The following is a 71,232-nucleotide window of genomic DNA, read 5'->3' as shown; positions in this document are numbered from 1 at the left end:
GATTAAAGAATCTTGGTGAAGTTTTGACCAAAGGAGTGTTTCTACAAAACAGCATAATTTTTTTAAAAGTTGATTTAATCTAGTCCTTAAGGGTACAATCTTTAAGTCCTTCGTTAGTGTGACCAGCCTGCTAGGATGGCAGGCCCCCAGTGCTTCCTGCCTCCTGATATTTACACCCTTGTGACGTCTCCTCCCACTTCGAATGGGGCTGACTTGGGTAACCAACAGATACTGTGAAAATGGCAGAATGTGACTTCTGAGGATAGGTTATGAAAGTCATTGCAACTTTCACCTTGTTGTCTCTTGGGGGAAGCCAGCTGCCATGTTGTAAGGACAGTCAAGGAGCCCTCGGGGAGGGTGGCTACTGGGTGTGGAGCCAGGCACTCAAGTTGATGGGTTAAAAAAATCCTTCATAAGGAAGAAAGATCTTAAGCAACATCATGGATTCAGAAGCTCATGAAAAGAGGCCACCAATCCTAACATCTTCAAAACAAGATCTGTCACATCATAGTACAAATGTTGGTGAAACGAAGCATTAAATAAGAAAAGAAGAAGCCCTATGGAGAGATCCACATGGGGAGGAAGTGAGGTCTCCTACCAACAGCCACCAACTTGCCAGCCATGTGAGGGCGCCATCTTGGAATCAAATCTTCCAACTCCAGTGAGGCCTTCAGATGATTGCAGCCCTGGGTGACCTCTTAACCATGACCTCCTGAGAGCCCCCCAGACAGAACCACTCAGCTAAACCACTCCCACTCCTGACCCATAGCAAGTGTGTGAGATAATGAATGGTTATTGTTGCTTTAAGTCACTAAATTCAGAAGTAATTTGTTCTGTAGCAATAGCTAATTAATATAGTATATCTATAAACTCTGTTCCACTGATGTGGGGGGTGCAGGTTGACAGTAGAAAAAGGCAGAAGAGAGGACCTCTTGATTCCATCCATCAGTTAGAGATGGATTTGATTTAAACAAATTCCCTCTCTGCCTCTTTAATCTTCCTAAAAATACTGCCAATCCAACCAGGTTAAGTTTAGTAGCGTATACATAACCTTAACTAGATTGCTTTCCTTTTTGAGAAGAAGAGGTCACTTAGCAGAATATCATGCATTTAAATCTTCACAAGAACTTTACGCTGGAGACTATTGCCATGTTTGCAGGTGACAAAATGAAATCTTGGAGAATTGAAACAGCCTGATCATATTCCAAATGGCAGAGTCAGTATTCAGAACAAGGTTGGTATAATTCTAGGAGCTGGATGTTTCATCCTTGCTGGGTCTTAGGCCTACCTAAAGTCAACTGTGCTTCTCTACCAAGAGTCGAACCCCAAGAGGAAGGGCATGCTCCATTCTGGAGCCTGGTACCTGCTGGGCAGTGAGGGACTCAGGCTTGAGCTTGAAGTCAGTTCAGTGCAGTTCAACAGCTGCTTACTAAGCACCAACTTGGTAAGTTGCTCCCTTAGGTCCCACTGGCCTGTGGATTCTTGATGGCAATAATTATGGCGACGATGATAGCGTGGTGCTCCCTGCATGCCAGATACTATCCTAATTCATTCACATGTATTGACTCATTTCACCCGCACAAGAATCCCATGGCGGGAACTGTTACTAACTCTATTTGACTAATGACCCAAACCCGGAGAGGCCGACTACAGAGTCTGTGCATCTCACCTGTGCTGTGTACCTTTCCAGGCTGCTTAATTGACAAGCTCAGGCTTGTCTTCTATCTGCTGGCCCAGCAATTCCCGGGTATGGGCTGAATTGTGTCTCCAAAATTCACGTATTGAAGGCTGAATCCCCAGTCCCTCAGAACGTGACCGTATTTGGAGATAGGGCCTTTAAAGAGGGGATTCAGTTAAAATGCAGCCCTTAGAATGGGCCCTGACCAAATATGATTGGTGTCCTTACAAGAAGAGGAAATTGGACCCACAAAGAGACACGAGGGGCACATGTGCACAGAGGAAAGACCATGTGAGGACACAACAAGAAGATGGGCATCTACAAGCCAAGGAGAGAGGCCTCAGAAAGGACCAAGCATGCCAACACCTTGATCTTGAACTTCCAGCCTCCAGAACTGTGAGGAAATAAACGTCTGCTGTTGGAGCCACCCAGTCTGCGGTATTTTGTATGGCAGTGGCAGCCCTAGCAGACTAAACACCCATAGCTTCTCCCCCCAACCCCCTCCATACCTTCTTGTATCCTACCCTCCACTTCAGCTACGGCTCCAGCCTCCGCCCACTGTTGCTCACCTCGCCTGTACTGCTGCCCTGTGCTCTGCTGTGTGCTGTGCCCACAGGATGGCCTGTGCTGCCTGTGACCTCTGGGAGCCCGTGGAGGGTCTTTGCTCCCCTCTAGAGCCTTATGGGTTCTGGACTGCTTTTTTTCCCAGTCTCCCTCTTATGGACTGAATGTTTGTGTCCCTCCCAAATTCATATGTTGAAATTCTACCCCACAATGTGATGGTATTAGGAGGTGGGGCCTTTGGGAGGTGCTGTCATGTGCCACATATCTACTTTTCAGTCAGTGAGGGACCACATATATGACAGTGACCCCATAAGATCAGTACCATAGAGCCTGGGTGTGTAGTAGGCTATCCCACCTAAGTTTGTGTAAGGACACTCTGTGATGGTCACACAATGACGAAATCACCTCACAATGCGTTTCTCAGAACGTGTCCCTGTCGTTAAGCGACTCGTGACTGTTATTAGGTTTGAGGAGGTCCTGAGGAGCCCTCATGAATGGGATTAGTGCCCTTATAAGAGTCAGGAGAGAGCTCGCTTCCCTTCTCTGCTCTCCGCCATGTGAGGACGCCATGAGAAGTTGGCCATCTGCAACCCGGAAGAGATACCTCACCAGAACTCGACCATACTGGCGCCAGAATCTCAGACTTCCAGCCTCCAGACCATGACAAATACATTTCTATTCTTCATAGGCTGCCCTGGTTAGGGGCTCTTGTTATGGCAGCCTGAACTGACTGAGGCACTGCCCAGCTTTGATGCAGCCTGGAATCAGTCTTCAGATTCAGGCAAGCAGTCTGTGCTCAACCAGGCCAGTGCGGTTCTCAAGCTACAATGGGTAGACGAACCACTGGGATTGCATGTTTAAAATGTGGATCCCAGGGCCAGCCCCGTGGCAGGGTGGTTAAAGTTCCACATGCTTCGCTTCGGCAGCCCAGGTTCATGGTTCAGATCCTGCATGCAGACCTGCACCACTCATTAGCCATGCTATGGCAGTGACCCACATAGAAAATAGAGTAAGATTGGCACAGATGTTAGCTCAGGGCGAATCTTCCTCAGCAAAAAAAAAAAAAGACCCCCCCCACCACCACCACCCCTGGCCTCACCTTCTGAGCCCATAGGCTTGGGGTGAAGCTGGTGAATCTGAGGCAGGAGGACACCCTGGGGCCTTAGAAGAACCCTAAACCAGGGAAATGCCCTCCCTTTCACATGCCCCACCTTCTGAGGGTTGGCTCTCCTTCCCAGAGCACTCACATATTTCAAGTACTTTTCATGTTTTCCATAATTACTGCCTCCTTCTCTCCAGATCAGGTAACCATTTGGTCCACAGTGTGATCCTCACACTCCTTTCTCACTTATGGTCTATTTTCCTCCAGGGCCCAGGCAAATCAGGGTAGATGGCTCAGACCCCACCCCAGAATGCTCAACTCCTCTCGGTGGCCTGGGCCCTGATCCAGCTGGGAGCACCAGGCCAGGCCGTGAGGGAGCCTGGGAGGAGGGAGGCACCAGCCCTCCTGGGAGCACAGATGAAGGGCCTTTTGCTCAACATGCCCAGCATCGGTTTCCTGAAGAAAGCAACATCTGACATGGCTGTAAAGAACTGGTACCAGGCTAGGTCAAGGTTTGGCAAACTACATCCCATGAGCCAAACCCAGATAGCCACTGCCTACAACCCATGGGCTAAGAAAAGTTTTGGCATTTTTAAATGATTGGGGAAATAAATCGAGAGAAGAATAATATTTCATGACATGTGAACATGATATGAAATTCCAATTCTGTGTCTGTAAACCAAGCTTTATTGGAACACGGCCATGTGCATTTGTTTAAGTACTGTCCATGCCTATTTCTGGGAGTTAAATAGCTGCCATAGAGACTGCGTGGCCTGCAAAGCCTCTAATAGGGGCTGGCCCAGTGGTGCATCGGTTAAGTGCGCACGTTCAGCTTCAGCGGCCCAGGGGTTCACAGGTTCGGATCCCGGGTGCAGACATGGCACTGCTTGGCACCCCATGCTGTGGTAGGTGTCCCACACATAAAGTAGAAGATGGGCATGGATGTTAGCTCAGGGCCAGTCTTCCTTAGCAAAAAGAGGATGATTGGCAGCAGTTAGCTCAGGGCTAGTCTTCCTCAAAAGAAAAAAAGCCTCTAATAATTTACTATCTGGCCCTTGACAGCAAGTGTGCTGACCTTCAGTCCAGGTAGAAAGGACAGTCCGGGTAGACGCATGAGATGAGAAAACATGTAGCATGTATGGAGAGCTACCCGCTACGAGCATGTAATGAGAGCAAGGAGGGTGGGAGGGGAGAGGTGGGAGCAGAGGCCAGGCCACATCATCGGGTGGTCAAGGTCCTCGCTTGGACATTGCCCCATGCATCCTGGGGAGCACTGGCAAGCAGGGAGATGCAGCAAGAGCAGCAGTCAGAAGCTAACGCCAAGGCCGAGGTGAAGAGGCAGCCAGTGCAACACTGAGCAGTCTGAGCTGCTGGAGGCCCAGAGGTGGAAGAACACTACAGAAAACACAGAAAAGGAGCCAAGGTGGACGGAGGAAACCCTCCTTCGGCAATCTGGGGAGGAGCAGCAACTGCCCGGGCATGCCTGTCAAGCCATCACCGCTCTTTCAGACACTGAGTTGATATGAATAAAGGTCTAAGCTTCGTTCTTTATTTTCCAGGTCCATAATGAGCATCTCCAGTGGGAAGTGACCCTTCTGCATTTTCTCAGCTTGATGATACGATAATGTACTTAAAGGCACTTGATAATCAGCGGAGTATCATCTAAATGTCAGCTGCCAATTGATCTACTGAGCCAAAATTAGGGCCGGGTCAACGTGGGGCCATTTTGAGGGTTAAATATTGTCTCTTGTTCAATATGAATCACGATTTGCATTCCTCTTAGAGACGCTGACTCAATTCATTTTGCGTTGCTCTTTGAGTGACTTTCATCACTTGGTTGTCCCCACGAGTTACTAGTTTTGCAAACAGGTTAACTATCTCTTGCCGCTCGTCTCTGTTTAGGGAGAACTCGCACAATGGTCATCCAATTGACGAACTCTCTAGATGACCATACTCAGCATTTGGGGGGTGGGGGAGGCTAAACATGCTTGACTAACTGTGTTTTTATTTGGTAATTAATCATTCAGACCTTCTTCCAGTAAAAGAGGCGAAGGACAGGAAATGTGCAAGGAAGGACGAAGCACTTCAGAGAATCTTTTCAACCTCAAGTGGACCCGAGGAGCATTGCGCCCGGAGCACTAAAACAAACGAAATGATTAGGAGGCAGTAAGAAGTGCTTTCTCAGTGCAATTTTGTCTTCATTTAGGCTTTTTTGGGGGAATGAAGTCAGAATTATTTTTAAATAAGAAAGATGATAAAAAACCAACCCATTAAAAGGTACAAATTAAATATTGATAAACACAACCCCACATCCTTCACAGGCAAGCTTCCACGAGGAGGTGGGACGCATCCCTCTTATTCAGGGGAGGAGCATCCATCTCCATTGGAGCTGCCCCACTGGAGGCCACCTCTGGTCCCAGCTCCACATCCCACATCTCAAGTCAACTGTCCTTTGAGCCTCAGCACTGCCTGCTATCTTCATATTTCTTCACCTTTTGGATTTTCTTTTTAAACCATTGCCACAGATGCAAACTTGTCAGCTGCTCAGGCCATTTCCCCCCAAAGGAGCAAATTCTCTCGTTTGATTTCCAGGGGAGGGCAGGCAGCAGAGAAGCAAGCTTGGGGCGGTGAACATCAGCCCAAGGGTGCGTTTTGAACTGACTAGGGAATATGATATTTCCACCCATGAAAACAAGTGACATCAGACCAACTGCCATGACCCTTCCCGCCACAATTAAAGGGGTGAAAGTGGATTCTAGAAGCTCAGTCTACTGTGGGAGAGGGTTTCAGTCACCAAAGTAGATGCCAAGAGTTCATGTGAGTTAACCAACAATTAGAGAACAAAGCTACTAAAGCACTATTCAGAACCTCCCTCTTCTTATAATGGCCTGCAAGTGGGACCAGCCACATTACCTGTGGGGCCAGGTACAAACTGAAAAGTGCAGGGCCCCCTCTTCAAAACTTAAGAATCCTGAGGCCCAAGAGCAGAGCTTTAAACCAGGAGCAAGACCTTTGCAGTGCGCGCCATGGGCAACTGTACAGGTCGCACGCCCATGAAGGTTTAAGGCAGCTTTCAAAATGTGTCTCATTTACTTCGAGAGAGTTAATTCACCCAATAAGAATTTGCTTGTAGAGCAAGATTAAACAGTCTTGAAATAATTTTTCTTTAAGCCTGTGAAAGAACAAATTTGCCTATGACGTATATATTGAATGTTTCTAGTGGACTCTTCTCAGTGAGATGCTCATGCTGGAGGAAGAGATGATGAGGGCTCCTTGAGTACCATCCATGTGTCTGCAAATGCCCCCATGTCAGCAAGATTTAACACATTTTGGAACTGTATTACCTTTGGGTGAAAAAAAAGTTGATATATGGGGCCAGCCCAGTGGCACAGCAGTTAAGTTCACGCATTCCACTTTGGCAGCCCAGGGTTCACCAATTTGGATTCCGGGTGCAGACCTATGTACCACTTACGAAGCCACACTGTGGCAGGTGTCCCACATACAAAACAGAGGAGGATGGGCACAGATGTTAGCTCAGGGCTGATCTTCCTCAGCAAAAAAAAAAAAAAAAAAAACAAAGGAAGATTGGAGGTGGATGTTAGCTCAGGGCTAATCATCCTCAAAAAAAAAAATTGATGTATGAGGTTTTGCAAATACACTTACATATTTAGAAATCCTATTTCCTTTAATAGAAATGTATTCACTACAGTCTGCTATTTTACTCAGAAGTTTGGTCTATTTAAGGGTTTTATTGGAAAACTGTCTCATTGAAGTTATCCCACAAGTCAGTATGAGGAGTAATTAGTGCGATTTTAGCTACAAGACAAAGGGTCACTAGAGATGCACATCTTTCAAGTTCTGAAAGCTAACATGGATGTGGGATCAGATTAAAGAAGGAAGCAGCAGACCAGGAAGTGGGGGAGGAACCTGCAGAGGAGTCAGTCCCCAAAAGACAGTAAAACCAGCGCTGCTCTTGGGGGCGGTGGGGGCCGGGCCAGCCGGGAAATGAGCTGGGGTGGGCAGCCAGGCTAGCCACTCCTGCATTCCCACACCCGCCTCTACCCCCAGGCGGGTCACCGAATAGAGTGGTACATCTCCGGGCAGACACAGGTGCTGAGGATGCAGAGAAAGGGCAGATGTAGGTCTTAGGACGTCTTAGGATGGCAAGAGGACAAGCCCACCCCCAGGAGCACCTTTCAGGTGAGTCTCTGATCCAGTTGTGCCTGCTGACATTTCATTGGCCAAAGTAATTCACATGGCCACCCCAAAGTCGGCCACTGGGAAAGTACACTCTCCCCCCGGCTAGTACCCTACACGGTCATGTGGCAAATGGAGTGAAGAGTGGAGAATGATCCAGATCAATGATAGTGCAGCCAGGATGGTGCCTCCGTCCTTAAGGGGGCTTCCCACCAGAGTCCCTGCTTCCCTCCCCAGCTTGTTTTCACGAGCCTGGCCATGAGTGTGCCTAACAAGCCCACTGATGGGAGAAAGCAGAGGAAGGCCTCAGGCGCCATGTGCAGCTCTCTGGGGAGGAAGAGATGGCAGCTGCCTGGGGGGAAGCTGGCAGGGGCAGCTCTGATGGATTTCCATCTCCAGCCAGTCTTCCTTCAGCTGCGGTTAGACCCCTGGATACTGTAAAGACCTGTTTTACTGCTCAGAAGGGTACAGGGCAATCCCAGGGTCTCTTTCCTGGCATGTTGACTGCTGGGAGACCCAGAGGGAGCAGCAGGACCAGCCCACGGGCCAACGTTGAGCCAGGAGGCCATGCTGGAACCAGAATGGAAATGGGCCAAGGAGAGAAAGGGAGGTTTTGGATTCTACGGGAAAGTTTGGCAAAACAGAAGGCACAAGTGGGCTAGAGAGATGGAGCCTGGAAATTTCTCGGGAGTCAAGAACACTGGGGTAGGAAGGTCCTTTTGGAAGTCCTGTGCCAAGGTCAGGGGCGAAGGGGCACCTGGCCCATTGGGACAAGTACTCCATCTTTACCGATGAGAATCACAGGGCTTGTTAAGAGATCAATGAAAGGGCAACTTCTGTAATGCCGTTGGGATTATAGCATCCACTCACTTGAATTATTTCTTAATTAGATGACCAGTTGGGACCCTGATCCTCCCTAATCAATAATGTTTGGATAACAGGGTTTCTGCCGCGTGAATTGAGATTCAGGATGTAGGGTTTTAAATTTTTTTAATGAGCGATGTGGAAATCAATAAGAGAAACCTTAACCAGATTGGAGTTAGGAGGGCCTGTAGGGGGAGCCCTCACCCCCACCACACATCGTCAATTACACCAACTGGAAAGAGACAGAAGCTTGGGTCTCCCTCCGAGGGGAAGTAAAATTCCTTTAGCTGAAGGAAGATTTCTCACCCCACCCAGCAACAGCTCAGCCAATGAGAAGCCAGCGCTGCCCTGAGTTGTCACCTTCCTCTGGTGGACTCTCCTTTAGAACAACCCCCCCTACTCCCCCTTTTTTCTCTATAAAAGCCGCTCCCTTCCTTTGTTTTTTGGATTTGCCTATGGTTTGCCATAGCATGACCATCCCGAACTGCGATTCTTGCGGCTATCCCCAAATAAACTCATTTTGAGGATAAATAATAGGTGAATTTGCTTTCTAAGTTGACAGTGAATGAGCCATTTTGAGGCACAATGTGCCTTTAAACGTTTGCATGAAGCTGTGCAGAATTAGCGGGGATTCCTGCACACCATGACCTTGCGGACATTCTTGCAGGAAGTGGCTGCAGCTACAACAATGACAAGAAGAACCACGGTCGCTCCAGCCTTGCCCTGCTGGCTAGTTGCTGAGCCAGCTGCAAGGGGTGCGGGGCTGGCCCGGCCCTGATTTCTGCCCACATAGGACCCACCAGCACCCTGCGGTGGGGAGATAAACCCACGGGAGAGCCAGGTTATTATTCTACCCCAGCTGCGGTGGGTTGTGTTAATACATACAGGACGTCACGCTGCCTCATTTTTTCTCACCGGCACTCTCTTCTGAGCACAGAAGTGCAAAAGGCTCATTCTTTACATCCTGGACCTTTTTTTCTTACAGTAAAAATGTAGGGGAAAAAAGGAGGGAACTGTACATATATGTTAGGTATGTTCTTTGGGATATATGATCAAGTTCACAATGTTTAAAATGTTTAAAAAGGGAAAGATGAAAGTCACGCATTAGTGATGGGAAATGCTGGCTTGAAACCTCTGGGCGTTTCTCATTTTCCTGCTTGAGGTGCCGTCTTCTGGGGAGGGCAGAGCCGGCGTGGGGCAGGCTGGGCTGAGCTGAGCATCCTGCTCCAGCTTTGGATTCTCACTGTGGGATGAGGGGCTCGCCTGGATGATTTCTGAGGGGGCTCTGCTCCCCAGCTCTAGCCTTCTATGATTCTATCCTCTTGGCCCCCTTTCCATAATGACATTCTTTTTTTTTTTTTTTGGCTTAGTTTTCATTTTTTACTGAATAATGCTTAGGTTTACTGTAAAAGGACCAAATTTTCAAAAGTGAGAAAGACATCTCAGTTTTCTTTAGTTACCTGTGTTCATATAAATGATGTGGGGCAGGTACGTTTGGGGACATGGACACCCCAGGGTGACCTTCGGGTGGTGGTTACTATCCCATGTCTAGCAGCCCTTGTCTTCTAAACCTGTTCATCTCACCAGGGATGGCTGCCTTATCCACAGGAGGGACAGCCCTTCCGAAACCCCTACCCCACCCGGAAGCATTCACACAGTCTTCAGGTCTCCACTTTCCTGTCCTGAACTATACGCACAGCCAGAATTTCCCCTTTCTTCTTTGTCTAGAAGACAAAATCTATAGACTAACTTTATGTTTAGGTGTTATATTCAAGTCAAATTTCCACCTCGAACTAAATTTCGAAAAGAAAGCATTTAAATTCTCTTAAAATGAAATTTGGTTTGTTTACTACAAGAACAATCTAAAAGAATCCATTCCTATTTGACCTTAGGCCCTGTGACAATAAGCATGAAGTGGTTCCAAGTCAAGCTGTACAGCCAGGAAGGGTGACGGACACACAAGCGTTGCTCAGGGAGAGCCACAGCGTTCCGATTTCTGTCTAGTGAGGGATTTATTGTTTAGTTTGGACCCATCCTGGATGAGTTTGAGAGTGCCTTATTCCGTGCTGCAGTAGACGGAACAAGAGGAAGCTGGTTCGAGAAAACAGTTGCTCAGGTCAGAGGAGACAATTGAAGGATTGTTTCCTAGTAAGAGATGCCATCTCCTAGAGGTACTTCTGCTCTGCTTTATAGCAGACCTCCTAGAAAGAATCGTCCAGACTTGATGTTTCCAGTTCTTCATCTCTCATTCTCTTCTCAACCTATTCCAGTCGGATATTCCCCAGCACCTCTCTATAGACACCATCCTTAACAATGTCTTGCACCATTTTTATCTAACCAAGTCCAGTGGACAATTCTCAATCCACATTTACTTGACCTCTTAGTAGCATTGAACTAATTCATCACTTCTTAAACAGTTGACTTCCAGGCCACCACATTTACATTCTTTTTCTCTTATCTTGCTGGTCTCTCCTTCTCAATCTTCGTTGGAGTGCTCCAGGACGCAGTCCTCAGCCTTCCCAAGACAATTCAGCCATTGTCATGGGCTTAAATAGCACTTGTACATTGTTGGTTCCCAAACTTATGTCTCCAGTCTTGACCTCTCCCTTGACTTTCGATAACTGCCAACTTGACTTTGCTTCCTGGATGTCTAAGAGGCCTCTCAAACTGAACATGGCAACACCAGAATTCTTGATTCCTTCCCTCCTGTCGGCCCTTCCCCCAGCTTTCTCCGTGTCCCCCAGTAGCACAGGCATTCCCTTTGAAAAGAATTAAAAGGGATGTGAAAACCTTTCATTGATCTTTGTGTGTAGACATCCTAAAATGTCTATTTCATCATTAGTAAAAGAATCAAAACGTGGCCTAGCCCAGAGAAAGGAGTCATTCCTAATTTTAGGAAATCCTAAGACATAGACACTTAATTGGTATGTACTGAATGAAAGAGTGAGAAGTAGGGGACTTACATAGCCACATAGGTCTTCAGGGCCTTCCTAATCTGGGTAGACATTTACCAAAATATCAGTTTACAGAGATTTAAGAACCTCTGCCAGGGCTGGCCCTGTGGCCCAGTGGTTAAGGTCTCGTGCTCCACTGCGGTGGCCCAGGGTATCGCTCGTTCAAATCCTGGGCGCCGGACATGGCACCCCTCGTCAGCCCATGTTGAGGCGGTGTCCCACATGCCGCAACTAGAAGGACCTGCAGCTAAGATATACAACTATGTACTGGGGGGTATTTGGGGAGATAAAGCAGAAATTAAAAAAAAGGATTGGCAACAGTTGTTAGCTCAGGTGCCAATCTTTAAAAAAAATAAATAAATAAAAGAACCTCTGGGCTGGCTAGACTTCTCACCTGCTGTCTGTGGAAACTTCCCTGCCTGAACGCCTAGCCCTGAACGCACATCAACAATGGGACTGTAAAACTCTCACATGGGATAGCAGCTTAAACTAAAACTAGGCCCAGCCTCCGTCAGTTTTCCCTAAATCAATTCAAAACACATAAAATGGACCACTTGTTCTGTTGCTTTTCACATGGTTTGAAAATGACATCTGATGAATTTTTGGAAAAGAGCATGGATTGCATATTGTCAGTTTCCCCTTCCCCATAAAATTGCATGAAAAAGGAAAGGTCATATGTTGAAAGATCAATTTATGGCATCTCTAAGTAAGCTTAAGGAATAAAATGGACAATATCAATGTAAGATAGATATTCTCTTCTTGCTTTTGAATTCTTCAATTACTTGCATCCTTGATATCATCTTCCTTTTCAGGACAATCCTTTTAAACAACCCAAAACAGATCTAAATATTAAAAATATTGGTGATAAGGAATGAGGCAGAGAAACCAGTAGTGGAGTGGTGTGAAGTCAGTAAGGCATGAAATCATTTATTTGCCTCAAAATAAAAACTCTCACGATATTCTAGGAGCTACGGTTCCTTTCCAAGCTACAAGAAAGGGCTGGTGGCCCAGGAGTCAGGTCCCCTTGACAATATGAGGGGGAAGAAATCAACTGCTCTCTTCACTTGGGCCAACCTGGGACTAATGAGAGGCCAGAGCAGGACTGGATATGATGAGAAAGAGCCAAGGACAAGACATAAGCAGAGGTTTTCTCAAGGCCACTGCACACAGACAGCCAGCTCTAATCTCTACTTTGCCCTTGTAGACACAGTGTGTGTGTGTGTATACATACTTTTATACTTACATACATAGTATCTATATACACATACATACATATATACAGACATACACACATAGTTTTATACTTCATAAATGTTACAAATTAAACAGAGTTTTTGAGGACAGTCTGGGACCAAATTATCATTTATTTCAAGAAATGCCACATACACAGGAGACAATTAATTGTGAAGGCCCTGCCTTATTTACCTACTTGTACTTAATCATAAAGATAAATACGATGCTGTGATTCCTCTGCTCCTGTTCTGTTTGGTTTCCCTGAGAATCCATAGTGAGCTTGGGTTCCTGAACTTGCTTCCTGAACTTGGTAAAAGAGAAGCTTCGAAAGGAAGGGCGGTTGAGGAGGAAAATTAGAGCTAGCCTTGGCAGGTGTAGCCGGCACTGATTGGAAGGTCCAGCTGAATTCGGAAGATTTCATTTTTGAGAACAGCTTGCAAAGCTTTATTGTGTGGTTCTATTTTAGAGATTCTCGCCACACGATGTCTCGGCCACAGGATGCTGCGGTCTGCTCGTACTTCTCTGTCTTACTCTCCTGCGTATTACCTCATTTCTGTCACTAGACATCAAGGCAATGGCCATTTCTGTCTCTACGTATCAGGGAGAAACTAAAGTTACCTTGGTTTGTCTCGCTTCTGACTTTTATCTCAAAACTTGGAATTATATCGAGTCGCATGTCAGGGGTCCCTGGGATGAAAAGAAGCAAAAAGGGAATGAGTGCTATGGCTTTGGGACTGGGGCAGGGAGAAAAGATTACTGAGGCTAACTGAGGCCTTCTCCCCCACTCCACCCCCAAGTAGAGACGTCTTAGGAGAGAAAGAAAAAGAAGAGAGATCTCATTTCCAGGAAAAGAAAGTGCTAGGAATTCCAACACTAATACAACACATCTCAGAATGGCGTCAGAGAAAGAGCAAGGACTGGGTTGTCAAAGCTGGTGATGTGACTTTAAGCATGTCACTTCACCTCCCTGGGCCTCAGTTTCCCCGGAGTAAACTGAATGGGTGCCCATGGCAGACACTGTTGGGTGCCCCACGCAATAACTAGGCCCCTTTCCCCTCGTCTGTGGAGAACCAGTTTTGTTCTGGTGGCCACGTGCTCAGGGAAGGCGGCCCTGCCTTCAGTCCCAGGGCATGAATGTGACTGGTCTGAGCCAAGCAAAGCAGTTCTCCTTTTCTGGTGTTTGGTTTAGGGTTGGGCATTTGTTAAATTGCTTCCCCACAAAAAAAAGATACGTTGGAGTCTTAACCCCCAGCACCTCAGACTGTGACCTTAGTAGACATAAGGACTTTACAGAAGTAATCAAGTTAAAATGAGGTCATTAGGGTGGGTTCTAATCCAGTATGATTAGTGTCCTCATAAAAAGGGGAAATCTGGACAGAGAGACAGACATGCATAGAGGGAAGACAATGTGAAGAGACACAGGGAGAAAATAGCCAGGGACAAGCCAAGGAGAGAGGTCTGGGACGGATTCTCCCTCACTGCCCTCAGAAGGAGCCAGCCCTGTTGACACTTCGATTGCAGATTGCTAGCCTCCAAAACTCTGAGATAGTACATTTCTGTCGCATCAGTGACTCCACTTGTGGACTTGTGTTCCTTTGTTTTGGCAGCCCTGGGACATTCATACAGCATGTTCTGGTCCATGTGCTCAGTGAGGCAACTTCTCCCTAATAAAATGAGAAGACTGTGAGAAGAGGGCCCCCTTCCCTTCTGGCTGCCTTGCACATGATGTGTGAAGCCGTCGGGCTTGGAGTTCTGGCAGCCATCCCACAACGGTGCCAGGCACGTCCCGAGACAAAGGCTTCTCAGGAGGATGGCAGAGGAGACAGAAGGGCCTGGACACTGCTGAAACACTGAACTCCTCTGGAACCATGGACTTCCAGGCTTAGTGTTCATGATATCATTACAGACCGTCATTGTATAAGCCCATCTGAGATACTGGGAAACAGTTATTTAAGTTCCGACACAATAGGATTCTAAGTGTTTACCTTTATATGCCCCCAGAGCTGATCTTTGTACCCCTCTTAGTAAGTGAGGACTGAAAAAAAGAAAGAAAGAAAGAAAGAAATTATTAGTTTCAATAGTATGTTTCTTGCAGATGGAGCTCATTTTTCTTTTTGATGTGATGTAGAAACTACACCTAAAAGGTATTAAAGTCAGAGTGGCATATAATTCACATCCATTCAAATTTCTTAAATGAATCAAACAGGATAGTAAATGTAAGAAATTGAAACTTGCACTTTCCAGTAGCGTTTAAAATGCCGTTGAGCCTAGAAATGGATCATTCGACACGGAAGACAGGTTCCAGTCTTACACTTTTGAGTTTGGATGGAAGGTTCTTGTGCAAAGGGCTACAAAACCTGCATGGAGCGTCGGGGTCTTGCTCAAGGTTCTGACGAAGGGAGCAGCATGCCATCCTCTGAGGGGTCGCACCCAGCGGGGCAGGTCCGGGGGCAGGGAGGGTCAGGAAGCATGAGGAGCACAGATCTGGGGAAGCAGTATGGAGAAACGTGGGAAGCACCCAGGATGACAAACGAAGAGAAGCTGAAGAAGGGAGAAAGGGAAACTGAGTCTGAAATGGCCAGACGAGAATAGTGCAGATGGCAGTGCTGGAACAGGTAGGCTGAGGCCACCAATAGACAGGGCATCACAGTCCCATTTTCAAGTGGTTCTGGCTACCTAGACTGGGGGAAGTGGTGGTGAATTAAAGGGGCCGATGGGATTGGACTCATTCCACAGGGTAGGCTGTTCTGATGCTGCCCCCTGAAGGATACCCCTGCTGGCACCACAATTTCTCTTGCCACAATCCAGCACTCTGAGGAGACACCTTCCTCTGTGGTGAGATTTGAGCAGCACTGGGAAAGCTTCCCTTTTCCCTGAAGACATCTCCTGACTCTATCTGTGATCCTGAAATCTGCTCACATCAAGTCTGTTCTTGGATCATGGGTAAATACAATCCCTCGACTTCCGTTTCTGGCAATATGGTGGACTATGTTATTTGGAGCAATTTTTCTGCTGACGACTAGAAGTTCTGGATAAAAAGACTTAAAATATCTTCTTAAAACCATTCAAGCTTTGAGAAGATAGTAAGGAATGATCAGGCCAAAATCTAAGTGAAAGCTGAAACCTGGAGTGATAAAGAGAAGCGTGAGAGTCGTCTTTGCTGTGAGGGCATTTGCCAACCCAGGCAAACTTGAGCTTCTGATTTGACATCCGTGTTGCTGCATATAGCAGACTTTCATTCCTTTTTATTGCTGAGTCGTATTCCAATGTATGGAGGTGCCACAGGTTGATTTGTATATCCGCCAGTTCATGGACATTTGGGTTGTTTCCAGTTTTTGGTGATTACAGATCAAGCCACTGTAGATAATCATGCACAGATTTGTGTGTGAACATAACTTTTCACCTCACTTGGATAAATATGTGGGAGTGGGATTGCTGAGTTGTATGGAAAGTCTATGCTTAACTTTACAAGAAACTGCTAAGAAGCTAGGGTGTCTTGACCAACAATGTCTGAAAGTTCCAGGTGCTCCATGTGCTCAACCAACACTTAATAGTGTCAGTTCTGTTTGTTTTTTTTTGCCATTCTAACATAGCGGTTTCTTGTTGTGGTTTAAGTTTGCATTTCTCTAATGGCTAATGATATTGAGCAGCTTTTCACATACTTATTTATCATCTGTATATCTGCTTTGATGAAATGTCTACTCAGATACTTTGCTCACTTTTTAAGTGGGTTGTGTGTTTAATATTGAGTCGTGAGAGTTCTTTATATATTCTGGATACGAGTTCTTTATCAGAGCAGGGATTTTGCAAATACTTTTCCCCGTCTGTGGCTTGCTTTTCATTTTTTAACAGTGTCTTTTTAAAGATCAGAACCTTTTCATTTCGATGAAGTCCCATTTATCAATTTGTGGGGCACGCTTTTTGTATTAGATGGAGTCCCTTCTGGATTAGTTTGATGTTTTAGCGGCTGGCAACTCCCAGGCTTTCATGTGGTTTCAGTGCTCCCTTGTCATTTAAAGCACTTTCTCGAGTAAATGAAAAGTAAGACATCTAATAAATCATCCTGAGTGACACAGATGTTTTGTATGTTTGGTGTCCCAGTCCGTCAAAGTCTTCTCCAAGACTTGGGAAGAGGGGAGCAAGAAGCCGCAAAACCACGATAGACACTTTGTAAAGAATAAATCATCTTTTTCTGTTAGTTTGACTGCTTCACCTACTTTAATGTCAGTAATGTACAGTTATAAAAATGAGATAGCATGCACAATTTAGAGGGCAATAGTGAATTGTAACTTAAAGTAAGGAGAGTTAAGAACGGAAGTGCTGGGTAGCCAATATTGTTGCTCGTAAAGAGAAAAATCACCCTGTAATGTGGATCTTTGAAGATTTGCTTTACCACCTCAAACTCCCTCTGTAGCAAGGAGGACATGGATCTTTAAAGACATGAAAACTGATGCAGAGGAAAATTACTAGTAAATTGCTTATCTGAATAACTGCTCATTTTGTTGTCCTTCTACCTTTCAAGTTCAACCGTTAATTTTTGAAGGGTCACAACTTAGTAATAAAATATTTTGTTGTAAAAAATTTAATGACTTTATCACCTAGGATTACATCATTACTCCTACTAGATCATAAAGTGATTTTTAAATTAAAAAGTCCTTAATAATTCATATAGAGCTATTGATTTGTTTTCTAATTAGCTATGATCATTGAAATATGGTCTTGATAGTTTCACAGGTATAAGGCAAAATTCTCGTTATCCTCTTAAAAGATCATCCCAGCGTTTCAATTAAAAATTTTTAGTTTGGGAATATCTTTTATCTCCTTTTCAAATCTGCTAGTAACCCATTACATGCCAAAATAGCACTGGATTTAGAACCGAATAAAAGATTCCATCTAATTTAGAGTCCAGTGAAACACAGATTAATGTATAATCGATATATAACAAGCAGGGTTTATTTCATTCATTAATCATTCCAGAAATATTTTTTGAGCACCGACAGAGGTCAAGTACTATTCTAGTTGCTACAGATGTAATAATGCACAATAACTGATGTTTTCCCTACAATCTGGAGCTTTTGGGCTAGTGTGGATACATTAGCCAATTATCCCACAAGTATTATTAAAGCACTAACCAATAATCTCACAAGTAAATGTATAATCACAAAATGTGATAAGTGCTATGAATGATAGTTAAATCACGAAATGAGAGATCTCATGGGAGTAGGCAAGGCTTTTCTAAGAAAATAATGTTTGGGTTGAGATCTGAATAAGAGTAAAGATTAACAGGGAAGGAGTGGTAGGGCAAGTGAACATTCCAGACAGAAGTAACAGCAGATGCAAAGGCTCTGTGGCATGTTCAAAGAAGGCTCAAGAGACTGGGGCAAAGAAAGTACAGGAGAGAATAAGGTAAAGATGAGGCCTTTTAGGGCATGTGAAATGTTCTGTTTAACAGCAATGGGAGGCGGCCATGTTCCAAGCCAAGAAGGGGATGTTAGTGAGTGGATGTGATCAGATTTTTCACTTTGCAGCGTGAAAAATGCTACTGAAGATGGGTAAGAGTAGATTAAGGAGGACCAGTTAAGAGGCCACTGAAATAATTCTAGTGAGAGGAGAAGGTGGCTTGGATTAAAATGGCGGCTAAAGAGACAAATAGGCATAGAAAGATTTGTGAGCTACATGTAGGTGAGTAGGAAGCGGGGCTGAGGGACAGGGAGCCCTTAGGGTTCCAGCTTGTAGAACTAGACGGAAGAGAGTGTCAGTCAGTCAGGTAAGACCCCCTAAGAGAGGAACAGGCTGGTGCAGAAGATCACGAAGTCATCATTACTGCCGTTTTGGTCACGTTGGGTTTGAAGTCACCCCAATGGCGATCTTGACTAAGCAGTCAGATGCAAAGGTCTGGAGTTAGAAGAGGGGTCTGGGCTGGAGATACAAATTTAGGAGACCCTGGGCTGTTACCACTGAAAACACAGGCAAGCCCGGAATCATCCAGGGGACACATGCACGGTGAGACGAGAGGACCTAGGCAGCGCCCTGAGGGACTCTCAATGTCGATGGCTGGTGAGAGTAGGATAAGCTCACCAAGAAGAGGGTCGGCCAGAGTCTACAGAAAAGCATCGGGAGAGTCACGGCAGCGTGCAGCCCACCGTACTGAATGCTGCCGAGCAGTCAAAGCCTGCAAAGTGTGCACTGGACTCAGGGACGTGGGGGTTACTGTGGCCGGTTTTAATAAGATGATGAGGGAAACAAATGGCCAGATGGAACGGGCTGAGAGGGGAGCAGGAGGTGAGCAAAGGGGCCAGTGACTGAAAGCAGTTCTTGAGAAGTTTGGCTCTGAACGAGAGAAAAAGACGGGCTTGGCTGAAGGGATACCTGTGATCAAGGTTAAAATAATCATTAAATTATATAAATAATGACGAGTGAGGAAATTGAAAGAATATTCTATGTAACACCTGCAATATGTTATGTAAAATAATTCAAGTTCGTGCGTTAAAAAAGTGTCCAACTGCACTTCTATTTCGGAGATTTTCAAACGTATTTTTTCTTTTTTTTTAAAAGAGGACTTCATTTTTTTATTTTTTGGCGAGGAAGATTGTCCCTGAACTAACATCTGTTGCCAATCTTCCTCTGTTTGCTTGAGGAAGATTAGCCCTGAGCTAACATCTATCTGTGCAATCTTCCTCTATTTTCTATGTGGGACACTGCCACAGCATGGCTTGATGAGCAGTGTGTAGGTCCACGCCCAGGATCCAAACCAGTGAACCCCGTGTCACCAAAGCAGAACGTGGTTACACTATGCCACTGGGCCAGCCCTGAACCTATTTTTAAAGAAGCTGAACCCTTTTATTAACTAAAGTCCCATTTATAATCCCAATCTGTAGAACAGCCACAAGCAGAAGTGGTCCTTATGGCACCTGCATGAAACACTAGGCTCCTCTCAGTACAAACAGACGTCCCTTGCAGAGGCGTGGGGAGGTGGCACACCTGTTACTAAATGGGTATTCAACAATGACTTACTTTTGAAATATGTTTATTTCAGGCAACTTGCAAAGATCCATCAAATACAAGAGAAGAAAAGAGAGAAAGGAATCAGAGCAGAGCTGGCTGGCAGAATAACGTGCCCAAATCTGTATCAACAGGCGAGAATTCTGTCTCTAAGCTTCTCAGGAGTCAAAGCAAAGAGATATGAGTCCCAGCATCCCAAAGGTAAGGTGCCCAGCTGTTGGGGAAAGTAGCTCTTCAGGATAACGAGGCCAGAGGAAGATGTCTCCTGTGAATTCTCATACGGGAGGTACCAGGATGTAATGAGCAACATCCTCAACAATAGTTTCTTCAGCAGATATAGTGACAAATGTTGTGCATCTGTTTCTTATGTTCCTCAAGAGGCCAATGGGATCACATCAAAGTGCAGTCTAATAAAAGCAATTTTGGGGGGTTAAGGAAGTGTGGCAGAGAGAACAAAGCCATTTCTGAATATCCAACACACAGCCCTTTAACGATGTTGCAAATATTCCCATTTCTCCCCTTTAACACACCTGCTCTAGAAAAAAAGAACAAACCATTTCTCTATGTTATTCATTCTTACAAAGGTAATGCACATTTATTACAAAAATGCAAATAATTCTGAAATATAAAGCACAAAAAGTGTAATTTCCAGTGATCCCATCCCTCAAGGATCAACACTGATTTCAGTTTAAGCATATTCTCCTGAGATTTTTGCATACACATACAGCACTAATGTATGTGCATATTTACAAAATGGGATCGTATCCTAGCTAATGCATAGAAACTCGAGTGACTATGGACTTGCTCATCATGTGACTGTAAAATAATGAATCCCTTATTGATGGGTCTTTGGATGTTTCCAGTGTTCTCACTATAAAAAATAAAACTTCCATAAGCAACTCAAGAGCCTATCAATGGAGGAATGGATAAAGAAGATGTGGTGTATATATACACACACAATGGAATACTACTCAGCCATAAAAAAAGACAAAATTATGCCATTTGGGACAACATGGATGGACCTTGGGGGTACTATGCTAAGTGAAATAAGTCAGATGGAGAAAGGCAATTACCATATGATTTCACTCATGTGGAAAATAAATAAACACATAGAAATGGAGAACAGATTGGTGGTTACCAGAGGGGAAGGGGAAGTGGGAGAGAAAAAGGGGTAATGGGACACATGTGTACCGTGATAGAGGGCAACTAGACTTTTGCTGGTGAACATGACAGTCTATACAGAAGCCGAAATATAATAGTGTACCCCTGAATTTTACACAGTGTTATAAACCGGTGTGACCTCAATAAAATAAATACATAAAGCTTCCATGAATTTTTCATAGGCATAATTTTACAAAATTTTTTCAGGTTTTTCAGAATTCCCTCTTCGAGCCTCCTCGCTCGGGCAGGACCTGCTATGAGCTCATTTGTTTTCCCTCTTTACCTTGAAAGTTACCTTGTGCCTCGTTTCTTCAGGTCTGACCTCTCTCTGGTGACTCGCGGCTGAGAAGGAAACGATCCCCTGCACTGAGTGAACGGCCTTGCGAACCGAGTACACAGAGTGGCACTGAGTGGCACTGAGTACCCACGGCCTTGGAATTCTCTCTCCCAGTTAGCGCGTTGCCATTGCGGGAGTGTCTTCTAGAAACAAAACTTCATCCACAGACATAATGTTTTTGCAAGTTCGAGTCAGGTGAGCAGGGGACGGGGTCTTAGACCAGATTTATCGCATCAGCTGCCTTAGGATGGAGCCAGCTCTGCAAGTGTTTGCAAACACACAGCTGGTCCGTCTGGATGGCTGCCGGGCACAGTGGGGAAGGGAGCCCAGTTGCCTGGGTTTGAATCCTCCCTCTAGCACTAGCTGTGTGTTACCTTGGGCAACTTAGTGAGCCTCTCTCTGCCTCAGTTTCCCTATCTCTAAAACAGATAATTAGGGCATTATGAAGACTAGTGCATTAATAACCATAAAGTACTTAAACGCACAGGCACATGGCAAACTATTTAAATATTTGGAAAATAAATCAAATCTACTCTCAACCTGCGACACATCAATGCCGACACTTTCAAGGCCTCCTAACTTCGTGCTGCTATTTAACGGGGCCCGGCCTGAGGGCCTGCAGCGGTCAAGGCCCAATTTTTCTATAGGTAAGCAACTCACAGGATGCTAAATCAGTTCTTCACCCATTTCCACACTCGCTGCCACACCCAAAGTTTTATTTTGGTCAAAAGCAGCTTCCTAAGTGCCATTGAAAGCACTTTTATTCTGTCACTATGAAAATGACTCTTTCTTTGGACGAATTCATAACACATGAAACATTGGCCTAAGAAATGGTTACTATTGATAAATTTGTATAGATCGAACATTTTCGATGCTAAAGAACAGGGACCTGATTGAATTACATTTTATTAAACTTAATTACTACTACTAGAATTTTTTTTTTAATTTCCAATTTTGTTCCCAAACAGATTTGAAGCGGCTTGACAAATATCACTTAAGGAAAGAAAATACTCCATCCGTGGACCTCTAAGGACAGAGAAATTTTTCAAAGCAGATCCTAACTCTGCGGTGGATTTTACTAGGCTTTTTTCCAAACTAGCCTACTAAATCAGTGTTATTATTTTTTGGTGAAAAAAGGCTCAACAATAACCAGCTTTATGCGCCTACAGAAGCATATTCCAGAAACATCCTTTTGTGTTCTAACAAACAATGATCTGTTTATACTCTGTGTCGTCTCCCACAGAGGCCCGTACCAGGTGCTTCAGGGGGCTAAAAGCACCAAAAATGTTGATAAATAAACACATTTAGCTCATTGATTTCTTCTGGAAACTTCTTCTGGGCCACGGCAGCTGCCTACTTCATAACCTGAAATATGAAGCAGTTTCACCCACATAACCAGTTCTGGTTACAGAATTCCCGTCCAGCAATTGCAATTATGCAAACGAAATGATGATTTTTAGAAATCACGCTCCAGCCTTGTTTCATAAAATACCTTTGCCTGATGTTCAGTTTTGCATCTTTTTTATGGTCTGATATATGGCAATACCGCATTGTCATCTAAAGCTAATATAACTCCATATTGAGACTAAATGACATGTTTACTTGTCTTCTCGGTGTGACAAGAAAAGACACTTCCAGTTCCTTCTTTAGGAGACAGTATTGAAGTTTTTCATTAGTCAGGGAGTTAAATGCATGAACAGACTGTTTAATTTTGTGGGAGTTATTTTGATAGCTAAATCAACTGGTAGGTTAAAAAAAAATTGAATGGAAGACTCAAGCTACCATCTCAAGAGCAATTAGGAAAATTTTCTGAAAATGTTTGTCCGGAGAGATTCCCTAAAGAAGGTGTTTTTTGCTCAACTGAAGTCAGCAGCTGTAACTTTTTTTTATTTCTGTGCTCCCTATCACAACCAGGTCATGACAGGGGCTCGGGAACTGGTGAACGAAATTGACTGTTAACACCTGGTGCTAAGAAAAAAGACATTGGTGAACATTTTGTTTCAGATGCTTAGCATAAAGGTAAGAACACGGACTTTGCAGTCAAGGCTGCCTCAGTTGAAAATATGTCTGTCCTGCTCACTTGCCGTAAGATCAGTCACGCTAATTATCAGATGATCTCCAGTCTTTTTTTTTTTTTTTTGAGGCAGATTAACCCTGAGCGAACTACTGCCAATCCTCCTCTTTTTGCTGAGGAAGACTGGCCCTGAGCTAATATCCATGCCCATCTTCCTCTACTTTATGCGTGGGACACCTACCACAGCATGGCTTTTGCCAAGCGGTGCCATGTCCGCACCCAGGATCCGAATCGGCAAACCCCAGGCCACTGAGAAGTGGAACGTGCAACCTTAACCACTGCACCACCGGGCCGGCCCCAATCTCTGGTCTTCTCATCAACAAAAGGAGACTAAGAAGACCTCTATCTCTGGGCAGCTGGGAAGAACAGTGATGATGGACATTGGGTACCCAGTGCAACGAAAAGTAAGCTACGATTATGGGGATTATGAGAATAAGGTCTTGACCATAAGCATCAAAAAACGAGTTTTTCCCTACAAAGGCCAGTCAATCCCTCTCTCTCTTTCTTTGTCATTCATTCTGTCAGTTGATATTTACTTTCTAAAAACATGGTTTGATTTCCTGCTTTGGGGTAAAATATTGAACCTATGCTCTTTTTCGAGCGTTTAATGAGGGGCTCCAGAATAACTGTTTATTCTAAACAATCAGGTAGGATTAGTGAGTACATGTTAATGTAGAAAGTGCAAGAAACTGGGTAACTGTGTGTTGGACCCAACACATTCTGGAACATGTTTTGTTGTTTGTTCATTTTCTCAAAAGCCATGATACCAGTTTGCTTCCTTTAGATGATCTGGCTCTTTCTTCTAAAAGTAGAGCGCAGAAAATATTTCAAAGGGTGATCTTATTGGTTAGTTCCAGTGAACCTTTTAATGAGAAGAGTAGACATACCAGCTTGACACACACAACTCAGGAATGAGCTGTTGCTTTATAGGGGGCAAGAAAAGGCTTCAACCTGCCCGGTAGAGGAGGCAGAATCTCAGATGAGGGTAGGCTGTGCAAACAGGTGCCACCCACGCAAATCCAAGGATAAGCTCAAGGATGTGAAGTGTGAAAAGAAGTGCTACCCAGCTGCTGGCTTTACCAGTGACGGCTGCACGCACTCGCACGGGACTTCTATGGGGGTGCCTTTGACTGACCAAGGACACTAGCAGAGGGAATCTGCAAACAGCTTCTGCATCCACGGAACTGGATTCACAGGAGAGGTTCAGAGGCATTCGGGAGAAGATGTCCAGCTCGAGAGAAGTTCGGAAGTTTTCATCACCTTATTACTTTAGGCAGATTTTGTCAAATGTGAATGAGGGCTGTTTGCTCACACAACTGAGTTCCTCATCGTTTGACAGACAGCTGAGCTCCACCTGCACCAGAGAGCTAAGGAAGCGTAACAGCAGGTCCTCGTGCAGCTGCTTAGACTTCGCCTTTGGAACCTTTTTTTTTCCAATTGGGATGTTCGAAATATTCTTGCACAGTGGAACATTAGCCATGTTTTGAAATCAAAGAAAGGAGCTCTTTCTCCAGGTCAGAACCTGATATTTGTTTTAAGGGCACTTCCTGTGATCCTCAATGGCAGGCATGTTGACATCTGGGCCTTTCCTCCTCGTTTTGTTACCATCTCCTGGAAACGACGTGGCCGTGGGGCCTGGTCATCTTCCTACTGAAAGTGTGGTCCTCAGACCTCCAGCTTCAACATCGAGAAGCACCGCTCCAAGTAATGAAGCTAGGGGAGAAAATTCTGAAACCACCATAGAACATTTCTCGGTCTTCACCCAGACAGGCCCTTAAGAAAGGCTGGCCTCCAAGCCACATGCTTGCTTGGTACCTGAGTCACTGAAGGCCCCTCTTTGTGGTCCCATGTTCCTTCCTTTAGGCCATGCTGTGTCCACACCTATGACCGGATGCTGAGACCGGGGCCACGTGTGACCGTGTGGGCTACGGAAAATAAAGTAGCCACCCAGCTTTTTGGATTGTTTCCCAATGTTCATGATTCCTGGCAACTCAGAAGTGCTTCCAGGGACAGGACTTATAGGGGGGCGGAAGAGGGAGGAGAGGAAAGTGAGGTGAACACTGCTGACACCGTGGAAAAGGCCGCCTGGGAGGGACCCTGAATCAGCGGGAGTTCACCTTCCTTCCCGCCCGCTCGCCAGGCTCCAGCGCCGGGGTCAGGAGTTCACGCATAAGAAATCAGGATTCTTTGGAGCAACTCATGCTGCCAAATCCACACTGACAGTCCAGGCCCACCCCACCCCCAGCCCAGCCTTGTATTCGAAGGTCAGCTGCTCTGCGTCAAGCACACTTGATAATTGCTCAAAGGGAAATGAGGGCATTGTCGTGGACAAATGAGTCAACTTGCCTTCGATTAACACAACTCGAAATGAACCTTTCAATGGTAGACAAGTTTGCTGAATGTTACTGTAAAATATATCACATATTATGTACCTCTCGGTTCATGGTTCTACATCAGGCTGGGGGAAGAAATTAATCTGGACATAATATGTAGTCCAGGGCGTTTCAGCAAGATTGGAGGTAACATGTTGAGAACATGTGTTCACACTTCAATTATCCACAAGGAGGAAGGAGAAATAATGAAACTAGTCCAAGATGGTGGGTAACCAGCCCCTACGTCTTCCTTCCTTCCACATCCCAGCCCTTTACATTACCCTCTCTCTCAGGATGGCTGGCCCTCTGGGGAGGCATGTGCAAGTAGACATCCAACACAGGGCGCTGTGGGGGCTGGAAGGAGGCTGAGGGGAGGCTGAGGGGATGGAGAGATGCCCGCAGAACACAGTTGACCTGCACCATGGATAATGGAGAGTTGGCTATGCAGATACCTGGATAAATATTGGAAAAATACATTCAGTTGATACAATGCTTACAGTTGATATGGGCAAAGGGAAGAGACCATGCTGCTGGTGGTGAATAAAGAATCATACGGCACCAGCCCCAAGGGCCTACTGGGTGAAGTTCTGTGGGCTCCACATTGGCAGCTTGGGTTCAGTCCCCAGGCACAGAACCGCACCACTCGTCTGTCAGCGGCCATGCTGCAGTGGCGGCTCACGTAAAAAATAAAGAAGATTGGCAACAGATGTTAGCTCAGGGCAAATCTTCCTGAATCAAAACAAAAAACGAGAATCATACATACTGTACATTTAGACGAGCCAGGAATGGGCAAGTCTTTTTCATTTAAGAGAAAATTGGGGTTCCCCCATCATTTCCAACTTATGCTATGAGATACAGTGATGCTGTGGGAGAAAAACTTAATTCACGATGGTGCCAACTGCTCTGTTGGGGGCAGGAGGCAAAGCTAACCTCAGAAACTCTTCACCACTTCTCTGAGCCACGTTAAATAACCCCATTGCTGAAACTGTTGATTGTGAAGAGAGATTTGCCGTATTCACTAGGTTCTTAGAAACTTTAGCCATTTGGACATAAATTTTCAGTGAAAGCCATATTAGATGGGTACATATTCAAAAGAAGAAAGAGATCTTTACAATAAGCATCCTACTAATCCCCGGGTCAGGTTTGGTAGGAGGACAGGAAAAATATCTTCAGAGAAGCCCAAAGGGCTCCCAGAGACCCCTGGAGGTAGGCTGTCACAGTCACATGGTGGCCCTTCTGCCTGGCTCGGTGGGGAAACCCACGTGCTCCGTCTTGGGGCTACAACCTGATCCAGAAAAGGGCTTCCTGCCAGCATCTCCTTGTCCTCCCCCTCCTACCCAGGATGCTCAAGACTTCAGGGGAAAAAGTTATATGATCCTGCATCACAGAGGTTGAGGATCCAGGGCACAGACGACACCTCTCCTAGAACACCAGGAGAGAGAGTCAGGGTGAGTGTCCATTTCTCTTGACTTCCAAACCTGTGCTCAACTGTCCAGCCATCCTGCCCAATGCTTCTGCATTGGAAATCGATTCCCTGCATTGTGCTAGATGCCTGCAAGACCGTGTGTCTGTGCAAGCGTTTGCATGCATGTGTGTGTTTGCGTGGGGAGGTCTACGTGCATGTGTGTGTGTGCACACACGTGTATGTTGGGGGAAGTGAAGCGTGCCTTAGAGATGCTGATGAAAGAGATTCCAAGTCCTTGCTGGTGTCACACCGTCGTAAAGAACCAGTCAGATCACTTGGAGGCCAAGACTCAGGACCCCCAGGTAACCTGCGTGGGACCTCGCAGTGCCAGCTATTTGTAGCAGGGGAGAGGAATCTCCTTCTAGAAGAGTGAACTACCGTGGAAATGAGAGGAGAGCAGAGACGCAGGCCTGGCACTCAGAGGGAGCGTGCAGAGAAATTGCTCAGTCTATTTGGGTCGAGAACAAGTCCCAGGCTCATGGATCCTTCCACTAAAACCAAACTGGGAGAAAACTAGAGAAATTAGGGATCGCGGATCCGAGGAACCAACATAAAAACTAAGAGAAATTCTTGGGCCACCCAAAAGCTGCTGTGTCCAGGGGTGTGTGTGGGAGGGGGTGGTAGCTACCTTCCAGGGCACAGCGTGGACAGATTCGTGAGGGGGGAATGGGGCGGGGGCAACCTTTTAAGTGTAGTTCTGTCACTTCCCCCTCACTTCCTTGCTAGGGTCTCAAAAAGCAAAGCAAATGTATAGAAACCTAAACGTTCAGTTATTAACCTTGAGACAAGGAAAGCTCTAAGAGCCAGGGATCCTGCGCTCTACCCCAGGGCAGCCACCCACTGCTGGTCTCCCTTCGCCCCTGACATTACTGCCTCCTCCTCACCTCCACAAACTGAGCTCCAGGCGCCCCGCTGTCTGCCCACCACGTCCCATCACCACAGCCTACACCCGCTGTGCCGACAGTTCTTGCCCTTTATCAGGATCCACAATCTATAGTCTTGACCCTCTTTGCTAGGCTGCCCCTCCATCATCCTCCCTTCCTTCTGTCCCCAGCAAAGGTTCCATGCCTTACCATCAGAGCCTCCTTCTTATACCCTAACACCTTTTAAACTCTTCCCCTCCAGCTTACTTACCTGGAAATCAGCCAACCTTGGTTAAGACCAACCCCCCAGCTTCTCTAAGTCTAAGCAGCTGACGTGGCTGGAGAAAATCCAGCAACACTGCCTAGCAGTCTCTCTAAAACATTCATTCTCTGGCTTTCCCAGATGACTTCTTCACACCTTCTCCTTTCTCCCCAGCAATCCAGCATCCCTCCCCTGCCAGCTGGACACGACTGAGATAATAGAAACACCCAGAAGGCATCCTTATCTTCCCACTCCCAAATTTACCAATCTGACCAGACAGCCTGCCTTCTCTCCCTTTCATCGGACACCACCGTGCTCCTCACAGAGGTCAGCTCCATCCTCCCGCTTGGGCTCCTCAGAAGCAGATCCCGACATGAAGTCTTGGGTCAAGCGATTTGTCAAAATGCTCCCAGGAGAAACCAAGAGTGGAGTAGGGGAAGCAGAACAGAGGAGGGGAAAAGCCAGCTCAGGATGCAATGTCACATGAAATCCCCGCGAGCATGCTGTGGTTGGAGCCTGCAGACTCCAGAGCGTCCTTACATCTTGCAATCGTCCTACCTGAAGGCCCCGAGCTGGACTCTCCCAGCTTTGCTCTTATCAGCCAACGGCCAACGTCTGTCCACAGGGTCACAAGCTCCTAGGAATTTAGAGCTCTCCCTCTGCTGGTGCAGGCGTGGGGGCTCCGCAGCCTGGGGCAGGCTCAGAAGGACGGAGGTGCAGGCTTTTGGAAACAATAGCATGCCGATATATATAATACGTTTATTATGGGCTCTGCTGGACCATAAGTTATGGAAACAAAGGAGAGTAAAAGACATTGGGGGTGGGAGCGGAGGGCAGGTTTCAGGATCAAAGCTTCAGGATAGAACTCACTGAGAAGACGAGATCTCAGCAAAGACTTGAGTGAGGGGAAGAATTAGGGACGCAGGTGTCTGGGGAGGACCGGCCCACGCGGAGGAATCTGTGCTCAGCATTTTGGCCAGCGCAGCTGGTGAAGTGGCAGAGGGAAAGAGAAGCAGGAGATGGGGCGAGAGAGGTTGTGGGAGCGGGGTCAGGTCAAGGAGGACCTGCCCGGTGCAATATTTAAAGCATTCTGCCCCAGGGTGAAACGCAGAGCCCGGAGGATTTTCAGCAGGGGACTGACTGGATCTGACCTCTTCCTTTCCTAACGCTCCATCTTGTCCTGCTCTATTTATCTGGGTGGCACTTCCCATGATCCACAATTTGCCAACATGCTTTATACTTGTCTCCTTGCCTGTCTATTTCGGATTTCCTGATTAGGATCCAGGCCCCGTAAGGGCAGGCGCTCTCTCCATTGGGCTCATTGCTCAAGTCACTGCTGAGCGAGTACCTGGCGCGTAGTTGGCCTTTAACGAATACGGGTTAAAGTGCATCAATGGGTGAACGCCTGTCCCAGTCAGTGAATCAGTAACTGGTGTGCTGGAAGCTTTCTCCTTGAGATAGGGAGACAAGGGGACCCCAGGACACCCAGCACACTGGTTCGCCCTCCAAACATACCTGTCTCCGTAGGTTGACTTTTTATGAACAATGTCTTTAAGCGAGAACTCGTCTCTCCCCAGGACAGTGCCCTTGGTGGCCAGATCTGAGCCATCCTCAGCTACGACTGCAGCAGAGATTTGTTCCCAAAGAAACACCAAATTCACAAAAATGGTCAGAAACACTGGGGATGAGGGTCATCCTGGAAGCCCCCAGCAGGAGACAGACTCTTCCAAAAGCATGTGGGAAGAAATATAAAAATTGCAACATCAAACCCAAGTTAAATGTTGAGATACGTTATGTCAGTTGGTCTAAAACTCCGAAAGACTATTTCTTTTCCTGAAATGAACAGAAAATACACTTCTAGCCACATTCCTTCCATCCTTAAACAGCCAAAGCACTAAATATTTGTCAAAGATGCTGCATTTAAGCAGTAACAGTGGTTGAGGACACCCGTCCTACCAAGAGGGCCTTGAGGACAGCATGTTAACCCCGCCTCCCTGTGATGTCACAGGAGATGGAGGAAAACGGGACGACCATGTCAGTCAACCTTACTCCCAACTGTGTCTTAAGTTCTATAGTCAAATTTGCCCACATCCAAGTATTAATCGCTTCCAAATATTAATCTGGCCTAATTGTCTGGTTGCACTATTATTTTTACGTTATTAATTTTTCTGATTTTATAATTAATGTGGACAGACAGTAAACTTTCCTATTTGCTTCCTCTGACCCATTTCCCTTCTCCTGATCACAGCCCCAGGATAGAACTAAGAAGGTACTCAGTTCACTGGTATTGATGATGTGGTTTGTAGAAATTCCATCTGCTTTGAGTATATGGCCTTACCTTACACTTAATAAATTCAGGAAATTTGCAAGCTTGTATTATTTTGGGGGCATGAGGGTGGAGCAATAGTATTTTCATGGAGGTTAGCAAAGGATACGTCAGGCATGTCACACCTGACAGCATAGCAAACCAGAATCCCATGAGAAATCCTATGTCGCAAATATCGAAGAGGAGTAATAAATTCTAGTTTAAATTCACAAGTGTATATATAATAAAAACAGCAAGCTCTTAGTGTTAGTGAATGCCAGGCACTGTTCTAAGGGTTTTACACGAACTCATTTTAGCCCACAACAACTCCATGAGGTTGGTACTATTATGATCGCCATTCGATAGATGATAAAATTGAAGCACAGAGAGGGTAAGTAACTCACACTAGGTCACACAGCTCCCAAGTGGCAGAGCTGGAACTCAACCGTGGAGGTCTGGCTTGGGACTCTGAGCTCCGGACACTACAGGCCGTTGACGGTAGTGTCCATTCGCTGTGAGCCAGGCTTTTGACTGCGGTCCTGTTGTCGCTCCCACCATGGGTTGCGTAGCTCACTCTGCTTCTCTGTTCTCGCTTATCTAGTTCACCCTAGAAGTCGGTTCACCGGGCTTCGCTACCGTGATGCAGCAGCGCTGGTTCAGGAAGCCATAAACGCGGGGGAAGTCTGCTGTCCTGGGTAAACGTAGGTTCTCTGGCATCGTTCTGCTTTTTCGTTTGTTTGCTGTTGAAATTCCCCCTCCTTATCTCTGCTCTTCTGGTGGGTGTAGACCAGCCCCGGGTTTTCCTCTGTTTAAAATTCTGGATGTGAAGTTAGTCAACAATTTACGTGAGTGAACATATGTGCCGGAAGTGGAAACAGCTGGCGCTGGGGAGGCTGGTGGCCCCGGGATGTTTTGTATGTGGGGAATCGCTGGAGAAGCTCCCAAACCCGGCCTGGAGCAGCCCTCACCGGCTCCTGGGGCCTCGACTGCCCTCCCCCTTGTCCCCCCCCAGGCTCCTCCCCCTTCTCCCTCGGCTCCTTCTCCCCTCCCTCCCCTCCCTCCCCCTCTGCTCCTTTCCCCATCCCCCGCCTCCCTCTCCTTTTCCCCCCTCCCCTCCTTCTCCCCCCTGGTCCCCTCCCCTCCCCAGCTTCTTCCCCCCTATTTTCCCCTCCCTCTCCCTCCACCTCCCCTCTCTGTTCGCTCCTCTCTTCTCTCCATTCCACTCCTTCCCCGGCTTTTGTTTTTAGTGTTGAAAAGCGCAGTCTTCTTCCCAAACTCTCTATCTCTTCTCCCTCCTTCTTTCCTTTGAGGGGTGGCTCTGACCTTTATTTTCACCTCCAGCCCCACAGGACACACAAGTGGTGAGAAGAAAGGCCGTGGCTCTGCGGCCAGGACAAGGGCTACCTGCAGCCTCGGTCCGTCACTGGGGCGGCCACTGGTCCAGAACCGGGTCTGGAGGGCGGCCGCTCTGGCGGGGAAGCCCAGCGAGGGACTGAGGCTAGGACGGGGCAGAGGCCACGAGAAGGCCCACCCCCCAGCCCCGTGCAGGGCCCTGTGCTCAGGGGGTTGACTGGAATTGTGACAGCAGGGGACCAAATTAAATGATTCTCTTTTCTTGGATGGTAACAGTGACAGTATTAATATGGCAATAGTAGCACTTACACAGGTAAGTACTTAAATTCCAGGTACTTTATGTATATTAACTCTTTTCTTTCTCATAACAGCCCTTTGAAGTAGACATTCTTCTCATCTCTGTTTTACAAAGGAAGAAACGGAGACACAGAGACATTAAGCAACTCGCCCAAGGCCACACAGCCAGTAAGTAACTGAGCTGACACTCAAACCCAGGCAGCTGGGCTGGAGTTTGAGCTGCAGAGTTTTAAGATCGCCTGTCTCTTGCCTCACTTAACAGTCCTGGAAACAAACAACCTGACAGACTGGCACATTGGCCCCAGACGAGTGCTTGCATGTAACACATTCACGGACGCAGTGGTGCCTAATGGGATTTTGACGTTCTCTGACTCTTCTGAGAGTTTCACACAGGACACGTGGCTGGACGTAGGACTGTTAGTGGACACATTTTGTTGACACGTGTGTATCTTCTGGGTGATCTGCTGGTCTCAGAAAGAATACTGGAAAAGCCAGTTACCTATTCATTTATTAATTGTTACGGGGCTGGGTGGTAGGGATATAGAAAGAGAAGCCTCGGTCCAATTGAGAAGATGACCAAGTAAATAGAACGTATCATAAGAGAGTGTGACAAGAGCCGTGCAAAGAGACAAGGATTATATGACAGACGGTGTGGGACCCCCTCTCCCATCTCTCTGGCTGGCCCGCGAGGCCGCAGAGGGGAGCTGTCAGCAGTGTCTTCGGAGAAGATGTGGTGTTCACGCCTCCTCTTGGGGGATGAGCGTGTTGGGCAGGTGTTGAGTTAGTGAACAGAAGGCGTGTTTCTTCTCAGGATGGGGAACCGGGGCCTGCGGTGGTCCTTGCAGGACACATTTGATTAATCGTACGTCCTGTCTTATCATCTGTACCATGGGGGAATCCATACGTTAATTTTTCTCTTGTCTGAGACAAACCCCATGAAGGGACAAGCGAGAAGAGTAGAGATCCCATCGCGCGTGCTTTTCAAGGTGGGCTAATGAAAAAGTCCTAGTGCCTGCCCGTTACAGGCTGAAATGTGTCCCCGCACAGACTCACATGTTGGAGCCCCAGGACCTCCGAATGTGGCTGTATTCGGAGACGGGTCTTTAAAGAGGTGAGTTAAAATGAGGTCAGGAGGTGGTCCCTGATCTGATACCAGGGGTGTCCCCATAAGAGGAAATCAGGACACAGACCCACAGAGTAAAGACCATGTGAAGACCCAGGGAGGAGACAGCCGGGTACAAGCCGACAGGGGCATCGGAATGGGACCAACGCTGCCGACGCCCTGGTCTTGGACTTGTAGCCTCCAGAGCAGTACGGAGGAAACTTCTGCTGTTGGAGCCACCCACTGGGTGATTCTGTGACTGCTGATACGGCGGCCTTCAGAAGCGAATCCACCGCCTTCCCCTCACGAGCCTGTGCTGAATGACAGTGCCCTTCACTGGAGCAGCAGCCAGAGGGAAACTCCTGGCTGAAGGCGCCAAGGTTGCTAGACGAGGGGTTCAGAGAAGAGAACGCCAGAGTGGCTTGTCTTACGGAGCTCTGCGGCCTGAAGCTGCACACGGAGAAGGGACACCTCCTGGCAGACCTGGCCTCCGAGCATGAAGCAGCCTCCAGAATCCTACAGGCCAGGCCCCCCTCTGAGCCCACACTCGGCCCAAAGTTATAGTAAGAAGAGATCTCACAGATGCATATGGACAGCACACGTGTACTATCAAACTTAGGGTTTCACAGAACCCTTCAATTTGTAGACACATTAAATTTGATGAGGCTTTTTTTCCCTTTTTTAAATTGTGATGGTCAGGCATTTCTTGGCCAAGCTTTTTCTTTTTTTAGGATTCTTTTAAGGTATGCTTATTTATTTATTTATTTATTTATTTATTTATTTATTTGGTGAGGAAGATTGGCCCTGAGCTAACATCTGTTGCCCATCTTCCTCTTTTTTTTTCCCTCCCCAAAGCTCCAGGACATAGTTGTATATCCTAGTTGTTGTAAATCCTTCCAGTTCTTCTATGTGGGTCGCTGCCACAGCATGGCTTGATGAGTGGTGTGTAGGTCCGCGCCTGGGATCTGAACCAGTGAACCCTGGGCCATGAAGCAGAGCACGCGAACTCAACAGCTTGGCCAGAGGGCCGGCCCCTGATGAATTTTAATACCACATTCTATCAAAATATTTTCTTCCAGAGCAGGACTGTAATTTGCTTATAGAGAGCAGATGGATAGACACTTGGCATCTTAGAAGTTTTCTAAAGCAGTGTTTCAAGGTAATCCTTGAGCAAATTGGGCAACTGAGTTGGCTGAGATTTTTTTTTTTCCTAAAACAGTGAAAGAGAGAATTGTGCAATTTTTTCTAACCCAGCATTATTTAGAAGTTGATTACAAGGCATTCTCCGCAAACACCACCCCCTACACTTATTTCTGGTAATAAAAAATTAGGAGAAGAGACAGGGCTGCTTATTAGCTAGAAATCCCATATAATTACAGTGATAATATAATTTATCTTTCAAACAAGGACATTTTTCAGAGTGAAAGAAGACTCTATTAAAAATTATGCCAGGATAAAGTCAGCATCCAGGGCTGTTCGACGCCAACCTACATCATTATACTAGTCAAACAAATATCTTTGCCCTAGTTACAGCTGTCACTGAGGAATCTTCCAGGGCATTATCTCATTATTCGTTTAGTCTTAAAAATCATAAGCATATTTCTTTTCCTTCAGAGAAAGCTGTTTGGATAAGCTCACGATATGAAGTAATTTTAGTATTTCTCAAAGCTTTGTCATGTGAAGAACTGTCAGTTTGGGGGGCCAGCATCTGAATGCCTCGAGTGAGCTGCCCCTCTGCTGACTCATGCAGCAACGAGAGGAGCTGGGATAGTGGTGGTCTAGGGGTTAAGGGGCCAACATTCTAGTTCCGGCTCTGCCACAACCGGCTGCACGACCACAGACAGTTTTCTTACCTGTAAAACGTGAAGGTTGGACCACATGATTTCTCATCAGCCATGGCTCTAGCATCGGAGGTGATCAGGCTGAAGCAACCTTGTGTGCTACTCTCACATTGAGCGGTAAGGTTCCGCCATCCTTTCCCTTTTTTTAAATTTTTTTTTTTTAAAGATTGACACCTGAGCTAACATCTGTTGCCAATCTCATTTTTTTCTTCTTCTTCTCCCCAAAGCGCCCCAGTACATGGTTGTATGTTCTAGTTGTAGGTGCTCTGGTTGTGGCATGTGGGATGCCGCCTCAGCATGGCCTGATGAGAGGGGCCATGTCCACACCCAGGATCTGAACCGACAAAACCGAGGGCCGCCAAAGCAGAGTGCACGAACTTAACCACTGGGCCACAGGGCCAGGCCCCACCATCCTTATATCAACCTAGGATTTGGTAAGAAGGAGCATAGGGACACAAAAAAAAAGACAAACATTGACTCCAAGATTGGAATGAACCTGAAAAGTTGAAATTCTTGAGAAAAGTGAAATATTAGGATAATTATTTAAAAATGAAAGCATGAAGAAGCATAAATGATGACTCTCATAACGCCTTCTCATTAGCAACAGCTTCATTTGCAATAACTTTTAGCATATAACTCGGTAATGTGGTCTTCGTTCGTACATACCTCCTGCGTAATCCACAGGAGTTTATCTCAAAAGTTGGAAATTACCCTTTTCACCCACCAGAATGACAAGAAATTAAAGGTGCAATAATAACTAGTGATACAGAGGCTATCAGGAAATGGACACATGTTGTCAGTAGGAGTATGAACTGTTTCAACCATTTTTAAAAAAATAAACTTTTGGGGGCCAGCCCCATGGCCTAGTGGTTAAGTTTGGCACACTCCACTTCAGTGGCCCGGGTTCAGTTCCCAGGCATGGACATACACCGCTCAATACCAGCCATGCTGTGGCGGTGACCCACGTGCAGAAAGATTGGCACAGATGTTAGCTCAGGGCAAATCTTCCTCAGCAAATAAATAAATAAACTTTTAAACTGTGGGGCTGGTCTCATGGCAGACTGGTTAAGTTTACGCACTTTGCTTCAGCAGCCCAAGGTTTTGCCGGTTCACATCCTGGGCCCGGACATGGCACCGCTCCTCAAGCCACACTGAGGTAGCATCCCACATTCCACAACTAGAAGGATCCACAACTAAAAATACACAACTATGTACCGGGGGGCTTTGGGGAGAAAAAAGAGAAATAAAATCTTTAAAAAAAAAAATTGAGATATGGTTTACTTACAATAGAATGCACCCATTTTGATAAGCTAAGACTAATATCCCCGTAAGTCACCACCACAATCATATAGAGCATTTCTATCACTCCCAAAATGCCCCATTCTAGTTAACTCTCCCAATCCCCCACCACAGGCAACCATTGGTCCATTTTTTGTCCCCATAGACTAAATTTGTCTTTTCCAGAATTTCATATAAATGGAATCATCTGTATGCATTCTTTTTGCTTCTTTCGCTCATTCTCCCAGTAGAATAGTGTCTTTAAGATTCTCGGATGCTGCTGCACAGATCAGTCTTTTTCGTGAGGAGTAATGGTCCGTTGTGTAGATAAGCCACAATGTGCTTATCCAGTCACCTGCCAGTGGACAATTGGGCTGTTCCCAGTCTTTGGATGTTATGAACAAAGCTGCTATGAACATCTGTGTCCAAGTCTTTGTGTGGATATAAGTTTTCATTTCTCTTAGGTAAACGTGTGAAAGTTATTGGCTTGTGATGGTTTGTTTTATGTGTCAACTTGACTGGCTACAGGTTTCCCAGATTAAACATTATTTCTGGGTGTGTCCATAAGGGTGTTTCCAGACGAGATGAGTCTTTGAATCATGGGCTCAGTGAAACGGACGGCCCTCCCCATGTGGCTGGGCATCATCCAATCCATCGAGGGCCCTCACACAAACACTTGTCCCCTTTATGGGACTTCTCAGCCTCTATAATTTCATGAGCAAATTCCTCATGGTAAATCGCCATATATGTATCCTATTTTCTGTACAACCTTGCCTAATACAACACCTAAGAGCAGAATTTTCTGGGTTGTATGGTAAATGTATGTTTACAAAAAATTGCCAATCTGTTTGCCAATCTGATTACCTCATTTTATATTCACGCCAGCAATTGTTACGATGTGTGTTAGGATCCCATTGTGGTTTGAATGTGCATTTTCCTGATGACTAATGACATTGAGCATCTTTTCATATGCTTCTTAGCCATTCATACATCTTCTTTTGTGAAGCTCAGTTCAGTGCGAGTTCTTGATATATTCTGGATGGAAAATATTTTGGATGATATGTATACTGAGGCTATTTTCTCTCAGTCTGTGACTTGTGTTTTCATTAAAAAATTTTTTGTTTGAGGAACAGAAATTTAAGATTAAATTAATTTAATTTTGATTGCTTGGGTTTGATTTGTGTTTGTGTCCTTTGTTTTCTTTTCTTTTATTGTTTTACCTTTTATATTTAGGATTATGGTCACCTGGAATTTATTTTTGTGTATGGTATGAATTAGGGGTCAAAGTTACTTGTTGTGCCTTAAGGATGTCTAACTAACCCAGACCCATTTATGAAAAGGCCATTCTTTCCCCTCATTGAATGCCAGTGTTTGTTTTCTTATTATTGAGTTATAAAAATTCTTCATATATGCTAGATGTAAATGCTTTGTTAGTTACATGTATTGAAAGCCTTTTCTTCCAGTCTGTCACTTATCTTTTCATTTGCTTAACAATGTCTTTTGAAAAGCAGAAGTTTTTCATTTTGATGAAGTCCAATTTATGCAATTTTTTATTTTATGCTTTGCACTTTTTTGTGTCCTAAGAAATCTTTGCCTAACCCATGATGGTGAAGATTTCCTTCTCTGTTTTTTTTCTAGAACTTTTATAGTTTTTGATTTTGCATTTGTTATATGATCCATTTTGAGTTAATTTTTGTATATGTTGTGAAATAAGAATCAAGGTTTAATTTTTTGTTCTTATATCTTTTTTTATTAATAGACAATTTTTAGAACAGTTTTAGGTTTACAGAAAAATTGAGCAGATAATAGAATATTCCCATATATCCCACACCCAATTTCCCCTGTTACTAACATTTTACATTAGTATGTTACGTTTGTTACAATTAATGACCCAATATCAATACATTATTATTAACTAAAGGCCACAGTTTATTCAGATATCCTTAGTGTTTACCTAGTGTCCTTTGTCTGTTTCAGGTTCCCCTCTACCCCATTCCATTGATCGATCACGTCTCCTTAGTTTCCTTTTGGCTATGACAGTTTCTCAGACTTTCCTGTTTTTGATGACTTTGGCCTGCAGCTTTTTTATACCCTCTGACCCTGCTCACTGCGGTCCAGAATGCACTGCTCCATCTACTACAGATCACTGCTGGGTCCACCCACCCTTTTGACTTGGTGAGTCTGACAAGACCTGGCTCTTGATGGGCAGCCTTAGGCACACAGGCACTTGATGTCTCCTGGTCAAATGCTCTGTTGAGAAGTAGCAGATGCAGTGGCGTGTCCTTTAATTTGATGCGATGTTCTAGCATACCCCTAACCACTGTACTGGTGTGGCAGGCTCCTGAGTCTTCCTAGAGTTTAATCCCACTTTTATGGAGCGTACCAAGGCCTCCAATTTGCTAGCCACTTCTTGTTCATCTGATGAACACAATATCACCGGAGTAATGGACTCACGTGATATTCAATGGAATGTCCAGATGGTTCAGGTCCCTATGGATATATTACGACAGATGGCAGGAGAGAGAGCATAGCTGTAGGGGAATACTGTAAATATGTACTCTTGTGTGTCCTGTATAAATAATATCTTTTCTGATGCCCCTTTCTAATAGGAGTGGAAAAGAAACCATCACCAAGTCAACGGCTGTATACCATGGACCTCAGACTGTGCTAATCTGCTGTAACAGAGACACCACAACTGGCAGCGCAGCTGCAATTAGAGCATGAAGAGGGGAAGTGAGGCAGAAGACGAGACCAGAAGTGCAGATTGGTGCCAGATTGCAAAGGGCCCTGAAGGGCTCACAATGGGATTGGACCATGGCCTGAATACGTGAGGAGTCCCCACAGGTTGTAGTATGTTCCATCCACTCACTCCTTTAAAACAGAAAACTGCAAGCTTCCGAATGAACTGTCTCACTAGCTGGAGTCCGTGCTCCGTGCCGTGACGGGCTGCCCTGTTCCCGCCTTCAGGATGGAAACGCTCATCCTCCTGGCTATTAAAATGTCACAGCTGTGTCCCAGCCACCCTTAAACTTCCCTTATTTCCGGACTAGAACGTGCTCTTCCAACCTTCCACTCCTCTGCCTTTGCTGTCCTTTCTCTGGGCTATCTCCTCCACTTCCCATGTCTGGAGAAATTCTATTCATTCTGCAAGACTTCCTGGGATGTTTCCTCTCCCTCGTGATAGGATTAACCGCTTCCTTCTGTTTCCAGAGCATTTTGTTCACAATGTGAGCTTAGGACTTGAACAGATTCTGTATGTCACATTGTGGCTGTCAGTGTCCTTGGCTCCCCTATGAACTGTGTACTCTGCACATCAGTCTGGGCCATGTGTCCTTTATCTTCATGTCACCAGAGGTTTCCATACAGCCTGACACGTAAGGAATGTTAGTGAATTAAATTTGTTATTCAGTTGAATCAGATTCTGGTGTTAAGAAAGGAAAATAAACTCCAGGCTGAGATGCACACATTTTTTCTTTCATAAAACATGCATTTGTTGTCACAAAACAGTGGGCTCAAAGAGGACTTTTTGTGCTAATCGTTTATCATTCTGAATTTGTAAAGTAAAACTGTCAAAAACCTAAGTCCTTTCTTTTTCTTTCCATCTGAATTGGAACTATTTAACCAGAAATGCACGTGACTCTAATACCTTCACAAACTGTTTAATTGTGTGTGTGTTGAGATGTGAGCTTATGTTTAGAAACTCCCAGACACTCTTTGATTCATTCATCTTTTATCTTCAAGCACGATCCACATAATAATTAAACCAATAAAATAGTGCTGAGAACACTGTTTATAGTTTCAGAATTACAACCTGGTTTTTAGTTTAACACAAACCCTAATTCTTTTTAAATTTTTTTTGAGACATAAACTATTTACTGCCGTGAAAGACTACAATTTTGACATGTGTTTACATCTTTCTCAGATGCAAATATTCAGTGGAAGGATTGCCAAACTAACGTTCCCAGCACTTGACTATGTTTTTTAAAATGTGAACCACAGACTGACATACACACCTCAGTGCCTGTGTCTGCATTATGGACCAAGTGTGTGCATTTTAGACAACAAACAAGACATCTAACCAAGCTAGAAAATTGTTCACTATGTTCGTTAGACCTGACTTGCCACTAGCTCTAAGATCTCAAATCACATATAGAGATCCCATCTCTCTCATGCAAAAGTCTAAGTGTAGACAGTTCAGTTCTCTTATGGCAGGTCTAGGATCATCTGAGCCCCAGAAGCCTCTGGATTTCTGTTCCACCAGCCCAAGGGTCTGGTCCTCATTCTCATGGTCCAAGAAGGAGCACTGGCCATCATATCTACATCTCAGTGTTCAATGGGTAACAGGGAGAAGCAGCATCCCCTATCCCCTTTAGGGACCTGTCCTGGAAGTTGTGGATATCATATCCCATTGGCTGGAATTCACTTCTGTGGCTACACACAGCTGCCAGACGAGACTGGGAAATACAGCCTATATTTAGCATGGCCACGTGGCCAGCTAAGTATAGGTGGTCCTATAACTGAAGAAAAAGGGGAAAACATACATTAAGGACCACTGATATCTTTTCCACATGCACACATGCCAAAATGAAAACACAATGCTCAGATGACATTTTGCAAAATACTAAATTGGAGGATTCCAGCTTTGGAGAAGCTCTCTTTGTCTGTCTTCGTTTCTTCCACTTGCCCAAACATACGTCTCCCACTTGCATTTCCTGTTTTCGTGTGTGAGGCCATGTGTTCCTCAGAGCCTCCATGGCTTGGCAGGCTCCCTTCACAGACGGCCTTGGGGCTGCCTTTGGTGATTCAGGAATGTATCTAATTTGCCCTACACGAGCTCAACTCAGCATCAGACTCATTTGGCAACACTAATTTATTTATAAATAATCATTAACCTTTTCTTAAGTGTTTTGTTTTGTTTTGCATTTGGCTTGCCAAAACTAAAACACAGGTTTTCTGAGGGTTTAAAAAAATAACACTGGCAAGATGAGAAAAAGAATTGGGGACATAAGTGGGAGTAGGAAATTGCAGTTAAAAATTACTTAAATGGTTCTCTTGGAGCTGCTTCAGCTGCCAAGGGAGTGGGTTTTTCCATCTCTTTCTCTTTCAACCTGGAATTTTCATCACTCTCATAAACCACATCAATGCCAAAAGGTTTTTTGTGGGGGTCAAGGGACACTGCTATAAGCTTAACATTATCCTTGGTGCTGCGGAAATACAAAAGAAATTTACATCTTGGGCTTCCGGGGGTGGCCTACTGTCACGGGAAGGACAAGTGTATGAATTTAGTCGGGATAAATAAGTTATGCTGCCATAACGAATACATGGTGAAATCTCAGTAGCTTAACACAATAAACATTCATTTTTTTACTTACCTTTCAGTCCAAGGCAGGTCTGGCAGCCACTCCCCATCTCATAGGACTGCCATCTGGAACTCACATCCTTCAAACTTGCCGTGAAAGGAGAAGCAGGACTATGGGACAAAGCAGGATGTTTTGAAGAGCCAGGCCTGGAAGCTTCTCTGTATAGGACAGAATTCAGCCACAGGGCAGGAACCGAATTGCAAGGTCAACTGAGGCTGGAAGCCTAGTCTCCCTGTGAGTCCAAGAATAGGAAATGTGGCAAACGCATGGCAGCATCTCTGCCACACCTGGGCTTAACTCTCAGCTCTTCTGCTTTTTACCTTTATGATCATGGGCAATTTACACAGTTTTTCAGCCTCAGTTGTCTTATATATAAAATATACATATTATCAATTGTTTGGGTAAAAGTTAAGCGTTGGACACCTAGGTAGTCATGAAATACTGACTTTTTCTTTTCTTTAGAGGCACCTACAGTCTTAGAGACAATACTTTACATATATGCAAAAACTAGAAGCATCTCCAAATTTGTCCTGAAGACTGCACCTGGGAGTGATCATTAAGATAAAGGTTTCTCTCCCCTCCAACCCAGACAAAAACTCCAAAAGTACAAATCTCATGGGTGGGCCTATAAACCTTTGTTTTATATTCTCTTCCTAGAGTATTCTCTTTTTTAAAAAGAAAATTGTGGTAAAATATACATAACAGAAAGTTTACCATCTTAGCCTTTTTTCCTTTTTTGAGGAAGATTAGCCCTGAGCTAACTGCTGCCAATCCTCCTCTTTTCGCTGAGGAAGACTGGCCCTGAGCTAATATCTATGCCCATCTTCCTCTACTTTATATGTGGGACACCTGCCACAGCACGACTTGCCAAGCAGTGCCATGTCCACACCCGGGATCCGAACCAGCGAACCCTGGGCTGTTGAAGCGGAACGTGCGCACTTACCTGCTGCGCCACCAGGCCGGCCCACCTTAGCCATGTTTAAGCATATAGTTCAGTAGTGTTAAGTACATTTACATGATCTTGCGATTTCCAGAACTCTTTTCATCTTGCAAATCTAAAACTCTGCACCTGTTAAACAACAACTCCTCATTCTCCCTCCCCGCAGCCCCTGGCAACCACCGTTCTGCTTTCTGGCTGTGAATTTGACTACTCTACATACCATGTGTAAGTGGAATCGTACAGTATTTGTCTTTTTGTGACTGGCTTATTTCACTCAGCATAATGTTCTTACATATTATCCATGTTGTATCACCTGTCAGAATTTCCTTCCTTTTTAAGGCAGAGTAATATTCCATCGTGTGTATGTATTAGCACATTTTGCTTCTCCATTCGTTCATCCACATACACTTGGGTTGTTTTCACCTGTGACTATTGTGAATTGTGCTACTACGGCCACGGGTGTACAAATACCTCTTTGAGACCCTGCTTTCAATACTTTTGGGTATATACCTGGAAGTGGAATTGCTGAGTCATATGGTCATTTTATTTTTAATTTTTCGAGGAACCAGATGACTCTTCTGGCCATCAAAGTTTGAGAAGCACTGGACTAGTGCTCAAGAAAAGATATAATCAAGTGCCAGTTTTGCCCAATGAGGCAATAAATTTGATGGGAGGTTAGGAAGGAAGAGGAGAGAACAGAAAGGACGAGGTGGGAGGGGAGCATTACAGAGAAAGGATGAGGGTGGGGAGCCACCTTGAAACATGAATTTGAATAAAATGAAATGCAAGGAGAAAGCAGTCTAGGTGGGAAAGCACAGAAGCAAGTCAAGGAGGAGACCGCTAGAGCAGCAGGTGACATGAGAGGAAAATCATGCTGAAGGCCCGTACGAGATGAATTGTCAGGAGAAGAGGAGTTAGATTATTGCAAGCCTTGCAAACTAGGCAGATGGATTCAGATTTAAGGCAACAGACAACAGACAACTCCTGAAGGCTCTTAAAGAGAGGTGTCATATGGTAATTGCCGTGTCATCATCCAGGAAAATTAATATCGTCAACAAAATAGCATTAAAAGTGCATTTCTATGCAAATTCCATTGTAGTGGGAATTTCATTAAAATTATTTAAATTGTTACTGTAATATTATAAAGGAACATAACTATGAATTATTGTTCCCCTCTGTCCACCAGAAGCCTCTAATAGAAAAAGATATAAAGAACAGCTAGAGATATAACTAGCATCTTCCACAATAGCTGGCAAATGCAAAACAAGGAAACCTTTCTGTCTGAATGGAATAAATAATATGAAAACGTGTGTAATAAAAGTGCTGTGTCTTTGGGATTTTATGCCAAAACTAGCCAGAGTTGGGGTATTTGAAACGTTCCTATATTAAAGGTCCACCACATATTACTTGTATGGCGGTGAGCAACTTAACATCTTCATGTTGTAGTGTCTTCATTTCCAAAATGGGGGTAATACTGGGACCTAATTCAGAGTTTTTGTGACGATTTAATGAGTTATTGTATGTAGGGTCTGGTGCTGGATAATGAATAAATACTGTATTAATTTTATTATCTGTACTCTTTAAAGAAATAAATGAAGGTTAATAAAATAATTTCCTGTTCCAACAAGAAATCGTCAAGCATCACAAACTTTCAAACTCTTGCTTTCCCTCAACTGATCTTGAACTTGAAGACATTCTCCACGTGGACTTCCTTACTTGGAGCAAAGCAAACTAAAGGACTGTTTATAAAATACCTTAATTTGAATATTCCTCAATAGGACCTCAAAGCCTTCACTTTTTTCTTCTCAGTCCAATTCCCATTCATTCATCCTTTTTTCTGAATTTTCTATGGCAGCCTTATTAAATGCAAGATTTTAAACAACAAGGACCTGACCAGGAGTGGGAGCAAAAGAAGGATTGGCTGGGCTGGTAAGTCTCGGGTACAGGGACCAAATCTGTTTTGTTCAGTGCTGAATCCTATGCCTCGCCCACACCTGACATGTAGGAAGAGACCAATCAAAGAAGCAATGACTCGGGGCCGGCTCCGTGGCCGAGTGGTTAAGTTTGCGCACTCCGCTGCGGCGGCCCAGGGTTCGGATCCTGGGCGCGGACATGGCGCCGCTCGTCAGGCCATGTTGAGGCGGCATCCCACATCCCACAACTAGAAGGACCTGCAACTAAGATATACACCTGTGTACCGGCAGCAGGGGAAATAAAGCAGAAAAAAAAAAAAAAAAAAAAAAAAGATTGGCAGCAGTTGTTAGCCCAGGTGCCAATCTTAAAAAAAAAAACAAAAAAAAGAAGCAATGACTTGTGGCCTCCCAGGTCATCCTTCATCACAACCATCAGTCATGATATTACTAATTCAAAGGAACAGGTAGAGATTTGATGAAAGACAAGAGATCATTGCATATGGCAGCACTGACAGTGAGGACCTCAGGAAAAATGTTTAATGAAAAATCTGAATCAGAAGAATATAATCATGCATCCAATAACTACAGAGTTTAATAATTTGTGAACCAAAGCCGGGCTGGGAAAATAATGCTGAGATAAATAGAAAGGAAGAAAGACAGGAGAGAAAAAAGGAAACATGAAAAACACACCAAAAAAGGATAAACCATATTTTGCCTGGTGAATACCTTCTAGACACACACACGTTTAGAACAGCAGCAAGTTATCAGAGAAAATTACTCACTGGCTACTGATCATAGATGTTTCTTGGAAGCAACCATCATTAGGAAATATTTTGAAAGTTTATAACCACACAGAGACTAGACAAGGTGATCTGTTAATGTGACCAGTGTTCTCAGGACCATACATTCAGTGTTTCAAATCACTGACCCGCTCTGACCCCCACTGAGCTCCTGAAGGTCATCAGGGCATAAGGCCCCAAATATTCAGGACTTTCTGAATCGTGTTCATTAGTGAGTGTTTACGAAAGGGAAGCATTGCAGGGGCACGCGATTATCTTCAGAGCCAATTAATGCTTTTGCACTGTGATTATTGAGGCTCCCATCTGGGTCACTGATAGAAAATTCTTAAGAGCTGTGGATTTGTTTATGAACCAAATCAAACCTCTGAAAAGGTAGTGAGAATAAAATACTAGGAGACCTGCAAATCCTCTGTTAAAAAAGCCGAGAGAAGGAGCCTAGGACTTGGCGGAACCCAGAGTCACCAAGGCAAAGCTAAGCCATGAATAGGCAACATCCGTCATGTAGAATGTCAAGAAGCCAAACATCTTTCCTGACCTTGAAGAGAACCTTGGAATCATAAAAGAGCCCTGCTTTCTCTGATTGTCGAGATTGTCTTTGTATTATCAAACAGAACTATGTGAGTTTGGGGGGTGTCATGGTTAGTTTTATGTGTCAACTTGGCTAGGCCATAGGACCTAGTTATTGAGTCAATCACTAATCTAGGTGTTTCTGCAAAGGCATTTTGTAGATGTGGTTAACACCTACAGCCAGTTAAGTTTAAGAAGAGGAGATTGCTCTTCAGAAGATGGTGGGCCTCATCCAATCAAAACTGAGAGTTCCCTGAGGAAGAAGAAATTCTACCTGTGGACTACATCATCCACTCCTGCCTTTGTAAGCCAGTTTCTTGAAATCTAGCTAGGTAGCCATCCACCAATCCATCCATCCATCCATCCATCCATCCATCCATCCATCCATCCTCTACTGGTTCTGTTTCTCTGCATCCATGCATGCATGCATCCATCCATCCTCTACCAGTTCTGTTTCTCTGATAGAACACTGACTGAGACAAGAGGGAGTCATATTGCATAGGGGAAAACTGTTTTAGCAAACAACAACAAAAGTCAATGGACTCATTGCTGTCAACCTTCAAGTCCTAGACCAAGACCGAAAGCTCCAGAACAAAGCCATATGCTCCTGAGATGATTCGCAGAGAGTTCCACTCTGGCCATCTCAATTATAGACCTGCTCTGCCACAGACTGTGTCTTGAGCAAATTTCTAAAACTCACAGGGTCTTAGTCTCCTTATCTATATGATTTTTTTAAAAACTACAGAACTATTAGATGAAATGATCTATTTAAAACACATAGTAAAGAGAGTAGCCTTGACAGGTCTAATAAGTATAAATTCCCTTCTCTTCCCCCTCTGAATTGTTTCTCCCAAAGGAGCAGCTGCAACTGTTTTGTTCTTTTCAAATGACCTCATGTAGAAATTGAGCAATTGAAACAGGCACCTTGGACGTCCATGATACCATTTTGGTTTGCCTGCTTGCTGGTTTGTTTTGAGGTCTTCCTTTGGTATCCAACACTTGAAATTAATAAATCAGGGAAATTCAAAAGACGGACTCACACTCACGCATTTCCTTCCATAATTAACAACAAAATGAGGCCCTCAGTGTTCACAGAAATACACACGTGGGGATCAAAGTCCAGTTGAAGTATACAAATTTTCACTTATCCCGTCTTGTTGGTCTGAACACATTTCCATTGGAACACAGAATTCTTTTTAAGTACACAGTTTCAACACAACGACATAAAAGAAGCAGAAATATTTTTAACCCGTCCGCTCTGCCTGTCTTTCCCTAATCCTCCCATGCTCTGTGGTGAGACCCAGCCCTGCCTTCAGCCCCATCCTACAAATTCCATGTAGCTTTTCCCCATGCAAATTTTCTGCTCTGGTTGGTCCCACCTCCTACCTCGTGAACAAGACTTAGTCCTACCTCCCTCTATATCCCAGGTGGAAAGCTGGTGGCACAAGGCCCATATATGACCCCAACACCTGTTTTGAGTGGTCTTTGTGTCAAGTTCAAGGAGCTCAAAGTACTAAGCTTGGAAGCACTAGTAGCAGCTTGGTCTGCTTCCTACCTGACCTGTCCCACAGGGTTTTGAGCTTCCCACCTCTGCTCTCTACCTGTGTTCAGATTGTTCCATTGGCTTGGTCTACCCTCCTCTCCCATATCTTAAATGTCCTTCCAAACCTTGTTGGGCCCCGCACTTTCCTTGTCAACCCTCTGGGTCTTGGGTACCATTTCAGGTCATCTTTAATGGCAATGGCCTTTATGGCTTAGTCCTGGATTTTTTTTTTTCTCTATTTGTTCTTGTCATCTATCATCCATGGCTTGCAGTAATTCTGGCTCCCTCTCAGGGCCAACCAGTGTTTACAAATTTTAACATGAATAGCTATGCAAATACAAAAAGCTCCTTTTAATTCTTTGAACTAACAAGATGAGTACAAAAGATGCGATTACCAGCCTAAGATCATTATCATTTTTTCTCAACAATGGCGATGGATTGTCTAGGGCAATCTAATAGCTCTATTGACCCAATGACTCAAGCGGAACCCAAAGACACATGCAGATGGCCCTGCCTGTTTCAATCACGTCCTCGACGACACTTTCTTTTGTTCAATGTCAGGAATTTGCTCCAGTTTCTGAAATGGTTGCTCACCTCCTTGACAGAATGCAGAATGATTCCTGTTTCCCTGTTGTTTCCTGAAGGATAAACATTGACCTAAAATCCCTTTTGTCAATAAGTCTGGAAGGAATCCGTCATCACGTGAGCGCTTTTTCCGGTCCTGCTGGGGTTGTTTGTTGCCTCAAAAGCCACAGCAGGATGTTTCTCTCCCAAGTTCCTCAGGGCTTCTCATCCCTCAGATGTCCTTGAACAACTAAACAGGAATGATGTAATGCTCCAGAGGTCTCCTAACCTACATGGAGGAGACTAAAATACCTCCCTATGCCTGACCACGTAGCTTTGTCTTAGTAAATGGAGAACTATGTATGTGTGTGTCTGTACAGTTGCATGTATATTTATATGTGTTTGTATCCATACATGTGTATCTATAATGTACACATATATGTACATAAATTCATACATGTGCATACACACATGTATGTAAACCTGTGTGTGTGTGTTTAGACTTTATCTATTACTACAGGCCTACACAAACACTGCAACAAAACTATTCAGCTCACTGCTAAGGGCACCTTAACTTTTTTTTATTTAGGTCACATTGTTACCACCCAAGGAGGGGTCATCTGCCTGCAGCAAGACATGCCAATAGTCAAGAGGCAAGGTGGTAGGAGAGAAAGGACTTTTTATTACAGCTTGCTAGCAAGGGGGAAGATGGCTGACTACCATCCAAAAGAACCATCTTACAGAACAAAGACTCCAGGCCAGTTATATAGGGGGCTGGTCTCCAGGTTGGGGAGGCAGCTGGTCTCCGGGCGGGGACAGACATCTGGTCTTAGCTCCCCTTAGTCTTGTGTTTTACTGGATGTGCATCAGAGAAGGGAGCAACACCCTATACCCTGATCTTCCAGTTGTCATTGATGATGGCTATCAGCATTGACTCTCTGCCTGGGGGTCATCACATTCCTAAAGAATGCAAAAGAACGGAGTTATCAACTCATTACAGCTTGGAGGGGCCATAAAATCTACAGAGCATGTCTGGGTTAGTTAATCAGGTCATTCAAAGTCACAATATGGTTTCTTTTCCACAATATGACTTCCCTTATGTCAACCTTGTGTTGAGCCAGTATCAACATTGGTTTATAACATTATGCAAATTTCATGTGTACATCATTATATTTTGGTTTCTGTATAGACTGCATCATGTTCACCACCAAAAGAATGGCTATTATTAAAAAGACAAGAAATAACAAGGGTTGGAGAGGATGTGGAGAAAAGGAAACAGTCGCAAACTGCTGGTGGGAATGCAAACTGGTGCAGCCACTGTGGAAAACAGTATGGCGACTTCTCAAAAATTAAAAATAGAGATATGCTATGATCCAGCTATACCACTTCTGAGTATTTATCCAGAGAACATGAAAACACTAATTCAAACAGATTTATGCACCCCTATGTTCATTGCAGCATTATTCACAATAGCCACAACTTGGGAGCAACCTGATTTCCCATCAACGGATGAGTGGATAAAAAAGATGTGGTATATATACACAATGGAAAACTACTCAGCTGTAAAAAAGATGAAATTTTGCCACTTGCAATAATGTGGATGCACCTTAACATTTTTGAGTGTCTACTATGTACTAAGTAACAGGCCTGTGTCCTATAATTCTGTGTGATGGGTACTGCTTTACAGATGAGTAAACTGAGGTCCAGATCACACAGCTCTGTGCTGAGACATGAACTCAGGTCCATCTGGCTCATGGTCTTTCTCTCCGCTTCCTCTCCTGCTTCTTACTCAAGCTGCTTCTTGTGGAAGGCTCTTCCCCTTCCTCCTGAACCTGCCCATCCTTTAGAAGCTGCTAAGATTCCTTTTCTTCCTGAAATCTTCCTTTCCCCAGTGCGAGGCCTCAGAGTTCTCACCCTCAGTGGGATGCTGGAACAAGCTCACACTGACTCCCAGGGGCTGATTGTTAGCATCTCCTCCGGCTCCGTGTTCTGTGGCATCACACTGAGAGCTTGAAATTGGCCACGGTGGCAATATTTACACTACAGAAATTGTCAAACAATGAAAATTAGGGCTTTCTTTTTGGAAAGCCAGTTATTAAATATTTGCCAGCACAACACCTTCTTCCTCTGCAGTTTAAACTTTTATCCATTTGCCATGTATTTATTCAAGATTATTCTTTACATATGCAGGCCCCATCTCCCAATAATATTACGTGAACTTCCTGAGGGGAAAGATTTCATTCGTCTACCTCTTTATCATCTCAAGAGACTCAGGGCTGTGGAACTGGAAGACACCAGTGAACTCTTGGTTGATAGATGGTGATGCATGACATGTACACTGATTCCCCTTATGACATCATGAGGATCCACTCGGAAAGTCAATCAGTTCAGACCCATCTCTCTGCTACGCCCACTTATGCCTAAAACTTGGTGAGTTAAAACCCAGCTTCCCATCCTTTCTAACCCCTCGGAACACCTGCCCCACCCTTAGTGCCCCCAGCAGCACCATTCTCCAGCTCTTCAGTGAGTATTGTCTAGAGTGACTATTGTCTTTGCTTTTCTCTCTCACCATCTGTATTATTTTTTAGGGCTGCTGTAACAAATTACCAAGACCTGGGTGGATTAAAACAACAGAAATTTAGCCCCTCACTGTTCCTGAGGCTAGAGGTCCAAAATCAAGATGTCGGCAAGAGCCACGCTCCCTCTGAAGGCTTAGGGAAGAATTCTTCCTTGCTCCTTCCAGCTCTGATGGTTGTCAGAATCCTTGGTCTTCTCTGGCTGGCAGCTGCGTTGCTCCAGTCTCTGCCTCTGTCATCACATGGCCTTCTTCCCTGTGCCTCTGTGTGTCTCTCCACCTCAGTACCCAGATTTCCCTCTCCTTAGACACCAATCACATTGAATTGAGGGCCCGCTCTAAATCCAACAGGACCTCATTTTAACTTGATTACATCTGCAAAGACCCTATTTCCAAATAAGGTCACATTCACGAGTACCATGGGTCAGCACTTGAACACATCTTCTGGGGGGACACAATTCAAACCACAACACCATCCCAGCCGACAATACAATTTTTTGCTTCCACCGCTGATGATGGCAACGTTTCATCCAGAGGCAGGTAAGACAGCTGGGACAGAGTGAGTTGACTGGGGCCCAGGAGGTTTGGGCTCACACCCTGCTGAATTCAGCTCATTCAATATGCCACTTATAGTAGCTTCTAGCAACTTCTTCTCTCACCACAAAATGGGTAAAACAGTGCTATATTTGTTCCTTATTTCACCAAGACCTCAAAAAGAAACAAAAAGTGATTCAAACTCTGAGATAAAGTCAGTCAAAGGTCTAAAGGTGCTATTTTAAGACCCAGCATAGCCCTCAGAGCAGCACCACGAAGGTGCCCACAAGGAGGATGTGGGGGTTTTATCTGAGTCACTTAGCCTGGTTAGTCATTAACCCACTTTGCCTAGTGAGCTTAAACCATCTCCTTAATAGAAATAAGACAGGCCATGTGTTAGCTCTGAGCAAATGCGAAAGTTTGAACTCTTGCCTGGATGTTTCCTGAACCTTCGAAGACCCCTAATCACATTTGGCCAGGGGCATACGTGATTTTTGAAAAAGTGCTCTATGTGTTTACCCGAGATTATGTCACTAATGGCTTAAGAACAGAAACCTTGGCCTGTCTTTTCAGGGTGTGAAAGTTGTGGACAGAGGGTCACAGCCTCTCTCCCCAGTTTTCAACAGGTGTTCTGGGCACTGGTGCATTTGAGAGGTATAGAGAGCCCAAGACATGAATGTGTGTCCAGTTATGTTTTCACATCAAAGGTCAAACCAAAAAACCACAGGTCAAAAGGAACAAGGAAAAAGAGAAAAAAAAACACATACTTTATCCACAAAATGTATTCTTTTTCTTTTTTCTCTTTCTTTTTTGAGGGAGATTAGCCCTGAGTTGACATCTGCCACCAATCCTCCTCTTTTTGCTGAGGAAGACTGGCCCTGAGCTAACAACCATGCCCATCTTCCTCTACTTTACGTGTGGGATGCCTGCCGAAGCATGGCTTGACAAGCAGTGCGTCGGTCCACACCCAGGATCTGAATCAGTGAACCCTGGGCCACCAAAGCAGAACTTGTGAACTTAACCACTGCACCACCAGGCCAGCCCCCAAAATGTATTTTTAAACATTTGTTTTTCCTGTGCAGCTGTCTGGCCTGATTCTTCCACTGAAGAGCAAAAAGTTAAAAATAATAATAATAATTAAAAATAATTTTTTTCCAACTTGCTTCAGGATTAGCATATGTTAGGATTGGAAAGGACATTATAGTTCATGTAATCAAACTCTTGTTGTATGTAGACGAAGAAATGGCACCAGAAAGGTGACTTGTTGGTTCGCAGTGGGACCCAATTCTGCTGGTACAAGGTGGCCCACTATGAAAATCTCTTATGTGTACGTTTACTGTGTTCTACAAGAAATAATCGACTTGAGAATTTCTAGGTTCTCTGGTAGGTGGGAAAAGTGTTGTCTCTTTCAGCTAACAGAGTATTGGAAACATTACGTGGCTTGCTTCAAATCTCACAGGAAACAGCTTGGCACACCCCTGTTTAACATTTTTCAGTGGTTCTCCATACATGTTGAGATGAAGCGCTTCCCAGTCCGCCCTCTCGCTGGCTCCGCCCTCTCACTGGTCCCTTACATCCTTCTAGGCCCTGTCTCAGCCCTGGCGTGGTTTCCCACCTCACACCCTTCTGCACCTGCCATGCCTCTGATGGCGTGTGCTCCCACACAGAGGCTGCTGAAGCCAATAGCAGGCCAGGGCTTGGATCTGAGCTCCAACACTAGCTGTGCTGGGTGCCCCAAGCGGCCCCCTGAAATCCTGCTTCCTCAGCTGTGCAGGGGAATCCGAGACCAAGCTCACCCCTAGGGCTGTCTCCCAGAAGTCTGGCCTCTGGCTGCGAATCCACAGCGTGGCTCAGCCATGCAGAGTCCAGGCCCCACAGGCTTCTTAGCTCACCTCTCTGACTCCCCTGTCCTCCCTTCTCCTAACAACATGTCAGCTGAAACTGTGAACGGGCTCCTGGGGAAAGCCATCCTCCTGTATCAATCCCTGTAAAGCAGACACCAAGAGATGGGTGTGCACTGTTTAAAGCTTAAGGGCATTTCCTGAAGGTACTTTTCAGTGCAGAAATTTTGTTTCTTTCCTTGGGGATTGTGAATGAATGAATGAAAAATAGAAATGTTTCCTTCAGAGCTCAGTGGAAATGTCACTTTCTCAAGGATGCATTCCCTGATATTCTTAAGTCCCCTGTTATCTGCTGGCGTCATATCTAGTAATTTTCCTTATCATGACTGTAATGAAACAGTAATGTATGCAACCGTTTAACATCCACCTAGCCAACTAGAATATGAATGCCATTGCTCTTTCCATTGTTTCGTGCACTACGCCTCGTACAGTGTGTGACGCAGAGTGGAACCTCAATAAATATTTGTGGAATGACCGAATAGCCCCCCTCATCGTGGCCCTCCAAGTGTGGTTGGTCTGCAGGTCAGCAGCAGCTGGGAACTTTGTAGAAATGCACATTCTAGAGCCTCATCCCAGCCTTACTGTATCAGAATGGGCTGGGGGGTGGGGTGGAGATGGAGCTGGAGCCCAGCAATCTATGTGTTAATAAGTTTTCCAGGTGATTCTGATGCACACTCAAGGGTTGTGGTGCAGTTTGTTAAGGTTTTGCACAAGACTCTATCCCATCAGGGATCTGAACCATAGGTAGGGGAAAGACAGAAAGAAACCTAAACCTGTGGTTTGGGCAAGCAAAACGGAGATGGGAAAGAGGGAGTAAATGTGTGTGTGTGTGCACGCGTTGTGTGGCGACTAGAGCTGCAGCTGCCTGGGCACAAAGGACCGCAACATACTAAATACACATTTGAGGGCCAATTCAAGTCCCCAACGAGCTAACAGTGCTCAGACACGAGGCTGTCCCCATGCACACTGAGTGTACACTTACCCCGGGGACAGGTTCCCTGGCCTCTTAAGGTTTGTTTTTCAGGGTAACCAAGCATGGTGGGATCCAGATTTGTGACCTCTTGGTGGGAGAGATTGCTGGCCTGTAAGACCCCCCAAAAAGTATTCCAGAAATTATTCCCTTCAGCCTGGGAAATGTCACTCACTGTTCAATATGGATTGGCTATGGCAGTGGCTGTTAGTAATTTTATAATCTGTTGCTCCTCCCTTAACAGCTGTTGGGTGGCTCCCTGCAAGTCCCCTCTCGTGGTCTGAGAACTCCTGGCTCAAGACTGTCCCACTCAGCTCCATGTTCCCTTTTTCCAGAATTAGTTATCTTAAAAAATTATTTAGAAAGTTTGACTCAGAAATTACACAATTCATAATGCTTAAGATTATTTAAGACGTATGAATACGAAGAGTGAATGGATTGAACATAAGAGAAGAGACACTTGGACTCAGCCACTTGGATGACGGTTCCCAATGGACTGGATTGGCGTCCACCATCTTCCCTTGGACTTCAGGATTTGTCTGCGAGCCCCTCCTGGAGGGTGCCAGCCTTTCTGTCCAGGGAGTGTTCCTTCCTCCCCACTACCCCCACCTGCTCCACCAACTCCATCTTCACTTGTTACCCTGAGCACGGTCTCCATCCCCCTGAAACTCCCAGCATGCCGCAAGGTTGAGGCTCTGCCCATTATAACCCTGTCAATGACTAGCTCTTAGTTTAACAAACTACTTTGGAGACCTCCCACTTCATAAAAAATTTGTGTATATATTTTTTTGCTTTTTTCATTAAAAAAAGGTCAATGGCTATGTTAGTTTAGAAAACAGATTCATATTGGATACAGAGATTTTAATGGGAAAGAAAAGAGTCCTAATAAAGACGAGTGGCTGACCATCAGCTGGACCTTGTCTTTCTAGCCTCTTTCATTATCTGAACTGCTCTATTTATTGTTTCAGATTATTTCCAATAGTGAGAATGTTCTTCCCGAAATATTCTTAGTCTATTTCCAGTGAGTAAGAAAAAATGAGAGAAAGAGAAGCCAGAGCCTGAGCTGGCCTGTGGGCTTTTCTAGCCCACTATTATATTAACAATCATGTTTTCATAAGTGTGTATTTATTCCCCATGGGCGTGTCCTGGATTCCATCACAAACATCCTTGATGACCACAGCAGTGTCTTCTGATGACAATCCAACACTTTATCCTAAACGCCCCCACTGACTCAGCTCAGCCCACAGGATGGATCACGCCTGAAACAGATGTCCTGGCTTCCCCGGGCCAAGGAGTCTCAGCCCCTCCCAGTAGATGAGACACTTCATCCCTTGGACACCAGAAGCATCTTCCGGATTTCATCAGGCAAGGTGAGATATTTATCTGGGGGATGAGCCCAACTGTCTTGGCTTAAGCAAACCAACCAACCGTGAGAACTTAGTAAGAGCCCAAACCTGATATGTAAAATGTAGCATAAGACAATTATATTGAACTGAAAATAGCACATTCTTTTTCTGGTAAGCCAGTAACATCCCAAGATGATTTTGTAAAGGGAAGGATAAAATAATCTCACTAAGAAATCCACACGTTCTGGAGAAGGTAACCAAACTAGAGGACGTATAATATTTCCCAATAAGGACTTTAAAATTTAATCAAAGCCTCAAAGCAATGGGAAAGCCCTTACTAAAATACGTGGTCAACATATGTCTTCTGTGTCATCTAACGAGCACTTCTCAAACGTTAACATGCACACGAACCCCCTGGGGGGCTCGTTACCAGGCAGATTCTGATTCAGACGGTCCCAGGTAGGGCCTCAGATTCTGCATTTCTAACCAGTTCCATACACTGCAGATGCTGCTGGTCTGTGGCCCACACTTTGAGTAGCAAGGATGTACACTATTCTTAAAGCAGTGTTTCTCCAAAGGTGGTCATTGGGTCACTTGTAGGAGAGTCTCCTGGGTAATCTGTTAAAACACAGAGTCCCACGCTCCCCTGCAGCTCCCTAAATCCAGTATCTAGGTGATACCCAGGAATCTGTATTTAGCAAACCGCCCACATGATTCTTGTCAATGCTAACGCTTGGGAATAAGCACTGTCTAATGGAAAAATGGCGAATTTGGGATAACCAGGAAACGGGTGGGGAAGGCTTTGGCTGTAGCAAGAAGGCTCTTGTGCAATCAATAGGAAGGGAAGGAGCCAAGCAGTTAAGCAGGTGGGACATTCGTAGATTGGCAGGTGCAAGCCGTTCAGGGAATCTAGATAATACGGAAGAAGTTCATATAAGCGCTCATGATGATATGATGCTGTACTAAGTTCTGTTGCTAAAATAAACTTTAATTCTGAATACTGAGCAGATGCTCCTCACTTTAAAAAATAATTATGACTTGGAAAAAGTTGCCGAAAATTGTTTTTATTTTCCTATCTTCTCATTGACTTACGTGATAATTTTAAAGGAGTTTCTCATCATTTATGTGGACTCTTCCCTTGGTGGTGTGCCCTTGTGTTTTAGCTTTTATGTATTTCCAGTCGTCAGTCCCTGTCTTTTTGATGGAGGAGAAAACAATTTATAAACAAATGCTAACTTTGATCAAGTTCATTGCTTCTCAAAAAAGTAAATTTGTTAAAGATTGTACTTGTATGGTAATAATAGCTAACATTTCCAATGTGTTTATTATGCACTTAAACTGTGGCAAGTAAATTAAATTTATGACTGCAATTAATACTCAGGAGGAGATATGTGCCATTATTGTCCCCAAGGGCAAGAAAGCTTCAAAGAGTCTAGGAAGCTGTGGGAGCCGGCACTCCTGGCTGGCCCCTGGCCAGTGTTTCACCCTTGAAACTTCCCAGGTTGCCAGGGCCGGGAGTTCCTGCTCCCAAATCGAGACTCACAGGCCCCAGGGGAGTGTGTGTGTTTGGCAGCGCCACCCTGCGCTGCATAGAAAAGTCTGCCTTATAGAAGCCCAATGTGATCCCTTGCTTTTTAAGCTTCTCGCAGAGAATCATCGTCATGTCACCTTGGAAGAGGTGAAATTGGTAGAGGCGACAAATGACACTAGTTGGTGTCACCTTAGAAATAGACAGCCCCATCCTTCCCAAATCAATTCCCATTTATGATGGAGGAGAAATCAGTAGATGAAGAACATTTAAAATGAAATTTTTAAATAGCGCTTACTACCCATCGGAGACTGTTCTAAGTTGTGGGTGGATCCAAATGAGGGTGTGACACCCCTATTCCCAAAGAAACAGTCCTCTCGGGAAGACAGGGGTCACAAATGCCAAACTGTTAGAGAAAGACAGAGGAGGTAGAGGTCAAGAGAGCGAGATTCTCTTTTGTCCGGCATTAGCATAGCCGTGGCTGCTGTCTTTGATATTTCTCATAGCTCTTTTCAGATTTTTAGGTTTAACCTTCCTGTATGTATATATTTTATATGCTGTTGTAAAAAGCATATCGCTGAGGTTTTTTTTTTTTTAATCCAAGCCAACAGTCTCTGCCTGTTGACTGGCAGGTTTATTGTATTTACGTTCATTGTCGCTGTGGAGATATTTGTTCTGGCAAAACCTTTGGAGTCACCCTTGACTCATCTCTCCCACAGCATGCTGTGAGCCACCAGCAAATCCTGTGGACTTCGCCTTCACAGTATAGCCAGACTCCCCGGCCCTTCTCACCACGTCACCCGTCCAACTTGCAGTCACCTCTCACCTGGATGACTGCAACAGCCACCCAACTAGTCTCTGCTCTTTCCTCTTTTGGTCTGTTTGCATCACAGCGTCTAGAGTGATCCCCCTGAAAAAAATAAATCAGATCATCTCCCTCCTCTCAAAAAGTCGTCCCGGGACTACCCATCTCACCGGGAGCAAAAGCCAAGTGTTCTGAGCAGCCCACAAAGTCCGCCTTGATCCAGTCCTGCCTCACCTCTGACCTCACCTCTTCCTCCTCTTCCGTCTGCCCTATGTGGCCTCCGCAAGCGCATGCTGGCCTCAGGATATTTGCATTTTCTTCGCCTGGAGTGCTTTCCCCCATATGCCCACATGGTTCAATTCCTTACCTCCCTCATATTTTTTGCAATACTATTGAGTGAGCCTGCCCCAACAGGCCTTTTTCCATCCTTAACACACCCATTGCACCTGTTTGTCTTGTGCTTCTCATTCTAAGACGTGCCGCACGGCATTTATTCATTTATCTGGTCTATTATGTTCCCTCCAACTAGGATAGAAGCTTCATGAAGGCAGATGTTTTTCTGTGTTTTGTTTCCTGCCATCTCCCTGATTCCTAAAACAGCGTCTAACTTTCACTGGGTGCTCCATAGTCTAATTGTTGAACAAATGAGTTTGGGTTTTTTTCTGCCTTCTTAAACTTTGTACTTTGTGTGTTTTTTTTCCTCCTTTCTTGCCTTTTTTTGGATTGAGTTTTAGTTTGTTTTAGTTATTCATTTGTTCCCTTCCACTTGTTTGGAAGATGTGTTACTCTCTCTATGTATATTTCTGTTCTTAGAGTGGCTAACTTTTCCATTTTAACTTTTAATTTTACTGTGATTAATTTAACTGAGTCTAATGAGAATCTCACCGTCACAGAACAACATTGTTTTTACCTTTAAGCCACTGATTTCCCCCTGGCTTTCTGGATCATCTAAGTGCTTGTTTTTTATGAGACGTGAATGTTCAACAATAGAACTAGGACTTGCTACTAAAAAAAAAAAAAAAGAAAAACACCCATCTCCCCAGATGATTGCATCTGCTGCTGTAGAGCTGCAGCACAATATTCTAACCCTTCCCTTGGACTGGGAGTTTTAACCATAAATTCCACCTTGTCTGATGCTATAACAAGGAAGTGGGAGTGGCAAGTGAATGTTTGGAATATATATTATTCACTGTTTTCGTTTCTCTCTTTCCTTAAACTTTATATGTAGTCTTTATAGACAAACAATTCCTATCTTAGTCTTTTAATAGGAGAATTTACCCCATTTATATTTAATAGACCTACTAATGAACCTAATTGTATCTCTTCCATCTGGCTTTGAGACTTTTATTTGTTTCACTTTTTTTTGTTCTTTCTTCCTTTTCTTCATTTTTTCCCCCCTGATTCAGTCAAGATATTGTTTCTTCCCTACTTCTCCCTATTTTCAGAAGTCGTATTCTGTTTTACTATTGGGCTAAAGGTTGTCCCCTCTGACTATACTCATAACACAACCTTCGTTTTTCTACCATTACAATTAAGCAAATATAGCCAGATAAGGCCAACACCTACCACTTGTTCACATGTAGGCAATAGTAACATGTAGGCCTGAGGAACAGAAATAGGCAAAAGGGACAAAACTGAATCCTTTCTGTATCTTCTAAACTTCTTTGTCAGCTATTTATTATTAATGCTTTTTCATATAAACCTCATTCTTCGATCTGGTTCCATTCTTTATAAAGGTAAGAACTAGAGAGGTGTCCAAAAGTAGGATGCCAGGTAGGAGTGGAATGTTCCAGTGAAAAGTTCACATTGGAGAGAATGACAGAGCAGGCTGGGTAAAAATATGGCAGAATGGAGAACGAGTCTTGCTCCCATCTCCTAGCTTGGTAACTGACCAACCTAGGCTGTGTGAGAAAGAAAACTATCTGATGTTTTACCAGAGAATTCACACTAGATTCCAGTGACTAAAAGGTGCCATCTTTTTGGAGGTCACTTGTACACTCATTATTATTATATTTGTATTTTATGTTGACTAAAATAACACGGGCTCCTTGCAGGAAACTTGGGCAACAGAAAAAGTGATAAGAAGAAAATGGAAATTGTCATGATCCCACTGTCCAGAGGAAACGACTGCTAACTTAGCGGTTTTAAGTTAGTTTAGAATTTTAGTTTAGGTTTAGTTTAGGTGTTTATTCTTTCAGAGTGGGGTTTTTCTTCCTGTGTTCACACGCATTTCGAATTTTGACTCTCTCAGTTACTGTGTAACTTTGATCTAGTGACTTAACGTCTCTGAATCTCCCCTTCTTTTCTGAAAACTGGATGTAAAAATAGCACTAACCTCATAGAGTTGTTGTGAAAGTTAAATAAGGTAAGGCACGTACAGTGTTTAGTACAGACTCTGACACAGAGTAGACACAGTAAATGGTAGCTCTCTCCCCTCCTCCTCTTCTCTTCCTCCTTTTCCTTCTTCTTCCCCCATTGTCGTGATGATAGAACCTTTCTCAGATCGCTAACTTTATAAAGTTGTGAGGATAAAAAGAGATAATGACCATAAATATCATCTTTGTATACAGCAGGCTTCCCAATTTATTTCTAGTATATCAAATGCCACAGATTTCCAACAGAGAAGACCAAATGTTTCCTCTTTCAAAAAATGTTTTGCGATCACCACCATGTCCTCAAAAGTTAGGTAGATTCTAGGGGGAATACAAGAGTATTTAAGACAATCTCCCTCCCCTTGAATTCTAATAACTGGTTTCCTACATTATTTCCTAGGACGACTCCAGATATCAAGTCATACTCTAAAATTAAGAAATTAAACACTGTGTTATTGGCACAGATATAAGAAAATAAATCAGCAGAACATATTAGAGAGTCCAGAAGCAAACACTTGTGCATATGGGAATTTAGTTAATGAAAACCATGGTATTCCAAATCAGTGGTGAAAGAAATTTCAATAAATAGTGTTGAGAAAATTGGTCATACATTTAGTAAAAGAAATAAAGACCTCTTAACTACTTCACAGCATTCACAAAAGTAAACTTATATAGATGAAAGAGTTAGGAACAAAAAGTCCCAAAACGAAACCTAGTATGAGAAGAAAATGTAGATGATTCAGTTATTTACTGCCTCATAGCGAACTGCCCCCAAACTTAATGCTTTAAAGCTACAATCATTTATTGTACATGTCTGCACGTCTTACATGTACATGTCTCACACATCTGCAGGTCATCTGGGCAGTTCTGCTCATCTGGACCAGATGTGGCTGATCTCAGTTGGACTTGCTCATGAGGCTGTGGTCAGCTGGCAGGTGGACTGGCGGCTGGCTGTCTAGGAATGGCCTTAGCCACATGTCTGCTGGTTGGCTGGATACTGGCCTGGGTGAGGGCAATGAGGCCCCATGTCTCTTCTCTTCCAGTATGCTTCCAGCCTGGATTTCTCACACAGCAGAGGAAGGGTTTCAAGAAGGAGAGCAAATGGTGCATATTGTCACTTCTTCTGCATTCCGTTGGCCAATGCAAGTCACAAGTGGGAAAAGAGGTGCCATCTCTGGATGGATGAAGCAGCAAAGTCGCATTGCGAAGGGTATGGATACAAGGAGTGAAAAACTATGGCCGTTTTTGCAATCTTTCACAACAGGAAGTTATTGGTTATTTTTCTGCTTTCAGGATTGATTTCATAAAAATGTAAAACTTAAGCACAGCAAGAGTTTCTATAAACAAAGTTAAAAGAAAAATGTCAAATTGAGAAAAATACATGCAGTGTATATGGTAGACAAAATGTTCCCCATAAACAGTAAAACAGACGATATTCTGATCTAAAAATAAACAAAGGTCCAAAATGCTAAATTCTCTAAAAGAACACAAACGTCCAACAAATGTGGGAAGATACTCGATCTCACTAGGAATCTAGAAAAACCAATTGAAAGGATAAAAAACAAGATAAAGCTCATCATTGAAATGACTGGCAAAGATGAAAATGATTCAAAGTATTCAGTGCTGCAAGCATGCAAAAAAATAGACTTTCATATACTATTGGGAGGTATAAATTTGCAAATCTTTCTGGAGGCCAATTGGCAATATATACAAAAAAATATTTAACGTGAGTCCTCTGTCTCCCAGCAATCTCCCTTCCAGGGATGCTTCTTAAGGGAGTGGTTGGGCAAGTGTCATTAACAACTGAGAACAATGTAAATGTCTAGTAATAGAGAAGGGGATGCCCAAATTACGGCAGCATGTCCACACGATGTAATGATGTATGTCTTAGCCCATTCGAGCTGCTGTAACAAAATACCAGGACTGGGTAGCAAATAAACAACAGAAATTTCTCTCTCACAATTCTGGAGGCTGGAAGTCTGAGATCAGGGTGCAGCGTGGTCAAGTGACGGTTCTCTCCCAGGTGGGAGACTTCTTGCTGTGTCCCCACATGGCAGAAAGGGCTCAGCAACTCTCTGGGGTCTCCTTTATAAGGTTACTAATCCCATTCACGAGGGCTCCACCCTCATGGCCTAATCACCTCCCGAAGGCCCCACTTGCTTGCACCATCACTTTGGGGGTTAGGATTTCAACATGAACTTGGGGGTACACAAACATTTAGACCACAGCAATGTGCAGCCATTAAAAAGAATGAGGCAGACCATTTTTCAAAACACGTGAGAGTCCATCCTGAACAACCTCCAGCTGACACATCTTTCTCTGCCAGGAGAAGTGATAACTTCCTGCTTTGAACTCCCTGTACCAGTATATAATTCTTACAGGGCATTTTTGTGTTTATCCTTCTACTGTCCAATCTATTTCTCCCTCTCTCTCTCTCTCTCATACACACGCACAGACATACAAACACTCTATAGTTGGCTTTAAAAAAAGAAGAGGAAAAATAAATAGTAAGAAATTTTGTTAGCAAAGAATACTGGGATTAATAATTTTAGACATTTTTGATCAATCTTAAAAGAGACGGGGATGGGTAGGGAATACCTTCAACTTTTGTTGGAGTTTTTTTGTTTGGTTGGCCAGTTGTTTGTTTTGTATTATAAGGAAACACTCCCCTAGGCTAGGACAGAGGGATGTACCTTTCTGCTGAAGGACCAAAAAGCCCTGGGGGACATTTTGCCATGTTAGTCCGCAAGAGGCAGGCCTGCTAGATGCTGCACTGTGGCCTCAAGTCCACTCACCTGCTGTGTAGTTCTGAGACCGTCAGAACATAAGTGGATTTATCTGGCATATGAACTTTATTTCTTTTTACTTATACGAGCTAATCTACTGAACCTTTATTTAAATTCCCATAATTCATAAAAATTAGAAGGCACTTAGAGTTTGAGGGTAAAGGAGTCTCTTTGTTTGAACCATACCCAGAAAGGTGGAATGGGAACACAGTTAAAATTCCATAGGAATAGAAAGAAAAAAGCAAGGATACAGGCCCCAAGAAAATGTGATTTGGAAAGAAGAGATCATTTTTGTGAGATGAGGTCATTTTTGTGTGACAAAAAAAGAAAGGACCACTTAGGGAGAAAATACATATCCCTCGTTATATGTTAAAGTTCAGAATTCCTGGTGCATTGCAATGTACATGCTTGTCGGAATTTTGAGTTTTAAAGTATGTGTACATTTCGTTAAAGTGTAACTGTCTGGTGGTATTCTTTCCATACTGCCCCACCTTGAAATACATTGTGTGTAACAATTAAATTTTAATCATGTATTTCTCTCTTCCCCTACTAGTGCAAACCCAAGAAAATAGACTTCCGGGATTTTTTTTTTAAACTATCATCCTGTAGAGACTTGTGTCAATTTCCAGACATGAGATAATATTTTAAAACCACTTCAAGAGTAATACCCATCCAATATGGCACTGGTTTGGATTTCAATTAGAATAATGACAATATATGGAAACTTGACAGTCTTTACTTGGTGTAAAAATGACAGAAGACTAACAACTAAACCATGCCAGCATTCTTTAACTTTTCTTGAAAGACTGAGATTTCATCTTAATACAGGAATGAACTCTCCCCAAATGAAAGCACTCTGATTTCCCCAAATTGTACACATCAACTTAAATTACTTACAAAACAGGTACATTTTATAGTTAAATGTTAGAGACTAGCTGTTAGTTTACTGCTTGTAAGGGTTTCCTAAGCTTGGACACGGGCTATTTTTTCTTTGCTAAATCCATATTTTCTAAGTATTTCTTCTGAGTGTTCTCCGAGGACTGGACCCCGACTGGAAGGGACAGAAGCTGGAGTTTTGGAAAGAAATGGAACAGACAATGGGACTATCACCTCCTGTTGATCCATAACAAAAGAGGTGCTCTCTTTATTCTTCAAGAGTTGAGAAGTATCATCAAACAGTTTATTTAGAAATTATATTGGGCTTGCCCAGTGGCACAGCGGTTAAGTTCGCATGTTCCGCTTCTTGGTGGCCCAGGGTTGGCCGGTTCAGATCCCGGGTGTGGACATGGCACAACTTGGCAAAAGCCATGCTGTGGTAGGTGTCCCACATATAAAGTAGAGGAAGATGGGCATGGATGTGAGCTCAAGGCCACTCTTCCTCAGCAAAAAAAAAGAGGAGGATTGGCAGTAGTTAGCTCAAGGCTAATCGTCCTCAAAAAAAAAAGAAATTATATCAACTTATTAAGACTGTCTTTGAGTTGTTTCCGAATGATAAGAAACAATGAAGAGTTCTCACAAAATACAAGTCTAAATATTATCACTTTATTCTTTTTTTTTTAAAGATTGGCACCTGAACTAGCATCTGTTGCCAATCTTCTTTTTTTTTCCTTTCCTTCTTCTTCTCCCCAGAGCCCCCCAGTACATAGTTGTATATTCTAGTTGTGAGTGCTTCTGGTTGTGCTATGTGGGACGCTGCCTCAGCATGGCCTGAAGAGCGGTGCCATGGCCGTGCCCAGGATCCGAACCAGCAAAACCCTGGGCTGCCACAGCGGAGAGCAAGAGCTTAACCACTCAGCCAAGGGGCTGGCCGCCATTTTATTCTTTATATTGATAAACCGCTTGAGAGTCATGGCCACAACTTGAGTTTCTTTCATATCCCTCACATAATAGGTATAGAATCTCAAAAGTTTTAAGTTCTAAAGGATCTCTACAATATGCTGACAGCAATATAAATGACATTTGTATAAAGCTATTCATTGTAAAACTAGAAAAGCAAAAGACTGAAAACAACCTAAGTCCCATTAATGGAACATCTACACAATGGAATACTATGCAGCTATAGAAAAGAATGAAGACACCTATATGTTGCAATGGAATGATCTCCACATACATTAAGTTAAAAAGCTAAGTGCAGAACAATATGTTAGTATGCCATCTTTTATCTAAGAAGGGGAAGGAATTTACATGGTTATAAGTATTTGCTTATAGTTTTTTAAAGCAATGGCAGGATAAAATAAAAACTAATGAAAATGTAAACTATCTCAATTTTTTACATTGGTTACATGTTGAAATGCTAACATTTTGCATATACTGAGTTAAATAAAATATATTATTAAATTAATTCCATCCATTGATTTTTTTAACATGGTAACTAGAAAATTTAATTATACAGGTTGCTCTCATATTTCCACTGGACAGCATGACTTAGGTGGCTGTGCCATCATCAACATACACACTGCCTCTCCAACGAGAAGGGTACCCAATCTTAGGTAGGAAAATATCGATCACATGAATTAATAAGAATACTTGAGGGGCCAGCCCCTTGGCCAAGTGGTTAAGTTCACACACTCCGCTCTGGTGGTCTGGGGTTTCGCTGGTTCGGATCCTGGGCACAGACATGGCACCACTCATCAGGCCATGCTGAGGTGGCGTCCCACATGCCACAACTAGAAGGACCCACAACTAAAATATACAACTATGTACCAGGGAGGACTTGGGGAGAAAAATGGAAAAATTAAATAAAAAATAGAAGATCGGCAACAGTTGTTAGCTCAGGTGCCAATCTTTAAAAAGAAAAAAAGAATACTTGGAACAAAAGTCTGACATCCTAATAGATGATCTCACTCTTCTAGATCTACTTGGTCCCGAAATTAGACTTCCAGGGTCACACTTTTTAGAATAGGAATCAGGAAATGAGGAATTGTGAATCAGAAAAATAGGAGCAGTTGATAAAGAGCTGCCTTTTCTTCAGAAGTTAGAATTTATGTGTCATGATATTAGACTTGACTTGACCGCGTAGCATTCAACCCACAGAGCAATTTGCATCTGTGAGAAAATGGAAATACCTGCTGACATCTTATGAGGTCGTCAGACTGTACGGATTGGTGCAAACTTGTGGCACACTCGTTGTCCATACATTGTGAGCGTCATCTCTAGAAGAACTTACTCTCTGCTCTTAATGTTGGCATCGTGAAAAGTGTAGGAAGTTATTAGTCTCTGCTAATGTCAAAGATTGGGGACATTCACTTAAACACTAGGACTTCCCCTATATGTATCTAAATATTTTTGAAGCTCTTTTTTTTTTTTTTTTTTTTGGTTAGTTAGGTTTCTTTCTCTTGAATGTAGCTTCTTTTAATTATAAAAATAATGCAAACTCAGCCAAAATTTTTGTAAAATACTAAAAGGTATAAAGAGAAAAGAATATCTGAAATTCCACCAGCCAGAGGTAGCCTCCGTTAACATTTAGAGATAGCTTCTTCTAGGTAATTTTCTCTACATATTGTAATAATTATACATAGAGTCCTATAAATTTTTTTATAAATGTGGTTTGATACATAGTTTTATATCTTGTCCTTATGTTCAACAATATGAGGTGCACACCTTTACATGACATTAAATTTTAATTTTACATCATCTCTTTAACAGTTTGAATGCTATTTCGTGGAACGGGTTACCCTTACTTATTAAAGTCTCTTGTAGAGGAACATTTGGACTAATTCCATTTTTTCCTGCTATGAACAACGCTACAACGAATTTCCTTTTCCATTGCTGCTTTCTTATTCTCTGCACTAAGATTATTCCGTGAAATTCTACTGTTTTAAGACTTTGGATACAATTGCTTTCCAGAAAGTTTTCCACAATTTTACTTATACAGGTAGTATATGCTTATGTTTGTTTTCTAACACTTTTACCAAAATTAGATAGTTTTATACTTTTGATAGACAGAAATATCTGTCTGCTGTGTTATAACATATCAAGAAAATCCTATAAAAGTGCTGCCACTCAACCTTTGCTGACCTATAAACGACCATTTCATACGGATAAATCTACCAGAAATTTCTATAAATACATTTCACTATCTTACTCTTACATATTATGTTTTGTTAACCTAAAGAAAGTAATTCAATATCACGAGGTCTTAGATTAACCTTCATAACAGCCACCACTCAATTCTCTCCTCTCAGCCGCAAAAATCCTGACCCCACACTGTTGCCAGGAAGAGGTACTATAAATAAATCAAGCTGGCCATGTCATTCTCTGATAAAAACCCTGCACTGTCTCCTTGGGATATGGTGGTGCCATCTGCGGAAATGAGAAAAAATGGGGCGTGGCGGGGGGGGAGCGGATCATGTTTATGGAGGAAGGAGAAAGAAATCACAAGTTCCATTTCGGACATGTCAAGTTTGAGACAGTGTGAAACATCCAAGCGGAGATGTCAAATAGCCAGTTAGATATATGATTCCAGAGTTCAGAAGTCTTAACTGAACATGAAAATTGGGGTAACGTCAGCCTAGGAATGGCATTGATAGCTGTAAATATACCTGCTCCTCTCTCCGCAGCGCACTCAGTATGAACGGGTTCCGTGACTTTCTCCTGAGCAAACCTGTGCAGAAGGATGAAAGGCTTTCTCCCCAGCTGTCAACAAGTACAATTCATTAAGGAACATTTACATGCACAGAGGAAAGGGAGCATAAATTCTCCCACCCTGAAGGAGACAGAACAAAAGTCATTGCAAAGATCAGGTCAGAAGTTGGCCAAATTTGCAAGAGAAATCCTGTAAGCAAGGCCCTCTTTTTCAGTCTTTGTCACTAACTTCTACATGCGAAGAGCCCCCATTTGTCATTTAATTTGGTTTGGAAATGACTCCACCTGGATTTAGGAGACGTGAAGCAATGCGATGTTTCAGGAAACAGAAAGATGTCCTAGTCAGAGAGACGACATGAATCCTCCATCAGCCTCTACCGCGTGGCTCTGACCCTTCCCAACTTCTCTACCCCTCCTCACTTGTAAACTCGGGCCGATGACGCCTGCTCTTATGAGATTTAGAGATTAAATATGTTCACAGCATAACACACTCGCCGGCCCACAACAGGCTGTCAGTGAGTGTAGAATGTTGTTTTCGCTGAGAAAGGTATAAAACTCTTTTTAGCACAGACTTTTGCACCAGGAATATGGCAGCACATCTGTGTGACACTAGTGGCTAGTTTATATGTCTGCACCAACTCAGCCCTGCGGGGTGTTGGGGACCAAGGGGAGGCATGGACAGCTCTGTCATACATGAAGGGGATAGAATATTCCATAAAGGGTCTCCACCATGGCTGTACCCACCATCCACACAATTACTGCTTACTCTGCTGTTGAAATTCAAGACATATGTATGGACATTGGAAGTCAACGTGCTACGAGCGCTGTGGGGTGGAATGGGTAAAATGCTCGGCCTTCATCTCATGGTGCTTGGGGTAGTGAGGGAAAAAATGCACATGTGAAAGCTTGTCTTTTTCCCCAGAGTGAGTATCTTAAAATTGTTGAAGTTGGAAAAACTGCCATTTGGGGGCAGGGGTTGCAACTGAGTCTGCATTTTGGGCTGGAGAGCCGAACTGTCTTCCTTCCCTTGGTTCTGGGAAGGAAACCTATGTTTTCTTAGCCATGAGGGTGTTCAGCAAGGGTGGGCTCTGTCCTTGGGAAAGACTCGAACCAGGGAAATCGTCCAAATGCAGGCGTGTCAGACAGCGCGTGTTGACCCATGAGCAGAGGCAGAGTTGAGCAGAGATTAGGAAGATGCTGCCCGACCCCTCGGCCTCCAACTGGAAGGAATCGAGGAGGGGCAGACACTCAGACAGGACAGGGACAAGGAACTCCCACTGCAGAGCCCTCTTTAGAGAAAGACAGCCCGTAGGAGACTCCTGTTTGGGGGGTGGGGGGGGGCATGGGGGGGGTGGCCATGACTCATGGTTTTGGTAGCCATATCTGATTTTGACCTAAATTTTCCTTTTTCACCAGTTCTGCTAACTACACAACCACTAACAGCAGCCATAATGATAAGGGCTAAGACTTTTTAAATGCTGTTCCAAGCACTTTACACAAACAAGTATATGTAAAAGGGGAAAGTACTCTTATCACGCCCACTTTTCAGATGAGGAAACTGAGGCACAGAGAGACCAAGTAACTTCTCAAGGTCACTCAGATAAGATATGTCTTTCCCGCATTATAATCCCCACACACAGTAGAGCCAAGCCTTTGTTAAACTTTTATTGAACTCTTGGGTCTACTGCTAGCTGAGTTGGGCAGGATAGGGGCAGGAGCTATGTCCACGCTTTGGGTAAATCAGCGGAGGGCAAAGAGCAGGAGTAAAGGGGAGGTGATGAAACAGAGAGACAGAATATGGAATATTCCTTTGAGAAACTCAGCTGAGAAGGAAATGGGAGAGATGAGGCTATAGCTAGAGGGAGGCAAAGGCTCAGGGGATATCTTTTTAGGATTGGAGGTACTTGGGCATATTTAGAAGCTCAAAAGAAACAGATAGTAAAATGGGAGAAAGGTTGAAGATAGGAGAGAGAAAGGGGACAATTACAAGACCTTCCCATTGGAAGTGGGAGGAAGTGGGATTAAGAGTGTAGGTGAGGTGGCTGTTGGACAGAAGGTGACATGACTCACCCGGAGTGCCTGGTGGGGTGGAGGGAAGGAGGTGTGCAGCTGATCGTAAGTGGATGTGGTTTGCAGAAAGCTGATATAATCCACACCGGGTGAAGTTAGTTTTTATGATGAAATAGAACACATCTTTGGCCAAGGGTAAAGACTGGAGTTTGGGTAGGGAATTAGAGAAGTAAAGATTTGAAACAATTGCTGAGTGGTCAGGGGTAAGAGGCCAAGAAAGGACAGGAAAAAGGACTTTTGAAAGGTATTGAGGGTCCAACTGGGGGAGGAGACCAGGAGTAGTGGATCCAGTATATTCTGTGCTGTGATTTGCTTAAGTGACACTCAGCATTAGTGACAGTGTCAGAGTGATCTGGGGGTTTGCTGGGCCGGGCAGGGGCAGGGGAAGGACAAGGGTTGAAAGAGATGAGAATGTGGTTTAGAGGATCAATCCTCTGGCCCAAGTTGGATCAAGAATTTATACAAGGAAACGGCTGCTAGGTTGGGAGAGGTGAAGGCCTATGCAGCAGTTGTAGTCAACAGCAGGGGCAGCAGCGACAAAGCTGAGAGAGATGGGGATATTAACATTTACACTTTCAGAGGGGAAACCATTCTGGGTGATGACCAGGTCTGGGGTGTGAGATACAACTGGGTAACAGAAATGGAAAGGAGGAGAAACCAATGGAGAGAAGGATATCAAGACCCTGACGACATAGCTGTGTGTGTGCTGTCCATGCGGACACTGCAGTGACCCAAGAGGAGTGGCAGGACACGAGGCAGAGAAGAAGGCTACAGTCTTTGCGCTGAAGTCCTCTGGGAAGGTGGGAGGGACCAGGATGTCAACTGAGAGCACTGCTGAGCCCGGTGGCCTGAGCCACCAAGGAAGCAGCCTTAACCATGGGAAAGAGGAGAGGCCAGCAGAAAAGCCTTATGAGTAAGGGCACAGGTTTTGAAGCAAAGCAAACATGGGTTCAAATCCCACTCCTGCCACTTACAAAGTAGTGGGACTGGGGGTAGGTTCAAAACCTTTCGGTCCTTGGTTTCCTCATCCCCAGAAGTAGGGATAATAGCTCCTATTCTCGTGAGAACTGAGACCAGATGGGATGCGCGGGCAGCCCAGTCCTGACACCTAACGAGCGTCTGACAAAAGGCAGCTTCCCTGTGTCCTTCTTTTTCCTCGTTTACTGAAAATCCTACTTGTCTATCAGGTTTTAGACCAAAGGTCAACTCTTCTCCATGAAGGTTTCTGTATTCCATGAGCTGAAATTGCTCTTTCTCCTCGCTGAGTTCCCACAGCGGTTCCGGTGATCGTCTCCTGCAGTTGTGGTTCTCAGAGTTTTCTGTTGCATGCTTCTTCCCGGACCTGTCTTTACCCAGCTAGATTACAGACTCACGGAGAGGGAGGATAATAGCTCACATTTCTGTATTTCAGCCAAATGACCAATAAATATTTGTTGAATTTTTCCTACTTCCCTCTCAACATTATTCTAATAATTAAATCATGTTATAAAGCCTTATAATTAGAAAAAAATCCAGAAACTTCTTAAATTGCTGACAAAAATCTGGGCATCAGATATTCTAAACGCAAAGCCTACAGACTTTGAGGGGAAAATGGTGAGATCACACCCACGAATTATAGCACGTGGTAGTTGTGAGATCAAAAGATTTCACGTGAAAGAGTCAAGTCATTTATAACCTTCACTGACAGTAAGAATATGTTCCAAAATCGGTCAGTATATTACAATTCAACACATAGGACTTATTTTAAGCCAGTGCTTTAATTTGTTTTTC

General features: G+C 44.2%; 1 protein-coding gene and 2 long non-coding RNA genes across 7 annotated transcripts in view; 2 read left to right on the top strand and 1 right to left on the bottom strand.

Annotated features, from left to right (window-relative positions):
• Positions 1-12,703: 12,703 nt before the first annotated feature.
• LOC139080716 (uncharacterized) lies at positions 12,704-31,405 on the bottom strand. 4 transcript variants are annotated; one of them, XM_070602704.1, is made up of 7 exons: positions 30,838-31,405; positions 29,644-29,851; positions 28,687-28,849; positions 26,036-26,212; positions 25,820-25,952; positions 14,578-14,627; positions 12,704-14,256 (listed from the first exon to the last, which is right to left on the bottom strand). In XM_070602704.1, the coding sequence occupies exons 2-6, from the start codon at positions 29,735-29,737 to the stop codon at positions 14,580-14,582; spliced, it is 615 nt and encodes a 204-aa protein (XP_070458805.1). In that variant the 5' UTR covers positions 29,738-29,851; positions 30,838-31,405; the 3' UTR covers positions 12,704-14,256; positions 14,578-14,579. The 4 variants fall into 4 exon arrangements, 1 of the variants encoding a protein (XP_070458805.1); XR_011535434.1 differs by lacking the exons at positions 26,036-26,212; positions 28,687-28,849 and having other exon boundaries at positions 25,820-25,990; positions 30,838-31,148; XR_011535433.1 differs by lacking the exons at positions 26,036-26,212; positions 28,687-28,849; positions 29,644-29,851 and having other exon boundaries at positions 25,820-25,990.
• Positions 30,967-39,885, top strand: LOC139080717 (uncharacterized). 2 transcript variants are annotated; one of them, XR_011535436.1, is made up of 4 exons: positions 30,967-31,134; positions 32,158-32,251; positions 38,282-38,479; positions 38,914-39,885. It is a non-coding gene; the product is annotated as an uncharacterized lncRNA (long non-coding RNA). The 2 variants fall into 2 exon arrangements; XR_011535435.1 differs by lacking the exon at positions 30,967-31,134 and adding an exon at positions 31,616-31,848.
• A 15,315-nt stretch (positions 39,886-55,200) lies between these two features.
• LOC139080724 (uncharacterized) overlaps positions 55,201-71,232 on the top strand; it is a 17,036-nt gene continuing 1,004 nt past the window's right edge. The window contains exons 1-2 of the long non-coding RNA XR_011535448.1: positions 55,201-55,341; positions 61,066-61,232. This is a non-coding gene — a long non-coding RNA (uncharacterized lncRNA). The remainder of the gene's footprint in view (positions 55,342-61,065; positions 61,233-71,232) is intronic.

Source organism: Equus przewalskii, chromosome 32 (assembly GCF_037783145.1).
Source record: "Equus przewalskii isolate Varuska chromosome 32, EquPr2, whole genome shotgun sequence".
NCBI lineage: Eukaryota > Metazoa > Chordata > Mammalia > Perissodactyla > Equidae > Equus > Equus przewalskii.
The sequence above is the reverse complement of the archived record's forward strand: the minus strand, read 5'-3'. Positions and strand labels throughout refer to the sequence as shown.

Coding starts and splice junctions, on each gene's coding strand:
- LOC139080716 (XM_070602704.1), bottom strand. CDS start 29,737: ATGGCTCAGATCTGGCCACCAAGGGCACTGTCCTGGGGAGAGACGAGT. Junction 28,850..29,643: donor AAGTCAACCTACGGAGACAG/GTATGTTTGGAG, acceptor TGTTTCCAAAAG/CCTGCACCTCCGTCCTTCTG. Junction 14,628..25,819: donor CAGCCATCCTGAGAGAGAGG/GTAATGTAAAGG, acceptor TCTTTTTTTCAG/TCCTCACTTACTAAGAGGGG.